The 72,089-nt window shown below is 40.6% G+C and overlaps 1 protein-coding gene across 1 annotated transcript; it reads right to left on the minus strand.

The window, feature by feature from the left end:
• Positions 1 to 3,148: 3,148 nt before the first annotated feature.
• Positions 3,149 to 45,818, minus strand: tox3 (TOX high mobility group box family member 3). The gene is given in 8 exon segments (XM_034220811.1): positions 3,149 to 5,502; positions 5,713 to 5,793; positions 5,971 to 6,201; positions 7,271 to 7,345; positions 7,347 to 7,535; positions 13,830 to 14,081; positions 21,852 to 21,914; positions 45,115 to 45,818. Coding segments are annotated over 8 exon segments (1,809 nt in total). The 5' UTR covers positions 45,217 to 45,818; the 3' UTR covers positions 3,149 to 4,686.
• Between the last annotated feature and the right edge of the window lie 26,271 nt (positions 45,819 to 72,089).

Consider the following 72,089-nt stretch of genomic DNA (forward strand, 5'->3'; position numbering starts at 1 on the left):
ACCACACGCCTCCCTGATGACGTCTATGATGTACAATGTGTTGGAGCACTAGCCAATAGAAACGCAGGCATTACGTATGTCAATGTGTTACAGAAGTTGTTTCAGGCAGGAGAGCGTGGTAGAGAAACTCTCTCTGGAGATACTTTTGGATTGTAGCCTTTGCAGACCATTTACATGCACAAAAACCTACAGCACACTACAGGAAATAGTAAATATATATGCTGTAAAATGTATTATCTCTTCGATTTACACACGGCATCTATTGCACGTCTGTCCGTCCTGGCAGAGGGATCCCTCCTCTGTTGCTCTCCCTGAGGTTTCTCCCATGTTCCCTTTAAACTGTGGGGTTTTCTCTAGAAGTGTTTCCTTGAACGATGTGAGGGTCTAAGGACAGAGGGTCTCAGGATAGCGGGTGTCGTTTTTCCTCATACTGATATTCTGAACAATCTGTGCTGTTGTATTTGCTGTAAAGTGTCTCTACTGTAGGCTATTTTTATTTTATGTAGCCTACTTTGGCTCGACCAAAAATCGTTTATAAATTTGCTATATAAATAAAACTTGATTTGATTTGAAATGGAAAACCCCAAAAAGCAGAATGAGGCCTCTTTCATGTAAGCTTGAAATGAGGCAGAGGCAGGTCGTTTCATTCTAAGGGCTTTCTTTTCATAAATCACGTAAAGCAGTTTTGTTTCTCCATTGCAACATTCAGGTGTGGTGTTCTCACATTGCAGCAGATCCATGTCAGTCCTCAGAGTATGATTACATACTGTTAATCATTTAAAGGAAATCGGCTTATTTACAGTCATTAGCAGCCGCACCACTGCCTCTGGCAATATCACACATACAACCGCAGTTTCAATCCTGCAATTTCTGTATTTAAAAGGTTGTATGAGTTGTGATAGTATCGCGGTGCGCAGGTCAAAATGCTGGCAGATCAGACTTACCATAACAGAACTGCACAAAAGAGGGGGCTGACCCTAATGGCTGAATCACTGCATCACCAAGGCAACATCATTGAGCAGAAAACCAAGGATGGGAAACGTGTGTGTGTAAGTTTGCATGTTGTGTGTTCATGAGAGCTGAAAGAAGGAGAAAAGAGTGTAATTATTTGCACTCGGGCTCATATTTCCTGCAAAATAGAAAATGTGTAGTTATTGTTTTCCTGATGACTGTCTTTATTTCTTTTTGACTACAACTCACCACATGTATAATAAACAGAATTAAATGAAAAGATTCAGATAAGATTATCAGAAAGGTTGAGCGAGGGTATCATAATATTTATACTAGCCCCCATTAACTTTGCTCGGAGGCACCATGTATGGCGCTTTAGTCTGAGGGGTCAAAAGTTCTCTAAACAAACGTTATCATTGGTCAGGGGCGTCAACAGTCCATCCAGCCAGCAGAGAAAGCAAGAGCCCCTCAAACAAAGTTCACTATTCATCTCAGGGGTCAATAGTTCTCTTCACAAAGCTCATCATCGTAAGGTCAAGAATTTAAGCAGAGTCAGGAGGCCTGGTTCTCCCTGTAAACACGGACTGCCGTTAGACTTGCAAGGTCATCAGCCTGAGCACTTCCCTGGACCAGGTCGTATCAGGAAAAAGCAAGTTTAATATGAGGGTGGCAGGTTGGAGTCCAGACTGAGTGAGTGGCTGCAGCGTGGGTCTGCTGGTCAGATGGTCAGTGTCAGCAGGCCTTTTGTTATGCTCTCATTGTTTCTGTGCGATGAACGGGAAAACAACAAAAGCGCCAAATAAATCATTAAAATACAGAATCCACTCTACTTCCACATCTGACTCCTTAGTCATCCTCGGCACGGCAATTAGGTCACCTCCTGATTGCTTGACATATTCACGCCCTTCATCAGCGTCATTTAATGGTGAGGACAGGAAGAAGGAGGGGTGTTATTGACTTCTGCATGCATCTAGGATGGTATAATATTGCATATTTATCTCGCAGACATAACAAAGTCTAGAGCGTAAAGCAGGTGATATTTATTTATTCACCTCAAATGGAACCAATGCAGGACAGGAGGAACAGTGTATTATCTTAGTAAATTATGTGTGTGTGTGTATCGAGGAAAAATATGTGTAACCTTTGTATTGCAGAGTCCCATAACTCCAACCCTGGCTGTGAGATATTTGTACACACAGTGACCGCAGTACTGAGGGGTTATGGAATAACAAGGAGCTCCATGCATTATTAATGGGCTCTGCTGTGAATCTGTTCAGAATAATAACGGTGATTTCCCAGAGCCTCATTACTGTGGGTTTTTAAAGCATGTGTTTGGTATCCATGGACACCCGCTCTCACATTCTCCTCTTCTCCCCTGCGTTGAGATTCAGGTCATGCACGGCACTTGCTGTTTTTAATTTTCATTTCATCATAAGCACTTTAAGACTGTTGCCAGCGCTTATTTGCAGTTTTCCTGCAGACCTCTTCAGTCGGGCTTCTGACAGGACAGATGCTGCAATTAATCACGGCAGAGAAATGGGCATCGTTTCCATAGCGAGCTGAAGAGCCAACCACGTGGCAGCAGGGCCCAAATTACAAATGCTTTCCTCAAACTAACTAATTGAAAACAAACCAGACATTTGAAAATGCTATCAAGCCGCTATCACAGAAGCACAGGAGCAGATTCTCTCTCCTAATTTGTAACTAGCGTTAACTCAGCAGCCTTTGGAATAAAAAGGCCCTTCTCTGGGTCGGTGGATTCTCAGCCTATTGTGAAGATATGATAATTATTGTTTGCCTGCCTTCCCTCCCCCGCTCGCCATTTTATTCAAGGGAGCTCAGCAAACCCCTGGGGATGTCTTGGAAATGAAGCGATTTCGAAGAAAGAGGCAGAATCCAATACACTGGTGTGTGAGAAGGGGACTGTTATTGAGACAAGTGCCAGTTACATGCTGACCATGTCCAACACTGTTTCTACACACAGTTACAATGGACTTCCACGCATGAACGCTTGCATACCCCCTGCAATTTCTCTTATAGAATTACTCCATAGACAACATACAAATGTATTTTTTTTATATCTCATAAAGAACTGAGAGCTATGGATTTCCAATAGCCCACAGGGAGACGTGAAGACATGCCTCATACAAGTTATGGCTGATAAAGCTTTTGAAATAAACCAATTCATTCAAATAAATATTTGTGATTGATAGTTTAATTTTGAACAGAGACACAAAGAAATATATAATACTTCATACAAAATTATGGCTACTATCATATTAGTGATGGAATGTCTCTGGATTCATCTTCATGGCCGAGCAAAAACTCAAACATTAAATTACTTTTCCTATCGTGAGCTGAAAACAACCTCCGTACGGATATGCATTTATTCTATGGACAATATTTTAAAAGCAGTTGGTTTGTAAGCAAAATACAAACAAAATTAATTGCTGCTATTGTAACTCATAAAAAAGTATAAAAGAGCAGAAATGCACTATGTGATATAGCAATCCACAGGTCGTTTAACAATGTTTTAATTAAAGCCTCACATATTAAAACTTTACAACAGGTGATGTGAAAAATGTACAACGTCTTCTTTTTTTTCCTCAGGGACTTCTGTACAGAAAAATACCTCCTTTCAGTCGGCTTTGGCAGTGCAACAAACTGGCTCTGCTAGTTTCCTTTTTTAAAACAATGACGCATCAAGAAGCAGAGTAAAAATACAGCAATCCCCAAACCATCTGCCTTGATCCGGACATTTGTATTTACCATAAAATATCCCCTTTGTTACACAAAATAAAAACATAATTTAATTGTTAAACATCTGAAGTAAAAACAAATAGATTAAAGATCATTTTTTTGGAGGAGGGGGTGCCAGTTACACGCTTTTGGGCTAATCATCTGGAGGGTAGTGGATACGGGAGGTCCTGTGTCTCCCACTCTACGAAACATGTACAGTAGATTACAGCTACAGTTTGACGATGTGATGAAACAAGTGATTTATGGCAGTTTCTGTCCCCGTCTGTTCAGTCGTTCACCCAGAGGTCTAGACTTTATATTTTCAGTTCCCCTTCTTCAAGACATTGCTTACATTTGAGAGATGATTTAACAGTGTTCAAATATCACTGGGCCTCCGACGTGTGATGATTTAATCAACCATTTCCTCTCCGCCATTGTTGAAAGGTTACATCTGCCAGAGCGATGTGTGAAGGAGAAAGGTTGGAGTAAAGAAAGTCTCGCTATATACTGGCCAGTGTGGGAACAAAGACTGATGTGTGGGTGTACTGGTTTCCAGCAAGGATCCTGTGAGTCAGTCCAGGCGAGAGCTGATAGAAATCCTCTGGTTCAAACGCATTCAAAATGTCTTTTTGCTGCGCTGAACTGAAGACTCTGGCCGCATAAATAAAGCTTTATTGTTAAATAAAACAGTGAAAGACACGTCTTTCAACATATTGTGTGCCCAGTCAGTTTAAATTGACAACTGAAAGACCTCACAAACAAATAAACAATCACTGGGCGCTCGCCCTAACAGGCCTCTGTCACAGCTCAGCCTATTTTATAGACAAAAACCAAGTTCTCCCCTGTACACGCGTGTGCATATCCGTCTATAACAATGGACAAGTTCTTTGTATAACATTCTAAATCTTACACACTTCTTAAGTGCAACGTAGAAAAGCAACTTGGAATGACGCTTTTATTCTATTCCTGTTCTTTGAGATAGGGTTTCCATTTGGCTCAGTAAATGCTGACTTGGGACAGGGCCTGGGCGTGGGCCTGGATTTGGGAGGGGTGAGGCTGCTGCTGGGAGGCCGGCTGGGGGCTGCCGAGCGACGCAGAGCCCCCCACTGAACCAGGAGAGTGCTGGGGGGGGGAACACTGGGACTGGTGCTGCTGCTGCTGCAGATGTTGAATCTGCTGCTGCTGATGCATCTGATGCTGCATCTGCATGTGCTGCATCTGCTGCTGTTGTTGTTGTTGTTGCTGCTGCTGCTGTTGTTGTTGTTGTTGCTGCTGCTGTTGTTGGTGCTGCTGCTGCTGCTGAATGTGGTGCTGCTGCAGCTGCTGCTGGAGGTGGTGTTGGAAATGCTGATGCTGCATCTGCTGCTGGATCTGCTGGTGGTGCATCTGCTGCTGCTGCATCTGATGGTGCTGGAGGTGCTGCTGCATCTGCTGCTGCTGCTGGATCTGCTGCATGGCATGCTGCTGCGGCTGCATGGGGGGGCTCATCTGAGACACCGCTGTGGACTGGGCACCCGCCGCCATGCCCCCTCCGGACCCCATCTGGCCGAGCATCTGCTGGGGCATCCCGGGGGCCATGTTCTGGTGGGAGACGGTCACCGAGGTCACGATCTGGTTGCCCCCTAGTCTCATCTGCAGAGGTTTTGGGGCGATGGCCCGTGGTATGCCTTGCTGTAGGGCCAGGGCGGCTGCTGCCATGGAGTGGTGCTGGTTGAGGGGTGAGGGCATCATCAGGCCGGGGGACAGGCTGGTGGAGGCCAGGGTCTGCTGCACGGAGCGGATGGTCTGGGCCTCGGCTGATTCTGCTGCAGCCTACGTGGAGAACAAATATCCAATCTTATTTACAAAGCCTCACTTTTCCTCTCCGAAGAACGTCTGTGCTTCTGTCTAAACGTTTTTAGACAGTTGTTTTGGTCATTACTAACTTCCCAGTGTTCAATGTAATACAAAGACTTTCTGATAAATGTACTTTTCTAACAAATTCACACATTTCTCAGGTGAAAGAAAGGAACATGTTCTCACCTTGGAAACCAGGCTGGCACGGTATGCGGCAAGAGCTTTTAAATATTCTTTCTTGGCAGCTTCTGTTTTGCTTTTGTAAGACTGTGAAGACACAAAAGGTGAATGGATAAATACAACTTGAGACAGTCCTTTTATGACACAAAGCACATTACACCGATCTCATACTCTCTGTACACTTGTTTCCTTTTGGATCTCAGTTGTTCAACTATGCATTGGCAAGAATATTACAATAACTAGAATAATCAAACGTTGTATTACCTGCTTCTGTTCCTCTCCCAGACCGTCCCACATGGAGGCCACGATCTTAGACACCTCTCCAAAGGTGGCGTTTGGATTCTGACCCTTAATAGCAGCCTGGGTGTCTCTGAAGAACAGAGCGTAGGCGGACACCGGTTTCGAAGGCTCATTGGGATCCTTCTTCTTCTTCTTCTTGGGAGTCTTGGGCTTCTTTACAGGATCTATGGGGGCTGGCCGCTTCTCTCCAATGATCTGCAATGATTGAGATAAATACATTTAACATCAGGAGGTCCATATCTTTCACTGACCCTTAAAGGTCCCCTATTATACTGTTTGTCATCAATATATTATAGGAGTCAGATATATACAAAACATGTCTCTGAAGTGTTTGGCTCCAAACACCAAACAGATCATTGCAGCATTACCCATAATCCCCTCTGTTTCAGCCCTGTTTCCAAAGTGCTGATTCTCTGTCTGTTACTTTAGATGAAAATAAGGAGCCCCTCCCCACGCCCCTCTGAGAGAGATTTGGTTACAAAGAACTCAATGGTGCTCTAGGAGGAGATTCAGGTGATAAGGGGGGGGGGGGGGGGGGTTACCTTGGTTGCTGATTGGCTAATGGTTACACAAGACAAAACATCGTTATGACATCATAAAGTGGCCAAAATCTGATCATGTTTTTATAGAAATGGATCAGGACAAAAAGAGAGAGAATCTTTGTTCCTGAAACTTTCAGAGTCTCTTTCCACAGAGGGGACACATGTTGATGTAGAAGAGACATGAAGAAGAGGGGACACATGTTGATGTAGAAGAGACATGAAGAAGAGGGGACACATGTTGATGTAGAAGAGACATGAAGAAGAGGGGACACATGTTGATGTAGAAGAGACATGAAGAAGAGGGGACACATGGTGATGAAGAAGAGACATGAAGAAGAGGGGACACATGTTGATGTAGAAGAGACATGAAGAAGAGGGGACACATGTTGATGTAGAATAGAGACATTGAAGAATAGAAGAGGGGACACATGTTGATGTAGAAGAGACATGAAGAAGAGGGGACACATGGTGATGTAGAAGAGACATGAAGAAGAGGGGACACATGTTGATGTAGAAGAGACATGAAGAAGAGGGGACACATGTTGATGTAGAAGAGACATGAAGAAGAGGGGACACATGTTGATGTAGAAGAGACATGAAAGAAGAGGGGACACATGTTGATGTAGAAGAGACATGAAGAAGAGGGGACACATGTTGATGTAGAAAAGACGTGAAGAAGTGGATTTTGCATAATAGGTGTCCTTTAAAGACATTTCACTCACCCTGTTGCCTTCCTCCTGGTCGTCCTCATTGATGGAGCTGGAGGGGGACGGGGTGGCGGATTTGCTGGTGGGGGGGTGACGGGGCAGTGTGGGCGATGTTGGGTCCCGCCATGTTTAAGCTCAGCTGTGCGTTGAGCTGGGATTGGTTGATGGTGGTCAGCTGATTACGTGATAACATCCCGTTGGGGCTGTTCATGCTGATGATGGACTTCATCACCATGGCCGGGTTGGCCGAGTACTGGCGATGATGGCCTGGTCCAACATTCTGTAAAGGAAATAAAACAAAAGCAAAGGATTGTTAAGAAAATAATACCAAATGCAATATCTGGAGGTGTGTGGCGCATAGTGCGTTGGTGTTCGGGTCAGGGGGTCACAGGTTCAAACCCCACTGCAGTCAGCATGTCGTTGTGTCCCTGAGACACTTCACCCCAAATTGCTCCTGTGGCGATTGCCGACAGTATTGAGTATGAAAGTCACTTTGGATAAAAGCGACTAACAAGTAATAATATCTTATTCATTCATTTTTCTCTGCCTTTTGGCTTCATAGTCTTGCATTTCGTTTGTCCAGCTCAAAGACATCTCACCATGACGCCCTACTGCCCAGTGCATGAAGCTATTGAAGCTGTATCTTTTTACCACAGAAGAAATCGGGTCATTGGATTCTGCGGATTGCTATGAGGCAGATGACATGTCACCATGTCCTGGGTCTTAAATGTATTACAGGCCATGATAAATCATCTTGACAGTTGACACCCAAAGAGCCAACTTTATAAGCCAGTAATAGATGGCTCCACAGCTCAGTTGACTCATTTTCAAAACTCTATTGTATGGAAATCTGTGACACAGCTTTTGACTGCCGGTCCCTGGAGGAGAACAGTGGACTGAGTTCTCCGGTGCTTGAGTACATAACTTCAAATGCCACGATAAACAGACTGCTCCAGCTGCAGATTGCATGCATGCACCGACATGTCAGTTTAGTTTAAGGCGGCCGGCCGCAAGCCAACATTACTTTAAGATTATAACTCTGTGAAAGTAGCAGCTTCTATATAATCAATTCCATAAATTATCTGGCTGAAGGTATGAAGCTTAAGGGCTTTGGACAGTTTGCCTCCCTTCTGCCAACCGGGGTACAATGTAGTAACACTTTTCAAATCTCTCTCACTTTTTTCATGGTGAAACATTTGGCTCCTGAAAGAGTCCTGGAGAAGGTGCATGCCACATGTTAGCATTGATTGTGGCGAGGATGAAATTACAAGGCTCCCCGGAGGGAAGACTGATCAGAAAGGCAGCGGAGTTGACATGGAACAGAGGAGGCAACGTGAACACAACAGAAAAGGTGATTTGTTCTCCCTGTGCACATCCATCTGGTATTCAGCAGCACAAACTCGATCTCTCCCAACATCAACACATCATAAACCCACACACCTGGCTTTATTGAAAGAACCTTATGAATGCACATCTTCAAAAACAATATTGTAACACCATTTCAGACGGAAACATATTGGATCTACATTTCTTTCTCATATGCCATGTCTACTGCTTATCATAAATACAATCTATGAAGTGAGAGCGGATTTATATTTACATCTGAGAGGAAGACTCTGCAAAAGGTGAGGGCGGATGTTGGGGGGGGGGAGACATTGAACACATATTGTTGCAATGCTTCAAATATGGAAGCTTTCGCTGCAGTAAACAAGCCTGTGACCAAATGACTCTGATTTACATATCTGCAACCCGCCATGTTCCAAGTGCTATTGTTATCTTCATTACTGAGAACACGATGGCTCGCAGTTAGCTCTCGGCTCGCTGCGGACATCAAAGATGCACACACTGAGCTCATTAGTCGTGGCCATCTGTATAATAACACTTTTGCCCAATCCCAAAGATGCCGTTTTGACTTGGAGCAATGGCCCGTTCTGCCATTAGCTTTTAGTGATTTTTACGAAATGGCCTTTGGATGTTATGCATTTTAAAAAGATGCACCGATGACCACAGTTAAAGACTTAATCATATCACACTTAACAGCCTGCTAAATGTCTTCTTTGACCACATATTAAAGCAATAAGTGCAGAAGCCGCAATTGTGCTTTTTACTACAGTGTGGCATTGTCAGCATTAGCGTCTGATTTGAAAAGATAACAAGGTGAAAGAAATCATCTTAAGTAACGGTTGCCTTGATTGTGAATATGAATCTGGTGGCAGGATGTTTATTTATGTCCCTCTTCCTTCTCATTTGCATTTTGATTGCAGTATTGTCAGCAGTCACAGCAGACATCTAACTAGATATTTTGATAGTCATCGTCAATCTGCAAATAAGTCCTTATCTTGGGTACACAGTGGCCAGATGTGCCCTCCTTAGTCAGGTGTGTGTGTGTGTGTGTGTGTGTGTGTGTGTGTGTGTGTTGGGGGGGAGTGTTCAATCTGCCTATGTTTTTAAGGTCAAACACTAAAAAGCTGAAATTAAATCCCTTAATAAGAAAGGATTTGTTTAGATAAATGTAAGTTCATTATGTAACATTTCCCATTAGGTGGCTTTTAATGTGAACAGCAATTATAAGCTACTGGACAGCACTGACATCAGAAGCTTGCAACAACAAATTAATGCCGTCATCAATATTCTGCAAAATGTGTTTTGTACATTATTGTTGGCCATCCACACTTTACATAGCAAACACTCCACACACAGCCATAAAAAACTGTAGCACATGAAAATAAAAACCTATTGACAATGTGTGAAACCCTTTCCCCAATAAACGCAGGCCAATAAACACAGCAGCTGGACACAAAATGCAACATTATGCATTCACCAAGCGATAAACATCTCAACACCGATGTCGATGAAAGGCGGGCAGCAGTCTGTTCTTTAAGATATTGGAAATCAGAATTTGGGGAGAATTTATGAACAGTGGCACCATGTACTGAGCTGTAACAGGCTGAAAAGAATGTTAACAAGTTCAATTTCCATTCAATCAATGCCAGAGCTCTTGGAAATGTTCCATGGCAGGAGAGGGGTAAAATCATCTATATGGTAATTATAAGGATGAATCCCCCAGTAACTTTCGCCAGCATGAAAGGTCAGTCCTATTAAAGATAGTTTATCAGTGCTCTGCACATATTCCTTTACTCCCCTTCTAAACGGGGACATCATTTGATTTTTTCCCTTCCTTTTTCTGCAACCTGCTGAAAGTCTGTGCTTAAGCCAAATGAGAAAAATGGAATTTTGAATGCTGGTAAAGGCTATAATAGCATGAAGATAAATTGTTTTTCTTTCCCCTGCCCTGCCTGAGTCAAACACACCGCTCTCTCTTTCTCTCTGTGCTGTGTGCAAACTCAGTTCATCCATCTCTCCGACCTCTAACCCCTTCTTTTAAAAACAAATCTCTATCCCTCCCGTACACTGTAAGGCCAATAGGTTTCCTCCCCATGGTTCGGTACAGCCACTGACCCATACCCCTTTTCACCATTTCTCCTGATGCATTATGGGTATTTCAAACTTGTCCAACATGACATCATTTCATTTTGAGAGCTGCCTGAGAAAAGTAAATTACAGAATCAATCATGTAGAAGGTCAAGCTGAGACTTCATTACAAGTATTGCATGCCTGCATGAATATCTTTCATTTCTGACTGACCCAATATGTCACAATAGCTGTCCGTCGAGGGAGAAGAGAAATAAGAAACGGAGCGAGAAAAAAAAATCCACTCTCTTAAATTGATGTACAACTCATGTCAGTGCTTCTTGGCTTGGAAGGGAGATAAGAGGGAAGTGTGGAAAAACATGCTTTCTGCAACACTGCTCACATTTCCCATTTGATTCAGGATATAGTGGTTTTTGACCAGTCAAAGCCCAGGCTATTCTACTCACTGCAATCTACACAATATCAAATCATGTGAACAACAAATCTCTTTTTCCGCCTCACTTTCATCTAGCATGATGCACTTGGTCCAACACGCTATTTTCTGTCAGACATTAGCATATATTTGCTGCTGTAGAGCTAATGACATGTGGAACAGCTGGTTGGTAATGAAACATATATAATGCATCACCACATAGTGTTAAATGTAATAAGACAGCAGGGGTCATATCTACTTAATATTGATTTGAACATCTAATAGAACTAGTTGACTTCTGTAGGTTTTGAAATCCAATCGTTCAGGACATTTCAGTACATGTGTCAAGAAAATTTGAAAGTGTGGTGAAGGCACCAGGTGTTTTTTGAAATAGAACCCAGAGACCCTTGCTGTGCAGCAGGGAGAAAATCGAGAAGAGATTGTGAATAAAGCAATACTGGCAGCCCTGACTCCAGCACTATTTGGCACTATTGAGATCCAATCACAAATCAGGAGGACACATGCTGGGAGACAAAAATGAGAGTCAGAAGCTTGTTAGGAGAGCAGATTAAATAAATAATGACTTCAGATTTGTGGCTCGCCAGCCACATTGCAGCTGAGAAAATGTATTTCTCTTTGTAGAAGCCCGGCATCTGTGTCCAATTTGCAAAGCATACGCTGAATATTATGGGGAGAGGAATTAGCAGAACACTTGGCAATGCAGTGACATGGAAGAAGCCTTTGAAAATAGCCCAGGTATATTCACTGCTTGGGTTTCTCATTAAGTTCTGATAAGAGACCGGCTTCCACACACACTAAATATTCTCCACCAGTAAGCATGTATACAGAAAAGAAAACCAAGACAAGTGTTTGGGAAATATGAGCATGGGGGCTTGATGAAAAATGTAATTGCAATAGTGCACGGTTTATTTGTTTGCCCCTGCAGCCATAACACATAACACAGAATGTAATCATGTATATAAGGTTGTCATTCCTTTATCAGTGTGCTGACAAAATGACAAAACACCCCTCTTAGGGCCTCAGTAAATCATTGTCTCTGTATATAGAATGCACTGCGAACTGCGCTGTTACTTATCTCATTTAAAAGTTACGTTTCTCTTCTTCAACGCGCAGATGAATAGAATTTCTGAAGGCATTGTCACGAGACTTTTGGGGATCAATCCCATTTACAGGAGAAATGAAGGGCCACCACAAGCCTTCCTGCGGTACAATGTGCGATGACTGATAACGAGTGAGTAGTGTGCAGTCGACAAAGCCACGAGGCAAGGAGCAGAAACCCACATTCTCCCCTCAGTTTTTAATAGAGTCTCCGCACAATCAGAGACATGAGCCATGCAAATGGTGTTAAAGAGGAATACTGTTTTAGAATCAAATCTAATCCTCCAGCAAGTCGTGAGAACAGTCAGGAATGTAATTGTGTCAAGGTTTCGTTTCTTCCAGATGTAGAAAGCTTAACTGACCATGAAATGAAAATTCTTTAGGCAAAAGCCTTCTGGGGCTCACTTACTGTATGCGGCGGAGATATTTTTAAAAGCCGCAATTATTTTACATGCCAGAAGCATGGAAGCAGGAAAAAGAGCTGTGAAAAACGATAGCCCCCTTCCCATATGGAATGTAAATAAATATCTGTAATATCAGTGCGATTCAACAAATGTGTTGGAGAGAATTCACACAGCTATAACGATCATGACACCTTTTCTCAATGCAATGTGTTTTGTGGTTCACAAAGCAGATTCAACATCAACAACACCATGTCTCAGCTCATGCCTTTGTCCTTTAATTTCTGTTCTCCTAAATGAATCTTCCGTTTTTCTAATAGGTCTGCAAGGCGACTAGTCAGCCAGTGACATTTCCATTTTTCCTCCTCAATGCTTTCTAGGAATGTGGCATTTGAAAATGCCTTTTGGAGCCCAAGACAACAATCTCACAATCTATAGCACACATAGCGGCATCAACATAAGGAGTGATTATTTTGTCTGCTGTTCCATGTGTGACCGTGCGTATTAGATGAAAGGAGGATTAAATTAAAGTAGGTTCATGAAGTGAGTTCTTTGAGGGTAATTCTCTACCACGTAAAGACAAAGCTGATCCTAAACTCGGAACAAATCATGTGTCTTTTCTGAACGCCTCGTGTGACATTGGACAGGAGCGTGCATCAGCATTTACAACCGGAAAAAAAGGGCTTCTGGATGCAACATGAATAAAATATGAGCATGTGAATGTGTGGCACTTTTGGGTCCCATTCTCACCGTCATTACTTTACGTTATACTTTAACACCTGTGATCTATTCACATCTGCTCACCTTACAGAGGGGGATCACTGAACAAGTGTGTGCTTTTTTCAACAAAACCTCACAGTAAGTAACATAACATCATGACATTTACTCAATGCGATCATATACCTCCTGTGTTGTAAACAGGGCCAGATGCTGTGCCAGATGTACTGTCAACAGGAGGGGTACACAAACTGTCAAGGTGACATTACGGATCAGAAAAAGGCCTCATTAAAGGACTGCATGCTTCTGATTTCAGTGCTGCCCAGTAGCTTATATTTAAGTCATATCTTTAGTGTGAATACACACATCTGGAGCTACAGGAAGGACACACACTGGAGCAGGAATTGTGTGATGACAGATGAGGATTTCTCTAGACGCAGACAATACATAGACTTCTTGATTTTATAGTGGGGTAAATGCATAGCACACTCACCACAGGTTGGCCGTTGTTGACAGGCAGCCCTTCCTGGTCCATCATGTTGCGTGAGATGGTGATACAGGGCAGATCCATACTCTGAGGGGGGAACTGAGGGATTAACAGACCCCTGTGATTAACTGGGGGCTCCGGCATTGCTGGGTAAGGTGAGTCCACGTCCGAAAGACCCATCCCAGACTCAATCTCAGGTGGAGGTGTGATGGGAGGAATCTCAAACTCCTCGTCTCCCAAGCTGGGTGTATGGAAGGTCTGGAAGAAAGAGGAACATCATTACATAAAGCAACTACAAACAAAACCTTATCTAACAGGCCAAACTTTGTTTAAGAGAGAGAGTGTTTTAGAAGAAGAGTGGTAATACACTTGTCTGTAAGTGCACTAAGATGTTACATTTCCTAAATCTATTAAAGTCCACTTTGAGGAAAAAGGCAAGCGCGGAGGAAGACGTCAAAAGCTAAACTATCAAGCAGCAATCACGAGAGAGAGAGAGGATACACGATAAAAGCTCTTAATCTTAAGGGCGGAAGATGTTGGGTTGAAGTGCAGCGAATACACACGTCACAGAGAGATGGGTTTAAAGAACATTTTCAAAGATTATTACGCTTGGCCAGAAGTGTTTCTTTTTGTTCCCCTCGCCTGCACCCTTAAATCTGCTCATCAAACAGCCTAATCCTTCTGCCTTTCGAATTAAAGCTTTTGGTCACACTTAATTTGCTTAGTGCCTTCTTGGAGATGGGACTGTTCACCTACTTGGGTCTTGTTTTCATCTGTGCATTGCATTAAGCTGCTCTCTGCAAAGCCAATATATTCATATGCTCACAATGACCACATACATGCAGCTGGACACCTAACAGCGTGCTACCTGCCAGCTGGGGTACTGCCAAACACAAAAACAAAGTGCTTTGGGTAGATTTTTGTGTTGGCGTCAGGTCAATTGCAACAATATTTTTTAAGTTCTACCTCCAGTGACTTTTTCAAATATAAAAAAACGTGGGAGTTAATAGGCGTTAAACCAATTTGAACAGGTACCGATGATTCTTGCTAGGTCAACTTGACAGTTTTACACCGGATTGTAGGTCCTGGAAATGATAATGCACCACTTTCTGAAGATAAACGCTGCTTCTTTGAAACTCTTTGTTGGCTTGCTCTTAACAGAATGTGACATTACAGCAATAAGGCATGTGAAAGTGTCGACGCATGGCTTTTCCTATTGGAATAACACTTCTACTCCAACAAAGGTGAAGTTATAATAACCTTAAACCTATAAACCTCATATTAAGAGTTGCATGGCCTGCCAGCAGAGCTCACTCTGGTTAGCAACAAAGCTAACCAGACGTGTCTTACCCGTCTTCCTTGGCTTTGTCTCTCTGTCTCCGGTGGAGGATAGAATATCAAAAAAGGAGACAACTGCGAGAATATGCCAACACAGGCCTTGATTAGGGAGTATTAATGTTCCTCTTGCTTGCTTTAGCACACAGACACTTGAAACTAATTCATTGCCTACTCAGGGCAGCTGTCTTGACAAGCACTGATGAATTCCAGTGGCGGAGGAAGCACATAGAGTTTTCATTCCTTCCCTTTCTTTCCCTCTTCCTGCTTCCTACCAATGTTTCACTTTTCAGTGCTTGTTTCACGGCTAGAGAATCAGTTCTCCTTCCAAAAGGAGCTACGGTTATATTCATCACAGTCCTAGCCTCTGGCTTGCAGAGTGCATTATAAATCACAAGCACCTTCAGTAGCAACCATTTACTCTGCTGTCATATTATGCTTCAGTCCACTCAAAAACCTCCAGAACTTAGTTCCCAATAATGTCTGTTCAGCAAGGCGTGAATCATAGAGCAGAGTGTTTATGAAAATAAACAACAAAACTGTCATAAGTCATGGGCAAAAAGTTCCAGTAGCACATGGGAAGGATCAGAGATAATCCATCATCACTGTCTTCATTCATCATGTTCAACATCCCCTGTGGAGGAGGGTCAACCTCAGAGCCCACACATCTACAGCCCAAGTCGCATCTGTATCAGATCATGCAGCTATCCCAAAACACTGGCACACTATTATAATCTCTCCGGCAGAAAAGCAGTAGTGTTGCCCTGTCCAGAGCAGAAACACTGCACAGGCTGTGTATCCCCATAAGCCCTCGCAGGAATGCTTTTGAGAAAAGAAACATATCACTTACATTGTTTGTCTCTTGCTCTAATATGGACACTATGTGCTGATGAGTAGGTGTATTGTGGTGTTGCACATTTGAAAGTAAAACAGGGCAGAAGTATTTGCGTCCCTGGCTCCTCGGCTGCTGCAGTGTGGCCTGATTTACAGAGCCAACCTAGAGATTTGAGATGTCAAAGGAGAAGGTTGGCTTAGGTGAGCTCCGCTTTTGTAGGAGCGCTGCAAAGCATGACTGTGACCTTTAAGGAAAACACAGACATGCACTTGAAGGAGAGGAATGCTGGTGTTTAATGTCTGCTAAACAGAATGAGAGCAGAGGATAGAACAAGAGAATACTGTGGGGGAGGAAACCGCAGATCAGTATCAAAGACTTTGCTTGTGTGCATCGCCTCGCTTTGTTAATGATGATGCAAATTAACATCTGCACCAGGGGCACTGGTAATGGAGACATGGCGTTTGTGTCTCACTCGGGGGAGCATGGAAGATGTCAGCTGTCTGCGGAGAAAAGAGCCTCTCCCCGGGGAAGAGGAGCCAGATTTGACTTGAACCCAAAGAGTGTTACAGTGTTGCACAGTGTCTTGTGTCATTTCACATAAAGCCAGTCTAATTCTGCACCAGGAGCAGCTTAGGGCGCTCTGATCGGAGATTAAGAGATGCACGATCCACTTTCTGCGCATCACCAGCCTGATTATCCATTTAAATTGTTCTGAAAGGCTCAGAAGAGCAAAGTGCCAAGGCAGATGCTGGCTTGGGATGTGCAGGCATGTACATGTTAAAGAGCGGGCAAGGGACAGCAGCACAGCCCAGTGTGTGTGTGTGTGTGTGTGTGTGTGTGTGTGTGTGTGTGTGTGTGTGTGTGTGTTTCCATTGGCAGCCACAGGGTCCAGTAATGTGAGGGCAGAGCAGGGCTTGTAACAGAGAGGCCTGATGTTCCCAGAATGGGCATCCTGAGCAGGTGTGTGGGAAATCTCCTGTCCTCAGTGGGAAACATGGGCCAAACTACACTGTACTGCAAACCATTTTCAGCAGTCCGAATATTCAGCATTAAAAAAAGAGTTGGGTTTGTGAAGTATGACGAGATAAACCTTTTAAACTTGATGATTTATGATTATCACGATTGCTTGATCAACAAAAGAAAATGAAAGTACAGTAAACGTCACCAGATATTGGACTTAATCTAAATGTAATAGTCTTACGCCACACTAACCTGCTCACACTGACAATGACAATAACATGCTGATGTTTAGCCGGTATAATTTCTACATTTGATCATTTGCACTCAACACAAAGTACAGCTTAGTCTGATGGGAAAAAACCAAAGTGTTGGACATCAACAATGTGAACTTAATGTTGGTGCTGGATGAAGAGTCAGGGAATCGTCATTACAAATCATCCTGAGCTGGGTATATGTAACCGGTGTCATTAAGCGGTCTCTGCGTTGTGTTTTGCGTTTTTCATGGATGAGACCCGAGCCAGCATTCAGTTTGGACGATCTCCGTTTAATCACTGACAACAGGTATAACAGATCACTCTTATATTCAGTTCCCCTCACAATCCCTCATGTGGAACATTTACAGAAAGGGGCGATGAGACGTGAGGGACACAATATGAAGGGGGAAGTCACCATACAAATAATCCTCTGAGCACAGCGACCACACTTCAGAGGTTCCGCCCACTGATCTCCGACCTTGTCAGGTATGAATGAAGAACACAGCATTTGTGTGATTATACTAAATGATACCAAAATACAAATAAACTCCACTGCATATTTACAACTGTTACATATACATGTCTGTAGATTAAATTCAATAATTGAAAGGACATTTCACTTAAAATAAACAAATGTGAAACTCATGGTAACAATATGTGTCAGGAGATATACACCGTCTGGGAACCACGAAGTCAGTCCAAACATTTATTTTTAAGAGATAGATGAAAACATGTGTGATATATATCATTGGTGAAATATCCTAGAGGCACTGAATGAAAAGTTAGGGATTCACTATTCATTCTCTAGGCAAACCATCCCTGTCACCAATAACCAAGCAGGTACACCTCATTTGGGCATTACATGAACTGTCAGGTGATCAGTAGGTAAACTTCATTCTCTTAGGAACAATAATGTTTATGCAAAATGTCCATCAAAAGTTTAGATTATTCTGCAGACCTACAGAAACATTGCCATCCCTTGAGCCATCCCACTAGCAAGGTATCTTAAGTGCAAAGTGTCAACAAGCCAGAATACTGTATGCTTCTTCTCCTTTTCGAACACTAGATGTGGCACTGTTTATGTTGCTAATGCTGTTGTTGTAAATGTCATTTTTTGTTTTGATTTCTCTTACATGACTATGCACTGCAACATTTGTTTTGTTTTTGTAATTATTTATTTTACTTGTTCGAAATAAATGTATCAATCAATCAATGTAAAGCATATGCAGCTTGATCAATGATAACTCTATTTAACAAAGGAATCACTGAAACAATGTTTACGGCAGTAGAAACAGGGAGGTACAGATGTGTATCAGTGCATTTCCCCCTCCGATATGCAATCCTAGTGCTGCCATGGTGCTCTTAGAATATCAGGACAAAGAGCAAGAGAAAGCTTTTCAGGCAATATTCCCAGCCCTTCAATAAACGTAGTAATGCAATTCACAGATGCAATAACCAAGACTTGTTAAAGGCAGCAGCATGCAATTACCGCATATAATAGGCCTCAGAATCAATAGAGGCAGGAGTGAGGATCCAGTTTCAAATATCTAGACAGGCAAAGTGCAGCTACTCAAATGACAACATCAACCATGGCACCCCTAATCAACATTATTTCAAATTTGGATCATTTGTAGTCCATTTCTACATATTTATAGTTCATTACACAGCTCTAATTTGATTGGGAGAGTAAAGTGATACATCTGAGTGCAACACAATCTCAGTGTACAGTATCTTTTTCCCTGAGGAAAGCAGTCAAGCTTTCCCTGCTAGGATGTGTGCTTTACCAGGCAAGGTCATCTTATCTCATCCTCTAAGTGCATGAGGTAAATGATACACCAGCCATCTAAACAGCAAATACTGGGCTGTTGTTCGGCTGTAGAAGCATTCTGCCGCAAGCTCAAAACATATTGTATATTAAAAGATACAGTGTGTATTGTGTCGACAAACAGTGACTTGAGCTTTTAGCTTTTACGATATTGCTTAAAGCACAACAATAACATTGTGTCCAACCGTCTACTTTAAGCTATGAGTCAACAGCAACAATAGTATCACCAAAGACAAACTGCTTTATAGAGTAAGTATAACGGACATTTGTGGAATTATTCATCTTGTAAATAAAAAGTTTAGTGCCTAAACTATTTAACGCTTCCTTACTTGGCCACATATTACAAGCTAGGCTAGCTCATGGTGGCTTTTTCTGCTAAAGTTGGCAAACTATAGATAGGTATTGCTTATTTCTTTTAGGGTTAATTCGTTAACTTTATATCTCAAATTGTGTCACTTTTTCTGTTTACCATGAACCATTATCTTAGAATTGTCATGCGTGGCGGAGACAGCTGTTAGATAAAGTTGCATGTTCTCAGTTAATGGGTTGAACAACTAGAGCTGATGTTGTTCAAGCTTCAGTTAAGTTTCATCAGATTGAAGCTGAGCACAAACGCTCACTAACAGACTTCTTAGGAACATAATTGAAGTTACAAAGCTGCTGAAAATCGGAAACCTTTTTGCAGTCGGCTAAGTAATGGGATCCTATGGGACATCTTGCAGTTTGAAAAAGAAAAACATATTGCGATTTAGGTCTATGTGTGATTATTATATACGAATGCTAGCTAGCACCATCGCCTTGGTAACAGTTACAACTAAAAGATATGTATGAGTGCCAATCATTAGATGCAAGCTAATTGTACCAGACCTAATTTGAGAATGAGGTGTAGCTATATGCACAAAGAAAGTAGAAGGGAGTCCTCCTTAAATACAAAGAGGGTGCATCTTTTTATAAAAATAATCTTCTGGTTTGATTTAAAACAATGGTGACATAATTTTAGACTGCTGTCAAAGTTAGCTATTCATCATGGAGCCCTCAAAATGGACTCTAAGCCAAAGGCAGACACATGAAGAAGATTAATATAGCATTACAGTGGAGATATTGTAAAACCTCAAAGTGGAAGTCACATTAATCTTACTTTAGCTCAGGTTGCAACAAACAATACTTAGGGTACTCCAAGAGAAGACAAACCTATGCTCTATTCTCTCTCTCTCTCTCTTAAGCACAATACCATCTGTGCCCTAACACTGGAAACAGTTGTTCCTTTTGATGAAATGCAAATGAGCTTTTTATCAAGGAGCACCCCCCCACCCACCCTACCCCATCCACAGCCCATCCCCCCCGCTCCCCGACTGCCACGGCTGGGGGCTGAACGCTCTCCAAGCAGCTTGTGTCGGCGTGGTCTCCGCAGCCAGTGGATACAGAGGATGCGCCCACTCAGCGTAAGTCTGGGGGGGGAATTAAACTTCTTCCATAACACTCTGTGGCTTTGTGAAGCGGCCACTTCATGGTCAATCACTAAACACACAACGAGCTACGATGCCACAGTTGCATCCAAACTTTGCAAATAACGTGAATGAACACAATAGTGACAGCCATCTCATTGTTTTAGAGTTGTTGCAGGGATGCTTTGCTGTGGGTTTCGAAAGCAAGATCAATCTCGCCTGCAAAACTGAATGAAATTGGCCCGTTTGAACCACAGAGGACGATGGGTATTTTTGGTGCACTTGTCTCTAATGATAGGGCAGCAGAGTGGGTGGAAGGGGAATAGAGCGGGTAAATTTAGCACACTGTTAGGACTACTATGGCTCAGAGAGGCGGTTATATACCTCCAGAGAAACAACTATTCCCTTCCGTTCAGAACAACAGTACAGTACACAGAGTTGTTCCAGCTGATTGTTGGAGACATGTCACTTTATGTAAGTGCCGGCAGATAGAGAGTGAGGGAACTATACAATCTCTTTGGGCTTCTTTAATACGTCTTTGAAAAGAGGATAAAAACAGGTGTTTATAACCTCAGCTTTCTGGGATATCACTTTATCTGTGCATTCGAGACAGTCGGATCACATCAGCGTCAGTATTCAGAAGTTAAAATGAGGCAATATAGGGTGAGCCAAGCATCTCTTTCTGCAAGCGTATTGTCTCTCTCGGCTCCCCTACAGCAGGTACTTGAGCAGGTAGCATTTCAAGCAATAAAATATTGTTTTGCGAATGACAAACATGTTAAAAACTCAAATTGGAATTTCTCATTAAGGATGATTTAGGGGGGAAATTACGGTATGAAATATAAGGCTTGTGCTTTAGATATTACTTTTACTGTTGCCAACTTTTCCCATCTGCATCTCCTTATAAAACCACAGAGAAATATACAAATATTGAAGTTTAATTTGAATAAATAAAGAGCTTTTTTTTGCCGCTGCCTCTTATTAAATCAAATAACTATTCATAACTTTTACGGCACTGTAACTTTTATTCTAGTATTTTTCTGCCTATTTTGTCTGATTCTCTTGACTTTTAATGACTGTTTTTAAATGTATTTAAATTACATTTTATAATGTGTTTTCTTTTGCAATATGACTGATTGCTATTCAGTTTTTTGTAAAGCACATTGAAAACGGCCTTGTTGAAATATGCTATATTACTACACTTGCCTTATCTTTCCTTACATGACACCTATGAAAAATATATTCAGATATAAGCAAGTAAAATAACATTTACTCCACTGTACTTTTATTGATAAGTATTGGAGTTAAGTTTGTCAGTTGAACTTCAAATGATCAGAAACTAGTTTTAATGTGTAAAAATGAAAGTATACTCACATCACCAGCGAGCAGGGCGCCGTTGGCCTCGGCCATGTTCATGTAGTTGTTGTTATTCTGGAACTGCAAATGAAAACAAAAAAACAATCAGCTTACCAGTGTCCAGATACATTTCAGTGCAACACGAGCTCTCCTCTTTCATAATGGACACCTGTCACTCAAACAGATTGCCACACTTGGCTGTGAATGTTTACACACTGGGTTAACCCCTTTCTCTACGTGCACGGGCGCATTTCGCCAATCTGCCATTATTGCAACATGGCGAGAGGCTTGTGAGAGGCCCAGGCCAATTCAACCAGGGTAATGAGAATCTGGTCTGGCTATTCAGCTCATATGGGATGGCAATTAAGGATATGTTTGCATCACAAAGCCCAGTATCAAGATGCTGTGGCAGGTTATTAACTTCAAATAAACTATGGGAGTGGAGAGATACTGAGGGGAAATAAGGAGGTGGGTTTTCCAATGTATCTTACCCATGTTAATTTGACATTAACTCATGAATAATCTGATCTCAACATAAATTAAGTTTGTCTTTCTTATCCTTATCTATCCTAGTGCAATGCAACACATACACATGTATTCTAGTCAAGCATCTATGTGGTAATATCTGAGTTTATATCAGGGTAATATTAACACAGTATTCAGTGGTGATAGTGTCAGACTTCTAAGACATATTAGTAAGTGAGACAGTTGATAAGCTATTAAACCCTGCACTTTGGTAAGAAATAACATGTTTTCATAATACACCCCGCCCTCTCAACCCACACATAGCCTGCTGGCAAAATGGCAGCTACTTCCTTTGGAAACACAACCATGCTGACAGGTAGGAACAATGGGACATAGCATGAAGAATTATGGGCTAGCAGCTGGGCCCGGGAGCACAATGCACCTCTCTGTGAGTGAGGAGTGCAAAACCCTAGCCTACACGGCACGGAGGAGAAAGAGTCACAGTGCGTTTGCGTCTTCATGAGGTACCACTGAGAACACATCTTTGAACAAAGCTCGGCAGTAATCTCTTTTGTGTGTTTATTACAAAGTCACTCTCTTAAAACATTATGAGAGACCAAGAACTCCAATAGAAGGAGAGAGAAAATGGCTTCTTATCCTAGCAGAAGCCAAACAATGGTGGAAACAAATTAAGATCAGAGGGAAATGAGAAGTGCATTAATATATTTTCTATCCCTTTGTGTTTTCTCCCCATTCTCCTTTTCTTCTGAGTGAGAATGTAATTACAGAAAGAACTGCTGCTAATCAACTGCGAATGGTATCCATTAATTAGTCTATGCCCTGGAGAGAGTGGGGAATCAGCAGCAATGTTAACAGTGTTACGCACCAATGAGAAGCGGAGCCACAAGCAGGTGGTTGCAGCTCTCTAAGGCCTCTGGTGCCATCTCACCTGGAGCCGCCCTGATAAACTATATCTGACTGGAGCAGCAAGGTACATGTTTGCTTAAAAGGCACACAAACACCGTTCTAGTGAGAAACATGTGTCAATAGCTAGCACACCTTCACCCCCCAGCTGTGTGTAACTCTGAGACGTGACATGGCCGGGTTATGTCACCCACTCGGCTGGTAATTAACCTTACGCTGGGCTTATCTTGGAAGTGTTACTCTTCTTCTTTTAGATAACAAATTGAAGTCTCAGAGATATCTTTCTCCATTCAAGCACAAGGAACATTGTTCTGGTAGTGAGGGGAGATAGGGCTTCTTGCAATGCTGTCTCTGTCTTCTTCTGCTGGATGTGAATACGATTTTAAGAGTGAGTGCTTATTGTAAACAGTTCTCTGAGAAGTCAGGAAAACCCCAGAGGAATTGAAGGTAATCTTTATCATACTTTAATATAAATGCTTGTATACTGTCCTGTCTCTTGTGTAAAAGAAAACTAGCTGTAAGATTCTTGATTATACTTTTTTGTCATTTCCAACTGCAGTGTTGCACAACAATGTTTCATGTGGATGACAAATTCAAGAGCATGTAAGTGATGTTTCATTAAAACAATCACCTCTGTGGGGCATTGTTGAAAAAAAGACATACTGTGAGAACAGACATCGAGTGAAACACATTAGCTCCATTAGAGAAAACACAATCAAGTTAAGTCCACGTGCTAATTAGTGCAGTGAAACTCCCTGGGCTCTGCCTCTGTGAATCTGGTTTTATTGTGTGTCCAGGGCCCTTTAAGAGCAGCTCCATATCTCCACCGAGAACTGTGACTAACATCCCAAGAAATGTCCCCAGCCACCAGTATCAATCTTCACCATTAAAAGCTGTACCATGTACCAGAGCAGAAGCCCCGGCGGACAACCAGAGCAGGGAGTGGAGATTATTATTGTTATTCCCAATTCATCTTTTGTGGGGGGGGGGGGCGTTTGCCACTCGTGTTCGCAGCAGTGACAATTGAGTCAAGTGCCAGATGAAATTAAGTGTGATTGGAGGGACCACGCAGCTGAAATGGGTCAGCGCAGACAATGAAGGCTCTGTAATTAAAATGATGTGACGAGCTAGACAAGAGCTGCCATGTGAGACGGAGAACAACCGTGTGTGTGCCAAGAAAGTATATATTTTGAATCAGAGATGTAACACATAAAGAAAAAGTAAGGAGTGGAATTACTTGGTTTTGTGTGAAATAAATGCTCCTGAAACGCATCTTTGAATATCCGGTAAAGCTCTATAGCAATAGCCCAGGCAGTGATCTTACAAACTTTCAAGAAACCAGCACTTCTTTCTTCACATTTCCAAAAAGCAGTCATGTGCTACAATAAGAGACCCAAAGGGAAGCCATAGAAATGGTGCTTTAACGTAACTACGAGGTAGAAGGCTTTTATTAACAGTGAACTCACAGTTAAAGGTGTAATATGAGTTAGACTAAGAGTCAGACATGGCAGAGCAAACACTGGGCAGCCAGTGTTTTTATTTCTCCTTTTGCACCACCAGCACATTTCTCCAATAACTGTTTAAAAGGAGAGAATTAAGAGCTTACATGAGCCCTGATCCTAACGTGAAAAGACTCCACTGTCTGCATGATCGCAGGCAGACAGAAAACTAGGCAACCTCGCAGTGAATGGGATACATTTCTACGTTTTCTGTAAAGACACACCATTGGTTTTTTATTCCATGTCAAGAAAATACTTCAAGGATATGATTTGAATCCTTGTGAAAGCTTCAGATTTGTATTATCTGACAGAACTGTCCAAATCCAAATCCAAGCAACAAACATCAGCATGCATACTGCTTGTTTTTTTTTCTGACTGAAGCCAGTGTCATTTTGATGCTCGATTCCCCCCCCACACATTTTAAATCCCAGGGCAGGAATATTTGTACGAGAGAAAGTCCAGTGGGAAATAAGGTGTTTTACAGCTATTATAGCAAACAAAATTATTTCAACCTCAGGGTGAACACAATATTGCACCAACACGACCCCATCTAACCCCCAATATGATGGAGTAACCACACAGATCCTATCAGTAAACATGAACTGGACAACCAGGATCCACAGAACACACGCCTGAAGAGCCTCTGATAGCACAGCTGCCAGCTCTGCGTGCATACACATGGAAAAATAAACATACCTTCTTATTTGAACAGTCAATGGTGATTAAATGATAACGAAATACTGGAAAAGACGCAAGAGAAAAGCTTTTTGCAAACAAACATTATTTAAACCTGCATTTCCTTGGGTTTTGACGTGTAATCAAAAAGTCACCATAGCCGTGCTGTCTGTCAGCAGGTAACCAATTATTCCTCAGCACCAAAAACCACCAAACTAATTCAATCAAGAGCCCGGGCTTTTCCCGAAACATATCAACTGCTGACAAGCGATTTTACAGTTCAGCTTGAGCTCAGTAATCACAGACTAGCATGTGTTCTCTGGAATATGACACTCGCGCTAATATGTTCTCCAGTGGTCTCCATAAAACGCAGCAAAAGCACCGCAGTTAAAACTCAACGTCCAATCCCGAGAAACACACGGTAATTTGCTGTGTATTGTTTTATGCAATGTCCTAAAAGCATAGCCTACCACCAGGGCTCTTGTTCAGTGAAGACTCAAAAGGAGAAGCACTGTTTCCTCTCCTGCAAAGGCTGTATCCTCTGTAGAAATAATCTTCTTATTCTCTGAGGTCCTCTTCACCAAATACAGGCTCATTTACAACCCAATTCAGCATAAACACTGCAGCTGCCTGGTGATCACAAGACCTATTCCCACCCAGCAGGCCGTCGCACATGCAGGGGAGAGCTGACATACTATAGAGATATATATTCCTCCTATGTGAGCAGCAGTCAATTTGTAAAACGGCTACACATCGCAGCATGATCACGCAGTGGGCTCGCGACCTGTGCTCTGATCTGCATGCTGGATCGATTGGTAATTCGCTTTAAAGCTAAAATCATTACTCCGACCAGCACTGTCTTCCTCCATCAGGATTGACAGTCCTAAACTACATGAAGAAGAATTAAGGGGAAGTTCATTTTAAGCATCTCACTCTTCCTCTTCCTCTTCCTCTTGCCTCACCACAGTAGGGGCAGTGGATCCGGCATGATAAAAAGTCCAGGTCTTATCTTGGATCTGAATCAGGCTGATGACAGTTTTGTTCAGGCTTTTTGCTGATCATCTTCTCTCTGACACCACACTGATCATTGTGGCCTGAACCAGTGTCCTCACATCTTGCTTTGCTTTAGTAAACATAGGCCTGGGTGAACAGTTCATATATACATCAAGCCTGACACAAACGGTCATATGTTCTGCTACATGTTACAAGAATGATATGGATCAGCTCCAACAGGATGCTACCTTTTGTAATGACCAGAGACTGTTAAAAGGGCATAACATCCAGGTTATAAACTGGACCTTTTGTCTTTGGAAGATGTAATCACTAAGGCTTAAAACTATGTGAACAAGAAAGTATGGATGGCATTTGTATCGAGTGAACCAAAAAGCAGACCCTCTGTACTTTAAATTACTCTACATGTACGCTACAGTCACGGGGCGGGAAACTACATATCCAACCAAAATCACAAGCTTAACTATGAAAATAAAGGAAAAACTTAAAGCGATTTCACAGCTCAGCAAATATGTATTATGCTTTTTTTAAGCTACCCAGTCATTATGGCAGTGTTGAAAGACAGGGAAAGGAAAGCTATAGTTGGTGCGTTCAGCATTGCTTGGGGCTGCATTTATATTCAGCACAGACGCCGTGTACAAGAGTGATAACACGGAGAAACATACAGACCAGGGGGAACGCCATGTGTAAGATCTTTGCATTACTTTTAAAGTTTACTTTGCCAGTACATTAGTTCAGGTAGAAAAGCAGTCAATCCCAGAAAAGTCAACTTCTCACACACTACATTCCCAAAATGAACTCTTATTTTATAACAAGTTAGAACATGCTGTAATTGCTTAAACACTCTTTCACCACAGCAGTGCTATACCATTTCGGCTATCGCATCGAATGAATGACAATAATACCATAGTAATGTTAGGATCTTCTGATATATGTTTAATTATGGGCTTCCAAATTTAGAAGCACAATTACAGCCATGCTACCTGGGACACATTGGTGATTGAGCTAAATGCTAATCGGCATGCTAACAGGCTCATGATAGAAACACAAGCTGAGGTTTAGCAGCTAATCTTTGATCATGAATGTCTGATGTTCTTGGAAATAGAGCTAATTCCTTTTGGACGGAAAATAGAAAATAGTTGACTGATACAACTATTATTCATAGTGTGGCTATGAATAAGAAAAGTCCTATTATACCTATACTCTTATTTTCTATCATCGACATGTATTGAATAATGCTAACATTCTAGGCGTTTCCATCATCAAGTTTTTGTGTGACTTAACAGTAACACTTTTGTAGCATGGCCACATCCAACCCCACACCATACAATGGAACTAAAATACACTGAGGTTCACCATAGCTATGTTTTCTCTGAGGCCAAGACTACAAAAATGCTGCCAAAACAAAGATGGTCTTAGTATTTGTCATAATGGATCCATAGTCTGAGCCCAGAAGTCTCAATTCTATGCAGGTCAACATCCAACATCCCAGGTTTTCTTTCTAGCCGTTGAGTCTCTGCTCTGTACTTTCAAGAGCAAATCCTAAAAGAAAGCGCAAGCTAAATGGGGTTCCATCTTTGATCTGGCGGGGTGCAAAGCCATTGGCCAACAGCCACAAAGGGGCTTAGGCAATGGAGAGGGCCTCAGAAACATGGTGTAGCTTTCTCACAATGGCCGCTGTTGCATGGACACACAGCTCTTGAGGAAGCAGCATGAGAAAGACTTGGCTTGGCGGTGTTGTCTTGCTTTTACTGCTAAGCCATGTCTCAAGGCTTGTTTACTCTCAGCAGCTTTGAAGACACTCCAACTCACGATGTTATCAGAGGTGTGGATTTTAACCAAGCTTACTCTCTTGACATTCTTCAGTAAAGTACAAGAGGCTGCTGTGGGGTTAAAAAAGCTAATAACCCTCAGAAAAATATGTGATTATAAAAGAGAAAAATCGGTCTGCCACTGCTAATGTCTGTGTTCCTGGTTGAGTTAATGGCGATGGTTGTGTTACTTCTTGTGGTTTTTCAGACGGCTATGAGCTCTGGTGCCTGGATTCACATAAAGCTTTATTGCTCTAGCAGCAGATACATTTTTATATTCCCTGTACTGACGTTACTGGCTAATACACTCATTATAACAGGCTTTGGGAATGTGCAAAGTCAAGCGCTTTTGGAGACGGACTCAACACAATCCTTTATTTTTAAGCTGCTAATGGCGGAAAACGGAAAACGTTGAGCGACAATATGCAAGATAATGATATTTTTGATTCCAAGTATTAAAGGCAACAACAAGACAAGATGTCAGTAAATGCATGGCATTTAGGACAACTTGGCTAGATGTTATTGGTTAGGTTGGTGTTGTTCTTTCTTGACATTTAAATCAGAAATCCTTTCAAAAGTAAATTAAAGTAAGCATTTCAATGAATGCTCATTTGTAGCAACATGTGTAGGGTGACGGGATGCCAGAAACTAACCATGATCAAAATCGGAAATCGGACAGCCCTGGCGAATAATAATCGCTGGCATCCCGAGTAGGGTGTTTAATCTGAAGATGTATTTCTCTCTTCCAGTTACTGCTGATAAGTTATTGAGTTGCACAATACCTTCCAAGGTGTTGGGCAACCTGTGTCTTTTCTGTTATTCTTATCATAAGCCCACAGTAAGCACAAACCGAACAGTTGTTCAATCTCTATAAATCTGAAAAACACAAACTGCTGAACGGTGACTCATATATCAGTCTATTATATACTACAGGGCTGACTGTATTAAACAAATGGCTGGGCCTGCAGCTGGAAAAGAGAGGCAATATAGAGAGAGCAGAGGTTATTGTCTAATTTAAATCTTGGCTGTGTTCCCAGAGCTGTACCACATTCCAATTTGTGGCTGTTGCTTGGCGCTACTGACAGACGTCCGGCTGCAAATACTCTCGGGCTCCTCTCCAGAAATGTGTCTCAAAACCTGACAATCAACAAGTTGGCAAAGATCAACGATTAATGAAAGGGTCATATTAAGTGGAGTAATAAAGACGCACAAATAGATTCTGCACGTGCCTTTTTCCTCCGCCCCCTGTGGTTGAAATAATGCATCTATAATCATTATGACTTGATGTGCTACAACAAAGGCTCATAAAGAAAAGTGAGTGCATTGAGCCTTTAATGTGTTTGAGTTCCGTAATGAAATAGCAGCTGGATGAGACATCTGTGAACACATAGTAGTTACAGAACGGTTGAGCGGGCTCTTAGAAGCAATTAGCTTATTTCAGGCATTTTCTTCTTGGCATACTATTGTCCGTTCATCTGGTAGATTGACAGCACACCGGGACATCATTAGCGAACCTGACGGCTGTTGAGTCGCAGACATTGTTTTTCTTGTGACAGCAACCATCAGGCTAAGTGCTTCGCTAATGTTTTTAACAGTATTTAAACTCAAAATGTCACTTTAACATTTCCCTCCTTCAAAAAGCAGTGTGAGATTAAGATAGCAGCTTTGAAGAATTACAAACACTAAGCCTCAACTTTGATTCCATATCATATCAGCGCTGACTTTTAAAGAGATTCAGAACAAAGACACACGACACGTCTTATAGTCTCAACGCAAAAAAAAGATTCCTTTCCTCTGTGTGAAATGACAGGTTTGGAGATCAAAGGCATGCGGGAACCTGGAGGTCTGCGGTGTATCGAAGCAGAGTTGTCTTAGTGAGCAAAGTGTTCACACGAATAACTACAAGCTTTATGTGAAAGCATTTTTTGTTGATGACACTTCTAAGTGTGATGCCAATCAAATGCAGCCGTTTTTCTCCAGACCTAATTTCCCAACTGTTTCTATGAGGCAAATTAGTGAAAATCCATTTGGCACACAAATCTTACACTTGAATGCACATTATAGTACACACACTGCAGGTAAATAATGGATGGCTGTCAATCAATATAATGTACATATAGACGAGAGTTCATCTTGTCGAATCTGTCTCCTTTTACAATTTGAAAATAAGACATATTCGTACATCCTTTACAGCCGTATTGATTTCCTATTTGGACAACAGATCCCTCTGAGCACTTGTAGTCCAATTCGTTAGTCTAAGCAGCGTAAAAATAAAAGAGGGGGTCATGGCCAAGGTCTGCATTTGAGTCTTGACCTCTATTTTAGGTGAGTTTCTCCAGTCAAATGCACTCACACCTTGCTGTTCTCCAATCACTCTCCGTTTGTCTTAATAGAGTGCCACAGTGACGCGTCCTAAAACTCCTTCCGGTTCCTTCGACAAAAACGCAATAGGATTTTGGAAAATAGCTGGAAATAAGGTCTGTGGTTGACACGCATTTAAGAGACGGATCACGTTTTGTTCAGCCGGATAATCTCCACATGTCAACCCTACTTTTATAATTTTCGAATCATAAATCTAGTCGCCAGAAGCAAAATGCTAACGTTATGCTATAAACGAACTACAACGTAAGATCCATATTCAAAACTCAGATTCAAAATGGTACGAGTTGAAGCGTTTGTTTGAACAGTCTGCAGGAGGCAGGTACTTGCTTTCAAGCAGAACAGGGCAAACAAATTTAGCGGGAGTGTTTACGTGTTCGGCGTAATGACGTACAACGGCCTCGACAACTTCTGTAGTCCTATTCAGCCACTTGGTAACAACCATCGTTCTTCAGACACGTCAACTCTTCAGAAATCACCAGTGGGGTCACTCCTGATGGATTTAATGTCGTAGAACAAAACGTGATCTGTCTCTTCAATGTGTGTCAACCACAGCCCTTATTTCCAGCTATTTTCCAAAGTCCTATGGAGAGATCGCATTGCTTTTTGTCGAAGGAACCGGAAGTGGTAAGATGTAACTTACTTCCAGGTTTTAGGACGCGTCACTGTGGCACTCTATAAGGCCCATGCTTGGCCTGCTTTTCCAACTCTGCCAGTATATATTCTGCAGAGCATCAGAACGTGTGATATTGTAGCCAAAATGTCAAGGTATCCTGATGTTTTTTTGAACGCAGGAATGAGGAACAACTTTGTAAATAACCTGAAACTAACAAACCCAAAGCTTTTATTGTTTAAAATACATGTTAAAGATGCATTGGTCCAATTGATCTATATACAAACAAAGCTTGTAATGACACAATTAGAGATTTAGCACCATGCTGGAAATACTGACTGTGGCTTTAAATCAGAGTGAGAATTCCCACCGTCAACTTGTCATCAGCTAATTCACCTGGAGCCAGAGGGGGAGCTTCACTGGACACAAAGGGAGAGTTAATCTCTTCATTCATCTTTGCTAAAGAGATCGACCCAATTAGTTTGCCACATTGACTGACAGCCCTTGTGTTTGCTTTTCTCTCTCGACTTTTCCCCCCTTCTTAAATCAAGAGTTTATGCTGGCCAGCTATAAAAGCCTTGAAAATTATTAGAAGAAACCATACAACAGCGAAATAATCATGATGTCTTTATTTAAATCTGTCGAGTCTGAAATATTCACCACTGCAATTTGCTGTGACTGATTGGCCAATGGAAGGGTTGCTTGGGGATAGCGCTCCAGAGTTCGCTAATTGAGCGGATTTGACTTGGGAGAGCTTTTTTCGGCTGATAACTACACACATTCCCCCTTTTAAATGTACTTTTCTTTTTTGTTAGCCTCTCCGAAGAGCCAGTGCACATCAGAATTACGACGCTTGCAGGAACAGCAGTATGTAGGACAGTTCATTTTTTCGATTTACCGTCCCTTGAAAATGTGATTCCACATCGTGTTGCGTCTGATGATTTACCAAAAGTGTCTCTGGCTGTAGCCCAGAGAGCAGTCAGAGAGTTGGCCTGGTCACTGCTCAACTGTCCGATGGAGACACTCAAACATCAGGGACAACAGCCATCAGACAATACTCACAATAAAGCGAATGTTGATGAAATGACTGGAAATGTCATTAATTTAGCAATACGTGAAATAAAGGCTTTACAATACTAAATAGTCATTGTTTTTTGCCAACCATAGCAACCTATTGTTGGAAATTCTAATGCATTTTCTATTAGCCATATGCAGTTTTATTTAAAGGGAATTTCCCTCTCATAATTGAAAAGTTAGACGATAAGCAATCACTGGTAAATGCTTGGCTGCACAATTTAATACACTTCTATATAATTACGTTAAAACAGCACGGCGTGAGATGACAAGTAGCTTGGTTGATGTTAGAAAGACTTAGAAAGACATTGTTGTTTAATTGATATTCGTAAGCTAATTTGCAAAATATAGTCAAATTGAGTCTTTAGCTTGTGTAACATTTCAATACAAATCTCCTTTGAATAATAATGACTGCCTTCCTTTTAATTCACACACAATATATAGTGATAACTGATGAACTGTGACACTTTGACAATAGTATGGTTATGTTCTGTAGCTGGCACATACATGCGAGGGATTGAAAGGCTTAAAAAGGAATGATAAACAGTGCAGTAAGGGTAAGCCATCAAATGTCTAATAATGAGCCGTTTCATTATAATCCTGTATGGGTAATTATGAGATGAATATGTGAATGCTGGTGTTGGCATGTTCTGCAGCCAGGAAAGGCTGAATTTACCACAGTCTTTTTGTCACAATGCTTCAAAAATGGCTTTCTTTCACATTAAATCTCGTTAATATTGTACAGAAAATAAGAGAGATGCTGCTATTATTTTCCAAAACACACCCGTAATGCTCCGGGGCATGATTTGCCATTGTTATTCAGTGTTCGCTCACCTACACTTAAAACATGATCCTTCTGGATTTTAATTAAGCACCAAGGTACCTCCCAAGGGCTTCTGACTTGGCAAAGGAAACGTCTTTGATTTATGTTCTACTTTGTTGTTTCTGCTTGAAGCTTGCCTGTTATGAGAGTGTGTGGTGATAAATGCATGAACTGGGAAATTACACTTATTTGATTATTAGTTCCTTTTATGAATGTTTTTCTACTGACAATATCAAATCCCAATAGTGACGCAAAACACGTGATATTTTGTCAACTGACAACTGATGATGCTAGGACTGGGTAAACTGGGAATTTTACTGTAAGAGCAGTACATGCTATATTTGGTAACAACTCCATGTTAAATCAACACAAGCTGATAGAAATGGGTCTCAGTGTGTTCAGCATACCAACAGGATAAAACTTATATTTATCCATTTACATGCATCCCCCATATTCACCCCCTTCACACAGCAGAAAATAGCACAATTCAGCAAATTACTTAATACTAATTTGCACCACACCCGATGCCATTTCAATAATGGTTATAATGAAACTCAATTTACTGGCTGTTAGATAAGTAATCATAAGCCAAGATCGTGGCCTTTTAACAATGTATAGCTGTAGGCCTACCTGCCTGTCAGCCTTCCATCTGGGCACAAACTTATCTCGTGCCCTCATTGGTCATGTGTGCGTCCGTGTGTGTTGGAGGAGGGGCTCTGTAAGGAAGTCTGAAGGAAGGGGCAGATATTTTCCGGTTGCGTACTTTCAAATTCTAGCGCACTCGAGCTATAAGTGTATATAGTTGTCAGCATGCCTGTCAGTCATCATGGTATCGTATTTAAAAAAAACTCTAAGTATTATATTTATGGGTAAAAGTGATTTTATGTTTAAAACTATCAATGCGGCAAAAAGAAACTTCATAAAACTACAGGTTGTTGGAAAAAAAATAATTTGCATCCTAAAAAGAAGCCAAACACATTTCAGATAGATGAACAAACAACATATTATTGGCAGTATTCACATGTACTATAAATACATATGAACACTTCCTGGAATTCAAAAGTGTTACACTTGTTGGCCAAAGCTAATATTGTTGTTTCAATTTCTAGGTAGGCATTACTTATTCAGTTTGCGTATAGCGTGGACAGCAGCCAGTTTTCAATGTGAAACTTTAAGTATTGGCAGGAGTGTAATCCAGACTACCCAGGTGTACACTGTGCAGCTGTTGTCAATAAAAGTCCACATGCCCCGCAATAACACATGACAAATACTCATAAGTAATGTAATATTGTTAAGACGATTATCTTTTATGCAATCTGGATGGAAATGCATCATAGCTGGCGATTGAGTAATGGTGTCTAAGTTTCTCTGGGTGGATTCAGTCGAATGTTGGATGTGATGCCATCTCAGCCTGACAAATCAAAGCCCTTTCTGAAGATGTAAGTGAATATGGTCAGCCACGTCAGTACAATGGTTACAGAGACAGAGCTTGCGCTGCTCTCCTCGATGTGTATCAGAAGGTAATGGAGTCTCCAAACTACAGGGGAGCTGCAGGATCGCCACGATTAGCTAGTGGAACTGCTGAAGGTCACCACTGCTGAGCTGAGCAGCCACAAGCCCTCATAAAACCATGCAGCGTATCATTATTTTCAAAGTGTTTCATTATGGACGGTTAACCTTGGCTAACTCCGACCTCACACTTTAATCAGCTGCCTGTAATGCCTCTGAAAGAGTGTAATCAGTCAGCTTCTCTTCTTGTTTATCAGTGGGAGAGAAACAAATACAGTGAAGTCTTTTTAAAAGAAATAGAGAAATAAATCCCTTTCCCAAGGCCGTGCAGGTATCTGAAAAGTCACATAGTGAGTCAGAAGCTGTAAAAGACGAGGAACTAGATCAGTTTCCTCCGAAGGAATGTCTTTAGAAAGAATCGTCAGATGAAGTCCAGGGAGGGAACGTTGCCAAGGCTGAGGCCTCACTGAGCTTAATCTTGTTTCTACTTCTGCCATACCGCACTATGACCACATGTGAGAGTCCACGAGCCAGCAGAAACACACACATCACAATAAACAAGGACACGCTGTGAATGAGCCTCGACTTCAACTCCTGAAAATATCTGAAGTCGGCTCAAGATTTTCATGGACCCCATTCATGATCCCAGTCGAGGTTGAAGGGACTGAACTTTATTATAAGGCTTGAGCTTTTACTGGGGCCACGTCCATTGTTCCTTTTGATCGTGTTACTGAATACAAAAACTAGGCAGACTCATGAATACTGCATGATTTCCATCTTACTGACATGAAGAACCATCAAAGCAGTGATTCTTCAGTAACATGTTGAGAGCTTTGCTCATTCAATTGAAGATAATTGTTGAGCAATTACAGCCAAAAGAGTGATGTCATGAGTCAACAGTGTTTTCTAGAAACTGTGATGTCTGCTGATAATCTTCAATTTGTCTTCCTTACAGTACAGGTCCTGGCAATTTAAGCATTATTAACATTTTATTGTTATGTTCACGCAACTCAAAGATCTTGTTTGAGGCTTAGGAAAATATAAAAATCTTAAAGCAATGTTGGATAAGGTCAGTGTGTCGTACTTTAATTCAGGTTTCCAGTCTGCACAGAGAAATATATTTGTTTTTAAGCTAAGAAAACGTATTAAAAAAAGTTATACATAAGTGATTTGGAAAGGGCAAAATAACAAGAACAATAGATTAGAGGGCAGGAATACAAAAGAAAAACATTAGCAAAGAGTAGTTGACGTTTAATTGCTTGCAGACGTTCCTTTTAACATGAGCTTGTTCTCTAAGATGGATACAAAGAAATGTCTTACTAAGTATAGGGAAGGCATAAAGGGCATACATATTCTTCTAAGAACAGATGTTTTATTTCCCTCCGGGACGACACGGTACAGCGAGACCATCCTCCATCAGTTCAATGTGTTGTGAACTTGATATCATCATGAACTTGAATTACGGCGACAAAGAAAAAGTATATATGCCAGAGAATATCAGTGTAATGCATATATATAAAATATCTAATCAAACTATGGCAGGGAGAGATGGCAGTTTTCCAATTATGGGAGACTATTAAAGCTCGTTTAGTGGGGGCTGGGTTTATAGCCTGCAGTATTATTGCTATGGTAGAGTTACTGCTGAGATAGACATTAACATTATCCAACTGCCACAGAGAGACTCTAAAAAAACAGTGTTTGACAATCCAAGTATCTAGACACATCTGACCAGCGTGTACGAGCATGAAGTCAAGTCAAATATTACAAAACAGTGCTTGTAGGCAGCACATGTTTCTACATCTTTTTAAAACGATGGGTTTTAAAGTGGCGCTTACATGTTTTGTTGTGTTATAAACAGGTTGTATTTGAAGTTTGCATTTCTTGAATTTTGCATCAATTGGCTCCAACGTGCCAATTCAAATACAACTTTTATTTACCCCCATTGTTTAAGCTCTTTGTTCAACGGGTCGGAGGGATAGAGCACACCTGCTACTATTGTCAGTCCCTTTAGTGCAACCTGGTAACACGCTGCATTATTGGAATGTCACGTAGGAGGGGGAAGTGGATTAATCACACTGCGTAACATGTAATACTATACACACCTGCAGCCCATTCACCTCTAATGAGAAATATATTCCTACTCAACCGGATACACGAACAATTGCTGGAACAGTGACTTGTATATTTCTATGAGTGTCGGCTGCTTTAGTTAGAATGGTCACAGCTAAATTAGAGGAGAGACAGAAATCATACACCAAGTGAGAGCCCAGTCGGCTCTGATTGGTTAGCTGGCAGGCTCTGTTGTGATTGGTTAGAGATGTCCCGCCCCTTAGCCACTTACAATGTACTAGCTAATAGAAGCGTGAGTGTTACAGTAGTGATGTCACTATGTTATAGAAGTAACAAGGAGGCGTTGTGTTGGAGAGATACTTTGGGATTTTAGCCTTTGAAGACCATTTAAAATTCACAAAAACCTAAATAACATAACTCCAAAAAGCGTAATAGGGCTTCTTCAATTTGATCATCTCCATTAACCTGATTGGACACTAGTTAAAGTGAAAAGCAGTTACAGCTATAGGGGAGAAGTCTAACATATAGATTTGTACTAGTCCGTCCTAGAAAATATCAGAAAATAGACGGAGGACAGTCGGTGTCCTTTGCTCCCTGAAAAGAGCTTAGGAGAAGGGTTAAATAAAGCCAGTTAAGTTAAAAGGAAAACAGCTCAACATGTTTTGATACAGTCCGTGAGCCCATTGAGAGAATTGGACATTAGAACTATGAAACATAGAATTGCTGCCTCTCTGGAAAGCTTTAAAAATGAATGTGACTTACAGTAAAGGTGGGTTAGGTAATTCACTTCAGAAACACTTGTTATATTCCATGGAATGCTCTTAAAGGTGGGGTAGGTAAGTTTGAGAAACCGGCTCGAGATACACTTGTTGTTATATTCCATGGAATGCATAGCAATGAATATCTTAAGTGCTTTCACAAAAAATCCATAAAAAAAATGTCCTCTGTGGAAGCCGTGGCGCTGTAAAAAGCACGACCAATCATCTGAGCCGGCCCGGCTAAAATAACTGGATGGCCTACCTGCCTGTCAGCCTTCCATCTGTGCACAAACTTATTTGTCATGTGCACGTTCGTGTGTGTGTAAGGAAGTCTGAAGGAAGGGGCAGATTTTTTCCGGTTGTGTACTTTCAAATTCTAGCGCACTCGAGCCGGTTTCTCCAACTTACCTACCCTACCTTTAACAGCAAGAGCTAACCACTAAAGGGACACGGCACTTATTGAATCAGTCGACCAGAAGTGATTGACTGGTCCTTTTGAAAAATGCTTAATTCATGGTAAAGGCAGTTTTCTGTGGCACAGGGAGTTTTCCCTTCCTTTTAATAAGTCAGCAAGGTTGAGAGAGGCTGTCAAAGGTATAGTGAGCCAAAACCAGATTAAAACAGTTCATCATGGTGGAAAATATATTGTGGGGGCCTTGCTTTGATTGAAAGGGAACCAGTATTTACACAAACATAAGGAGACTCCTTCAAACTCCAACAGGAAGTTAATCTACCTTTGACCTCAGCAGATTGACTATTTTTCACATCAGTGACATATATACAACTTGGCAACACTTGAGTAAGTGTAGTGCTTTTGGTACTCGAGTGAAGAGGTATCTCAGTTAAGATCATCCAATCCCTCACTGACCTTGAATCTGTCATCTACACATCTTTGAGAGAAGGAAGGAGGTAAGGCTAACAACTTTCTCATCAAGGATGCTTTTGTGGGGTAAGCTTTCATTGCTTTGTGTATCTCCTTACAAACAATTTTGAATTTCTCTTTCGTGCTATAATGGTTTAATCACCGTCAAAATTAATGAAACATTGATATTATTACTGTGTCAAGTTTCAGTTAAAGCATACTGATGCCAAAAATAATTAATATCTCCAAGAAAGGTTGTTATAAGACAATAGGCACATTTTCCTTTGAGCAGCAGATGGGAATGTAATGATCAGACATAACAAAGTGCTAATGTTGCTTTACAGGACATTTAAGTAACCATACATCACGTTATGCACTACCACTGTAACAAAACAAGTCCTTCATGACTTTGAATGTCGAAACAAAAATGTTTTCCTCAGGCAGTTACATGGTTTGATGGATGATGTAGTGATGTTGTGCTCAACACCTAATAACAAGTGTGCCTCTCCTGCGGATTCATCCTCTCTGTATCACCGCAATAGATGTTTCTGCAACAGCCATGCAGCTACAAATAGACTTTCACTCACCAGTGTTAATCCTGAAGGATAAACATAAAAGTATACACAAATGGTTGTCCTACTGTGTAAATACATCCAACATGTAAGCATGGATTATTGACTGGGTTTACACTGGAGCTCCAATTTGTCTCTGGTCATGAGATCACAACCTGAGGCCAGCTCCGTACAGCGAGATGTTCTTTGTCAGGACACGTGATGCCCTCTGGGTCCACAAGCCACCGGTTTAGAAACAGCTTAAGAGTGTGAGGTCTGCCTAAATGAACCACGCTGAGTAATGCACACGGCGCTGTAATGAAGTGGATTTATGAGCAGTGATGGCAGGATTACAGAAGGTCTTTACGAGTGTTGATCTGGGTAATGGTCTATGTCTGTCTAAGATTTTTAGAGCCTTTCTCATATCCACCTCGTAAACAAAGTATAGTAAACAAGTATACTGGGAAAACAAGTTACAATGAACAGAAACAAACTCAAAGGCATTGAAGTTGAGTGCTGCGAGTGCCATATCAACATCTCAACGTGATCAACAAAATAAAGAGAGTGGCAGCTGTGATAATGTGGTGTCACATGACTCAGAAGCTATTAGGCTCATAGTTTTATACAAAGCTGCTACAGCTCAAGTTTAACTTGCTTTTTCGGTAAAGCACTTAAAAGTCAGTTTTCATATAAATGATATAGCTTCCCATAAATATGTCGCTATTGCTATTGCCTCAGCGTGTGCTATCATCAGCTTTGTTGAGTGTTAAGACGTCCTGTAGGATGTAGAGAGCTGTGCATTAACAAAACGATAACATCTGCCCTGTGGAGACGTATGTGTGTGTAGAGCAGTTTGTCAGACACAGCCTTCATTCTTAGAGGCGGCAACTACAAGTACAGTGTGTCTTCGAGCAGGCGGACTTAAAATAACACCGTCTAATCTCAGTGGGAAAATTAGGTGTTTAATAAATCTGTTGAGCCACATCTCCTGACAAGCTACAATTAAAAGACTCTGCGAAACACATCAGCTATTCACTTGTAGGACATTTAAACATTTAACATGCACCTTGAAGTCATATCAATCATCTGCCCAGTTTGACAAAGCAGACAGCCTCTAATGTTACACTCCAACCCCCCAACACACACACACACATTTAAAGCTGTGTTTGGATATGTTTAGAATGTGTGTGATGAAATGGCACCAGCTGTGTACACTGGAGGGATGCACAAGGCCCCCTGGTTGAGCGGAGAGTTAACCCCTTCCCTCCCCATGAAGCATGGAGGGCAGCAAAGACAAAAGAGGCCTGGCCTGCTGTGGACACAATGAGAGGTTATTGCCATGGGGTCTGTTGCTGGAGAAGTAAAGTACTTCCCTAATATCCCCCCCCCCCACCCCCCAGTTGTTTAAAATCTTTGTCGTTTTAGTTTCCCTACATATGCATGGGTCAGCAGGGCCCACATGAACCATGAGCAAGGCTTCTGTTTCACCTACACCACTTTTTACAGGCTCAATAAAATCTGCTGATAATTGCAGCTGCAGGTCTACATTATCATGTCAAGTCTTACAGTCTGAACAACTTCCCTAATGGTTGTTTTTACAGCACAGTTGGTCTTTCATATCATAGGGGAGTGGATGGTAAAACACAAAGGACATGGTAAATCACTTCCTGCCTTATCTGTGTTCTGTTGGGAAAGTTAGCAGCAATAGAGGATTTGTCTTGTTATAAAGTACTTGAAGTTCAGTTAAAAGCATCTATAAGACTTTACTGCTACTTAAATACTACAGAAGAGCAACATGTGCATTTATTACAACTCTGCCACTAGAGAGTCGTTACTATATATGTATGCATTGAATTGCTAATACAGCACAGAAAATGGTCACCATAAATAGTCAAAAATATTGGGCAACATTTCATGAAAATAAGGAATATAGTTTGAATTCAAATTAAGTTTGTTGGTTGAAATGCTTTACTAATAAACGGTTTAAAGGTGGGGTAGGTGATTCACTTCAGAACACTTTTAGTTATATTCCATGGAATGCTCTTAACATCCCGATAGCAATGACTATATTAAATACTTTGACAATAAATACATACAAAAATATCATCTGTGGAAGCTGTGGCGCTGTAAAAAGCACGACCAATCATCCGGCTAAAGTAACTGGATGGCCTACCTGCCTGTCAGCCTTCCATCTGGGCACTAACTTATCTCGTGCCCTCATTGGTCATGTGCGCGTTCGTGTGTGTTGGAGGAGGGGCTCTGTAAGGAAGTCTGAAGGAAGGGGCAGATTTGTTCTGGTTGTGTACTTTCAAATTCTAGCGCACTTGAGCTGGTTTCTCCATTCTTACCTACCCCACCTTTAAGGTCCAATTACATTGCTCAGCATCAACAATAATACAGTCGGGGACATTTGATGAAGTCTGTGTGCACCTTTCCATCTACTTCTTATTGCTACTATACGTTTAATAAAAAGCTTTGTGTCTATGTTTGTCTGTATGTTTCTGCAACAGTGCCATACAAATAGTATGATGGCGATGCATTTCAAAGATGTCTCAGTGGGGCTGGTATTAGTTTAGCAAATAAACCTCATGTGTTAGCACTGGTGCAGGTGAAGAGTGTGTATTAACATCTGCTGGTAGTTTAAGTCCCTCTGTGTCTGGAGGTAATGAAAGTCCACACTATATGGTAACTGTATCTGAAACATTATTAAACCGTAAGGAAAAAAAGACCAGATGGCTATAAATATGGGAACCATTCAAATCAATCACATTTGACTTTTACAAATACCAAAAGCAGTCGAATCCAAACAGCCTCTTGTCTTTGGTTGATGCTGAGGAGCTTGCCCAGAAAAACCACATAACTCAAAATGTCGCTGGCAACCCCATAATAAGAAATTGAACAAATGAAGATGAACTCATTGAGTTTTCTAACGTTAATAGGGAGCTATTTTACGTTTTACTGACTAGAGCCAGGTGTTCTTAACATGAGCCAAAGAGCCAGTAAAACAGAGTCATTATCACGGATAAAACTGAGAACAATGTAACTTTAATTAACAACCAATGAGTAAAAGTATGAGATGTGGCCTTTAGCATTTCGGATAATTGTCATAAGTAAAGCTAGTCTAAGAGAAACAGCCCTTACGCCCTTAAACACTATCAGAAATAGACCTTCACATTTGCTGTAAGGGGACTTTTATAAACGGATCTGTGATTAATTACATCAGATTACAACAAATGTGTTTTATGAGTTTATTTTGAGTATTATTCATCCGTGTGAAGTTGTGGCATGTTTCTCTTCAGCACTGCTGTTTCTCTCTCATCTCTGTGCCAAACACAGGCTGCTTCATTAGTCATGACTGCAGCACCTAATTAAGTTTGTGCCACTCGTTTGGATTTTCTGTAAATGTAAAAGAATCTCTGATGTTTCAAAGTGCCTCTGGGCCCTTCTGTCTCTGTTGTCATTAAAATTGAACATTTTCTGTGCCAGCAAATCAAAACTATGAATCTAAAGAAAGTTTTACTGCTAGCAAAAGGTGCTGTGACAGCCTATAAATAGATTAAAATAAGTAATACTTCAGTTCTGCAGGACTGTTACGCATGCCATACCTCTTGGATGACTATCAGATCTGCGTTGAGCTACCTTTCAGCGAGTTCATTCAAATAAAATGGAGGCTTATTTGAAAGATGCAAAAGAGCCTATTTGTTCACCATGGAGAGGGAACCATTGTAGATTATTCTCTTTCTCTCTTCTCCTCTCCTCTAGAGAGAGAGCGAGACGATCGAAGAGTAGTGAGAGAGCAGATGAGAGAGTTAGTCAGCGCCTTCAGTAGAGCTAGCCAGATGCAGTTATGCCCAGAGTACCTGTAGAAGAGAGAGGAACAGATGAGAGAGAGAGAGAGAGAGAGAGAGAGAGAGAGAGAGAGAGAGAGAGAGAGAGGAGAGAGAGAGAGAGAGAGAGAGAGAGAGAGAGAGAGAGAGAGAGAGAGAGAGAGAGAGGAGAGAGAGAGAGAGAGAGAGAGAGAGAGAGAGAGAGAGAGAGAGATGAGAGAGAGAGAGAGAGAGAGAGCGAGAGAGAGAGAGGAGAGATAGAGATAGCTAGCTCTCTCTCTCTCTCTATTCTCTCTCTCTTCTCTCTCTCTCTCTCTCCTCTATCTCTCTTCTCTCTCTTCTCTCTCTCTACTTCTCGCTCTCTCATCTCTCTCTCTCTCTCCTCTCTCAAAATGGTGGAGATACTGGATAAGCACCTTCCACCACCCTCCCTCTTTCTCTCTGCCTCCTTTTGCATTGTGGCCAATTATGTTACAGATGGAAAAATTCATTGACCTGGGGAATTTATGAGCAGGAATAAAATCGCACTTGGACTCTTACACCCAATCCAAAGCAATGTAGTTAACATCTGATGAAAGAACATGATGAAATTGGGCACATATGACAACTTGGCCAGATGAACAACGAGCTGAGTGAAACAATGAGACAAACCTGGTGGTAACTGTTTAGAGCAGCATCAGATTGCATGGGGAATAATTTGGGGTGGTGTGTGTGTGTGATGTGTGTGTGTGTCTGTTGTGTGTGTGTGTGTGTGTGTGTGTGTGTGTGTGTGTGTGTGTGTGTGTGTGTGTGTGTGTGTGTGTGTGTGTGTGTGTGTGTGTGGTGTGTCTGTGTGTGTGTGAGTGTGTGTGAGAAGGGGTGGGGGATGTTGGGGCTAGCAACGTTTAAACTTTGTAAAAGCAGCACGCTGCATTAGTGTCATTAGTCTGTCAAAGTGATGTTCCCTGTTGCTGGGTACAAGGGAGTCAAGCTCCTGATGGATTGTGGGTCAAAAGGTTCAAGTGTAACATCACTGTGAAAATACCTCAAACTATCCTCTGTGTTTTACATAACCTCCGCCTCATGCTAATAAACTTGTAATACCTCAGCAATGGTATTATTAAAGAGCTGATTGTATACACATGTAGGAAATAGGGGTGATAATCAACAGAGTCAATATTATCAGGATTTAAAAAATGTTGCAATAACATTTGTGAACATTCTTTTTTTCAACTAAAAATTATACAGATCGCCAACATCTGTTTTATCTAATAAAGTTAAGTTTTATGAGCATTTACGTTTTCTTTCTTTCATTTCTCGATCTTTGATTTGCACAGCTTCCTGCCAACCTCATCAGAAGAAACTCCATCTAGTGCACTTTAATGCTACCAAAACATGCAATTTATATTTGCAATCTTAATCATTTTGATCATAAACAGATTGATACTTGACATCTGTATATCAATAGAATATGCCTCACAAAAATATCGCGATACAATTATTTCCCCCACCCCTTAGCAGGAAAGGGAATTCACGTAAACAATGCAGCAAATAGGCTGTGTGCCCTTGGAAAGAGTAGATACAACTGTGTGATACATTATGTGGCTGCCTTGTAGTATTGCTGTCTGAGGGCTTTAGTGATGCCATGTTTTAGATAAGTGCACAGCACAGCGCAAAACTGACAATGAATGCATTCATGCTGAACAGATAGAAGGTGTGCTGTCTATTTCCCTTTCTGTATGTTTGTGTTTATATGTGTAGCTTTAAAGTTAATTCAGTACTGAATTAACTTTAAAGCTACACATGTTTCCAAGCATTAAAACAGCAACCGTGCTGTGCTGAAGCTACTTAAAACCTCTAAATAAAGTTGTAAAAGTAAAAGGCAATACATTATAGAAGTAGCTCACTAACATGCCAAAGGGTAAACAAGTGTTTGCACAACATGGTATTCAGTGCATCCTGTTGAGGGTCTTGTAACAGGCTCCCAGTGCAGCAGAGCAGAGTACTCATTTGACACTTGATCCACAGTATCTCACTTTCATCACATTCTAATGCATGTACTGTGTGTAGAGTGCTGATGCAATGATCCATCACTGATGTCTAGGAACATGTAACTGTATAGCCAACAGCGCCCATGACTGAGGATCACATCTCTGGTGAGAGTTTAGCAGTGTGGCCGGTATGAGCCACTTATACACTTGTTTTTACCTCTTGTTCCCATTACTAATGCACAACAGCAAAGTTTGTGGCAGGAGATGGTAGAATGAATTAAGCAACTCCAGCAACAGACATGATTAGTGGCTGAAGTCAAGAGGAAACAAGTGGATGTAGCTGAGAAATTAAAATATCATTATTCAAGTATTTACTCATTAAGCCCGGAGTTACGGTAGTGTTTCTGCACAAGCATGGACACACAACACAAAACTAGACTACAGCACACTGCTTTCTCACCTTATTGAAGTTGTAGTAGCCCAAACAGTGGGAAAAATCCATGTTTGGTGGTTCTCCTGGAATAGAATTCCCACTAGCCGTCGGATAAAACCGTACATCCATGGTGTGTTAGGGAGCCGCGCAGCTGTAGCCTACTCTGCCCGGAGAGCAATGTGTTTCTGCCGCTTACAATCCCAGCGCACACAGAGACACGGAGAAACTGACCCAAGCTTGGTTGGGGTGACTAGACACTGCGGTGGTGGGGGTAAAGTTTGAATATTCCTCTTCTACACCTGGTTCAGCCGCTTCATCTCTGAGGTTGGAGCCTGATAAGCTGTCCGTCAAGCAGCAGCAGAGGCTGTGTGTGCATGCATTTACACACAGCTGCTGCTGTATACAAAGAAGCCACGAGACCGGCGACTGCGCGCGTGGGTCCACCTCCTTTTCCTCCCCCTTTTGCTTCAGAGGCAGGAACAAGAAAAATGTAACAAAGTGGCTCAGCACCAAGTAACTCCTGCACGTCAAAACAGACCAGAAACGTGTCCGTATCCTCCGCAGAACTTTATTTCTCCAACTTAGAAAACTAGTTGGTGAAGCAGTTTGAGTGCAGAGTAGCTAGCTGCTAAATACTCACTGTACTGGAGGGTTTGTACAACAAGCTAAACAGCACTCCACAGATGGTGTAATTAGTGATATGATGTAGTACACAAGTGTTGGAGTTCAGCCCTCGGCTCTGCCTCTGGTAGTGATGATGATCAAAATGTGTGAAGACCACAGCCACTCCCCAAACACACTAAGCCACTCCCATGAAAACACTGCATAAATCCATGTGACATGTTAGCATATGATAATTGTAATTACAGGGGTCTCTTTTTGTGTGCTTGCGAATGTGCATTTTGTTATTTTAACCAACATATATTCCCACATCATTATTTAATGTGGTTTCTCTGAGCAAGTTGAAGTGACACCAGTCTATGTCAGTGGAAAATTACATCATGTATTTTAAAGTATTATACATGTCAAAAAATACTATATTTTATAACATTCTCATTTCCACATATCATATAGTATTACAGTATATGTACTCTATTGTATAGTATTTAATTTTACATTCAGTTGTATCTTATTCTAATTTAAATGTACATACTTTTCTTATTCCAACTTACTTTAACCATTATGTCTATTGCAATATATGTTGCACCATTTTATGTATTTTGCTTTTATGTTAATCTTAGCAAAATGTCTGCTCTATCTATTGTGCATATGGAATATAAAGCTTGTGAATACTCTGATGCAATACTTTTTGGGTTTTACACCTTATTTAAATGTCATACTTCAGCATACTGCAATTTGTACGGTTTTTAAAACAGAGACTTGATGTTAGCTATCTAGCATTATCACAGCCCAGTGCTGTGTCTGAACCACAAACCTTTGTTCTGTTGTTGTCTTCCAGTCTTCCTCTTGTTTATGTATATTGAATTGAAGTCATAAAGCTCCAAAATCAACGAGACATTTTCAACATGTCTTCACCTCAAGACAAACTCACAGCTGTTCTCCTTTATTCACATCTTGATTACTTTCACCACCGTCTAAATTCACATCATGTTCTGCTTGAATATATTATTAGTTCCAGACTAAATGAGGTTCTTAAAGTCATGAAATCAGTACATTTCTCCGAAGCCTATTTATATTTCTTTATGTCCAGGTCCAGTGTATAAATAGATACGCAGGACAGAAGCAACTTCATGGTAACCAACTTCAAAAAAGTTATTAAGTACACTTGCTCTTTCATTTACAGTGTTTGCACTCTTACTAGTGTTTATATATATTCAGCTGCTCTACGGTTTTCTGACAGTGGGAAAATGTAATCATACAGATACACTTTTTGCACTCCATCTAAAGTTACGGAGAGCTTGTGCTCTAAAGTGCAGGGACTTGTAGAGCAATCATTTCTAACCAATGTCTCCACAAAGCTGAGCAGTTATAAATATGCCCTGGCTACGGCCCTTTCATAACCCCCAAAACCTGCAATCATAATAGCAATAAGCTATTAAGTAATTCTGAACAATTGAGCAGAAAAGACAAATAGACATAAGGTGCGGTGGTGTTGCTTTGAGGTCGCTGAGAAAACACTACATCCTGGTTTTGTTATCCTAACTTTAGTATTTGACTTAATTTAGTTTTTTTCTAGACTGTGCAAACAAATTAAACAACCCTCTTTATTTTATTTTGTATTTAACCTTTATTCAACCAGATAAAAAGCATTGAGATAAAATCTAATTTACAATGCTGACCTGGCCAATAAGGTAGCAGTTACACATTTGTACACATAACACAGACATATAAAATACAGAGAACACAACTAAGTAAACAAAAACGAAAAGCAGTCACGACATTGAGCACATTAGGACAGTAAGAAAGGCACTACTTATTACTGCAAGAGCAGCTGGTGGTAAGGACCTCAGACAATTTCAATTTAAAACAGGCTATAGGGACAAGTGCCGTTAGTCTAAGGCGTGATTGAAGGTCATTCCAAGACCAAGGACCATAATGAAAAATACTCGTTTTTCCAGCCTCAGTCCGCACGGCAGGAACCTGGAACCGTATCCAGGCACTGGATCTGAGGTAAGAGTCACAAACTGGAGCAAATCTGTATGACGTTTCCAAAATGGACTCCTATTAATATGTGTTCTTAACCGAAAACCCTGTTATCAATGTGTTTTTGTGTTTCATGTATTGTGTCTGGATGCTTGTCTGTTGATGTTGGACATGGAGCTGCTGTGACGCAAATCAAATTTCAGACTTGATCTGACAAATAAAGTAATATCGTATCGTATTGTTTTTAAGTTGAGGCAAACTACAGAAATCCTCAAATGGGTAACGTGGTGCCAAAATTAAATTGACATTTTTCATTTTTTATTTGGACTGTTGACAGAAATGTAAACAAATGATCATGATAACAGAAGTTATTCAATTGAAAATGTGTTTTTCAAATACAATGTACCCTTCTGATTGTGTCCGTACACAGACCTTTGACTCTTTAAAATGTAAATAGAAATGTTTTTTGCAGTTAATAATTAAAGTGATGATTGGAGCAGGCAAGATTCGTCCCAATATCCAGCCACATTTTTGTCAAAGAAATTATTTACACTTTTGTATGCCTTGCCACGTGACCAAAACATGTGCACCTCGACTCTCTGTTGTTTTCCTGTAAGTGTTTTCTGTGTGCATGCAGTTTTTGTCCATTCCCTTCAATACATGTGTCAGTTTTTCATCTCATTTCCTGAGTCAGAGATTATTTTTGAGCACTGGGTGAGAATAGGTGTACACCATGGGATCTATTTGTTTAGAAAACCTGCAAAAAGTAGGTAGGTTGTTGTTAACTGGTAACACAGTTAACAGTTTGTGTTGAAAGAAAGTCATAAATAGAAAACAACGCCTGTGAGTAAAACAGTTTGCAGTAATATTGGCATAGTGTGAAAGGAAATGTGTTGACTGAAGAGTTTTCTGAGAACTAAGGAAGGGGAAGTTTAGTACAAATTGTTCTAAAATCATGTTAATATTATAATTTAACTAAGACATCTAAAGTGGGAATATATCAAACAAGAGGAATAGTTCATTTGAGGACAATTAAAATGATACAAACCCCACAAAATCTATTTAGCATAGACATTTTCACTGCACACATCTTGAGTTTGCATAAAGCACAGGTGTCATTAATTACAACTAACATTAACATTTGCTGTGGTAAATTAAATTGGTTAGCCATGTCAGCGAGACAGCATGCACAATACTATTACCTTGGAACATGCACACCTGAATGGTTGCAGCCATAATTAATGATAGTAATTACAACTGTGCTTTTCTTGCCACGTCAAGATGACATGGAGTTCAAAAGAAGGCCACTTATTAAAACAATGTTCACTCTGTTTTTCTAATACAAACTGTCAGAAACCAGCATTTTACATATAAAGACTTGAATATATTGAGAATCGGTGGTTTGGTTTAATGCTCACTCTTCTTCTGGTTGAGCACACAGAAAGAGTCTTTCTATTCACCTGTCACATTCAGCTCTCCACAGAGAACAGATGAGGTCAGAAACAAACATGAAAATCAATGCTATCGGCCATGAGAATACATAAGCTATGCAGCTGTAACATATTTGTCTGCAAATATCCGGTTTTCTTTATTTACCATTACATATCGGTACATTCTCTTTGAGTGAACATCCACTCTTTAATAAAACACATTCGTCAGTTAGCATCCAACAAATAATGTTGAACGCTTTTGTCACCTTGCTCTGTTTTTTATTGTATTAACACACTTTTTAAAGGTTTTTAATCGTTTATTTGAACCGGGACAGTGCACATCGATGAACACTTTAAAACAAAATGCTTTCAAGCGTAAATGAGCCGGATTTTAGCTTTAAGCTAATTTCCATCCGCAGTCCCCTCACATACAACATACAAGAACATGACATGCAGAAAGAGCATGAGCAGCATACAAGCATTTATGGCAGTACAATGTAGCAGCTATGGTATATCAAGTTTGATTCCGATATTCCACAGAAGATGTGATGCTTCTGTACAATCTTATTACAATACAAATATTATATAAATGTGCCTGTTATTACAAAATTAACATTGGCTTGTACGGTATCCTGCTTTTATAAAATTGGGATTGGGAGATCTTCACTTTCTTAAAACACAAAGTGTGTCTCATAAACAACTTCTTGTTTTGTCCTTTTTTTAAGATATAAGGTCAATTTACTTATGCCTAAAAGTCATCAAAGATTAACAAGAATAAAGGTCACACCACTGGGTTTTTTCAAATCTTTGACATGCCAGATAATTTTGACCTCACACACTTTAATTAATGGATGTTTACACTACTATAAAAGTTAGCAATAATACGAAATAAAGGCATCTGTATAGAGTAAAGTGTATGTTTGTCTATCCTGTATGAGGTTGCTTTGAGCACTTGTTATGAGACAGTAGGAAACACTGCTAGTGGGATGTGTGCTGGCATGTGTTGTACGCGAGTTTAATCAATGACATACAGTGCTAAACTCTGCTGCTGTGCTGCAGGAGATAATCCTCATCTGAACGCTCTCCAGTGCTCGCTTAAAGATGGTCAACAATCCATGATAGTCGCCAAGAAATCTACTTTGTAATTATGGACACATTGATGCAAATGCAAACCATTCTTCTTCATGTTCCTGTTTGATAGTGGCTCTTGCATGCATAACGAAGCAATGCCCTCGTATGCTACACACACACAGATACGCCCACCCAATCAAATCTCATTCACTCTTGCACATACAGACACTTGGAAAAAACCCATGCAATCACCCACACACCAAATATCAGATAAGAAAGCTCCTCTACGTTCCCATTTCAGCCTGATTATTGGATGTTTGGCTTTCAATATGACACAAGTGTGATGTATGTGTGTGTGTGTTTGGGTTGCTGTTTTTATTCCTGTTTTTAATGTTGTTTGGCTGTGCAGCCACGGAGCAAAATTAATTTATTTTCCGATGGTTGTGTATGAGTGTGTCAGCCAGATGAATTATGCTTTTCTACCATATGTCATTTCCTCTCAGCCTGGCAACACTGGAAGCATTTGGTAACGTGAAAACAAATTATCTTCTGCTGGGTCCTGCTCACATTCAATTAAAGCAGTGCAGAGCAATTATATGGAGGTACAACAGAGTAATAAATGCAAAATAATGAATGAGCCTAATAATCTTTATTTACTGTACGATCCGCTTCATGTTGAGTGTGTGATTCTGTCAGTGTGCGACACCATCACAGTGACTGAAGTTCCAACAAAGACATTTTTTGTGTATTTAAATCCTGTTTGATTGGATGCGTGCTTTTCACACTCAGACCTATTATCATTTCTATCACCGTCGCTCATGGAGAAAATATGGATGAACAGCTAAAAGTGTTGTTTAATTTACACTAAGACACTTCTTCAGACAGTGATACATATATAAAACACAATGTAGTTATCAGTAAAATGTTGTGATGTGACATGAAACAACAACAAACATAGAGGAAGAGATTAGTTTTAGTATTAGCAGGGTTGGGAGGGTTATTTTAAAAATGAACAACAGAACAATGTTACCTTAGAAAATAATAAACCAATATATGTAAATGATTCCTCTGCTCAGAGATTTTATTTGGAAACCATTTTACTGTCTTGGGCGTTGTTACCCTAGATAAGATAAGATAACACTTTATTTATCCCGAAGGAAATTGTTACAGAAGTTACAGTTACCAAAATACAATAACACAGCAGCATAATAATAAAACTGTACACTAACAGTGCAGTAAAAAGAGCAATTAAATATATACAGGAAACATAGACGGTCACATCATTAATGTAAATATTAACAGTATTTAGTAGTGCAAAAAAACAACGTAGTGGCAGATACGTAATACCCTGGCCAGCAAAAATCAAATCTGAGCTGACAGAAAATGCTCCGTTTTAGTTTAACATACACTATTTTAGTGGCTCTTTTAAGGTTTTTAGAAACATATTAAACCTGCTAGTAATCCCCTTACTATCCCGAGTATTACTACCTTTACAAATTGAGTTATTAATGTATCACTATAATAAAGCTTAAATGTTAAATATTAGTTAAGAAACAATTCAAGCTGATGAGCAAAAGGCTAATTTAGGAATGGTATGCTCATGACACTCATTTAATTTGTTTTATCATCCGATAAAACAGACCAGTCTCTGCCAGTCTCTCTCTTTTTTTTTTTAATCCGATGACATTTTCAGTGATTTTAAACTGATTAATTACCGAAATAACATCAACACAGTGGGCTGCGCCATTTTACCGGACGTGACGTAAACCATGCGTTTGGTTTCGAGGACACGTTGATGTTCATGTTATTTACTGTAGTTACTCTCTTCAAATATGCCTCATTGTATCGCGAAACATTGCCACAATTCTGATAGGAACAATCCACGGAATGCTCGGTTCCATCTGTTGCCAAAAGGTAAGCGTAGGAAGTACGTTCGGAGGCAGTGGCTAGCGAAATGTGGCCGGCCCGAACCGAAAGATCCACAGGCGCATGTATACAGCGAACATTTCAAGTTTCCGGACGACTACTCTGAGAGTACAGGGTTTCCCACACATAGACTATACTTGGGCGGGCCGCCCAGGTATATTAACGGCCGCCCAAGTATATTTCGCGACCCATTTAGTTTTTTTTTGTTTTTTTTTATAACATTTTTTTTAAATATTTTTTTGTTTTATTCGTCCGTGACCATGACGCCATCTGCGATCGATTAACTTGTAGACAATGATCCCTCGCTCCCTTGCTCTGATCTCGCCTCCTTCTGGCCTGTTAAGTGGCCTGCCTCACACAGGGTGACTGGCTGTTCACATGATGTGGCCTGCCGACATGGCCACTGTCATACAGATCATAAATCAAAGCCCTTGATTGGTCTCTGTGTGTCATTCAAGCTGGGGATAACCTCAGCTCAGGTGAGGTAAAGGACTCTCTGAGTGTTTAGATAGTTAACTTAGTCTAAGTTCTCAGTGGGTCTCAAACGGTGTGGTCACCATTTATGTAAACACATATTTCCATTTGAGAGGGTAGTGATTGGTCTAATGCAGTGTTTCTCAAACTTTTTCATACCAAGGACCACTTAACCAATAAAAAAACACTCGCGGACCACCTAACTCCACAAATATCCAAAAACACATCGTTTTTTACAAATCGCCTGAAAATGGTACAAACAAGTGGCCACATGTGTGATGAACGTGTTTATCTGGGCTATATCATGCAATCGAAAGTGAAACTTAAGCTCGCTCCATTGCGGAGATATTCCTGCGAGAGTGCGGAAAACTCAAATAAATAAATGTATTTCAAATGTGAAATATACTCACGGACCACTAGGGGGCGCTCACGGACCACCAGTGGTCCGCGGACCACACTTTGAGAAGCACTGGTCTAATGGATAGTGAGGTGGGCTGAAGATCGGAAGGCTGTGAGTTCAAATCCCGCCAGGAACACCACCACTAGTGTGCCCTTGAGTAAGGCACTTAGCCCTTAGTTACTCCAGGGAGAATGTCCCTGTAATCGGTCATTATAAGTCGCTTTGGATAAAAGCGTCAGCTAAATGAAATGTAATGTGATTAGTGAAATATGCATGAATAAATAAATAAAAAGTTGACTAGGTGAAAAAAGGTAAGATACACTTTTAAAACTTGTTGAGAGAAAACTCTTTGCTGCTGCCTCAAAGAGGAGCAGGGGGAGAGGATGGAGAGGGGGGGAGGAGGGAGACAGGAGAGGCTGATTCAGGAGCACAGACACACTCACAACTATAAATGAACCAAAACTAAATTAATAAACAAGTTTCAGTGTTTTTTTCATATTGGAAATGGTATGTTATTGGTTATGGCCTTGATTTTATGATTATTGAAATGTATACAGTTCTGTTAAATATAGGTGTTTCCATAGATCTAGTCTCTTTATTTTCCCCTCAAAATGCACCAGATTGATGCATTTAACTCCAAAATAAAAAATAAAATCTTACCGGGGGGGCATGCCCCTGGACCCCCCTAGAGGATTTGAGGTCGACCCCCACTAAAAATCACATGGATAGGTTCCTAAATACATTAATAAATACATTTATTTTTTTAAATAGTAACCCATTTCCATATGTTCATGTGTGGGTAGTAGATTTAAACTATAGGGCTATCATTATGGACCCTGCCTGTACCTGTACCTGTTCGCTCTGCCATCGCGTGAAGGGTCTGCTAACAAGCGACCAACAGAAAGGTTAATGTTGTTGCACGTCACCTCAACCCCCCCCCCCCCCCCCGCTACCACCACCCCCCAAAGTATATTTCAGATCTGTGGGAAACACTGGCAGTTAATGGACCAGCACCAGAGGCATTCCCATACACACAGGCGTTGGAGCTGTTCTTCATGAAATCCCAGAAGGATGAAGTGCTCTGACAAACAGTGCCATCTTTGCGCAAAATGATTATACCGGAATGAAAAGTCAATAAATAATGTTGTTAAAACTTTTTTTTTTTTCGCGCACCCCCCCCTCCTTGCCACCACCCGCCCAAGTATTGAGAAATCGCCCTCTGTAAGTGTGAAGCGACGGAGGACCAGAAGTAGTGCTCGGAGTAAGAATAAGGTATGTTATGGCGCATTTCCATTACAGCGGGTAGCCCCGTTTAAACGTCCTTTATCGTCCAGGCCAGGCCAGTTTTTGGTGGTTTCCATATAGCGTAGTACCGGCTAGTGGGTATTTCCCCCCAGTTTTTCCGGCCCCATAAAATCGTGGTTCTAGGGCCAGGGACAACGAGGCTGAGTATGCTAAACTAGAGGGGGGATCGCTAGCAAGGGTGGTACTACATGCATACATATCTAGTAATCAAAATCATTGTATCTACTAAGTAGTACTAAGTAGGCTCGAACCTGTATGGCTGAATTCCCCCTTCCAATCTCTTCATATTGCTCAAAACTTCGCCATGTTTTCGTGTGTTTACCATATACTGTATATGGTGTTTACAAAGTGAACGCATGGATGACGTCACGACCATCACGTGACTACTGAAAATGGGCAAAATGGCAGCGGCCTGACGGAATATACAGGTTTTGATAAAAAAGAGCTATAAAATCATTATTTACCGGGGAATATCGCTGATTTCTTCAGGGTATGGTTTAAACATAATGTTTCACTAAATACTGAAGTTTTGATTAATTATCTAATGAGTGGAGCATTCCTTTAAGGGATGGTGTTTTGGGGTAATATTTAAAATACTGAAAGCAGTTGAATAACAATTATTTATAGTAAATGTAAGTTGACGTGTAAGCACAGTGTAAAGTTGAAGTGTTCATTAAAGCGTAAACGCTGAGTGAAGTATCAGGTGAAGTGAAAGTGCGGAAAGTAGCTGAAGATTCGGCTGGAGTCAAGGGTCTGACAGGAGCTGAAATCGTGACAAATTGATCTGATGGTGTCAGCTGAAGTGTAATCACTGAAAACAGGTGAACTCTCAGTTAAACAACAAGACATCAAAGCAGAGAGCATTTAAGCCCTGACAGCAGATATACTGTCAGTTAAAGAGTGAGAGACAAAAGCAGTGTAAATATCAGCTGAAGAGAAAGAAATTAAGGCAATTTAAATGTAGATTGACATGTTACCACTGAGAGCAGTGAATTGTGTCGAATGTCAGTGTAACTAGTGTAAGGTGTTATCCAAACAGTGACAACAATTAAAATGGCTGTTGCTGAACTGTCTAAAAGTTAAAACAGGTTTGTAAATTAACACTGAATTAGTGTTCACCTGCAGCGTTGAATCTGTCAAAAACCCTTTTTTTCCATGTCTTTGGCCCCATTTACACGGGAACGCAAACGAAACGCAAACAAACCAAATTCGATATCAAAAAAGTCTTCCGTTCACACGGATACGGCTCAATAAACGTGTCCCTTCACACGAGACCGCTGGAGACGCTGTAGTACATATGCCGGGCCTGTAAGTGGCGCTGTACTTCCGCCACAAAATACACCAAAAGCAGCGAAGAAGACCCCGAGCATGGTTGCCATGGTTGCCCTTCTGTTTATTCTCCGCGGTGGATTTAGCAACATGTAGTTCATGTAGTTCTCCATGTCCACTTGTTGCTGATGGTTGTGGTAGAGGAGCTGTAGATTTTGCACTAACATCTGTAGCATGGTCAGTAGCAGTAGCTACTGCTACTGTCAGTTGCTACTGACCATGCTACAGCAGTGAGCAGCAGAGGCGGGGCTATGACTTCATCGTTATCAGGAAATGATCGTATAAGACGTACACACGGAGCCGTTTGGCCCCCCAGAGCGTTCCGTCCGCAGATCTATCCACCTTGGGACCCGTTATCGTTTTAGGGGTCCGTTTCCGCGGTTCCGTTATTATAATCTGATGACTGAAAAAGGTTGAAATGTCAACAGTTTTCATACCATACTAATAGATTTTTGTTTTTTAAGAGTTGATACCAGCATGTCTAAAACGTAATTAATAATTTCAACTTTAATTAAGAAACAGGATTAGGTTGACAACAAAATACAGAAGAAGGCAGATGAAACACAGTGGGTAAAATGTGGGAAAAACTATTATTCTTATTCTTATGTAACAGTAGTCAACACATGTAAGTGTTAACTACTAAGCTACATTTAATAAAGATAGACGAAACACATGCATTGAAAGCAGCTTAAGTTGACAACAGTTTAACCATAATGAAAGCATGTAATACTGTGCTAAACTGAGGCCCGTTTACATGGAGACGGTTCGGGTTGGATCTGCTACTTTTTTATATCGTATAGATCAGGGGTGGGGAACCTGCGGCCCCCGGGCCGTATCTGCGAGACAATTTGGTACGGCCCTCGAGGTAATTTATAAACACACGCAAAAAAGAAAAAAAATTAAAGAAATCTAGACCGCAAAAAAATTAAACAAGCGAGTGCCTGTTTTTCCTGGCCAAGGTTGGGATCCTTGAACACAACACAAGCCTAACGTGTCATCACGTGGTATATGTCTCGTCTGACCATGCGTCTGACAGGGGTGCAGTTCTGACGGAGAGCACCAGAACGTCGCTCCTGCACTTCCAAAAATTGCAGTACCGATAAGGAGCCGTACACATGCCGCAGTTTTTGCGTGGCTGTGTCTTTAGTTGTAAGCCCAGTGGCGATCTGTTCATCTGTCATACTGATCACACAGTCAATAACTTTGTTGTTATTAGCATCTGGTTAGCTAGCTATGCTAACGAATATAAGAAGCTTTTTCTACAACCAGTGAGGTAAAGGCACATCTTTATATGATCATTATATTTATACAAAAATAAGAGAATAAAGTAAACGGGTATAAAATACTATATGACGGAAACAAAAAGTTGTTATTAATAAACAAGAATACAGTTTGAAAGGAGAGTGATTTGTAAAATATCCATAAAGAAAAAAAAATCTGCTTACAGTTCTGTTTTCATATGGGTGTTGAGAAATATATCCATAGATCTCTTAATGTTGCTCTCGAAGTGCAAAAATCTTCATGTCCACATGAATAGGAAACTAAATACATTTGCACACATCTTGTGTCCATATCTTTCTGTTTTGGTGGTCATGCCACAACCGTGCACGTGAATGCATGTGCGAGTCATGGTAAGATATCTGGATTAAGAGGTTGCTTTTTCTTTGCACAGCATGAAAGAAAGGTGAAATTAATGGGCTGTGATTTTAGTATTTTTAAGCAGAGGTCAATAATTTGTACGGAGGATGTTGAAAACATTGAAATGGCCCTTGAGAGGAAAAAGGTTCCCCACACGAGGCCATAACGGAACCACGGAAACGGACCCCTCAAACGATAAGTGGTCCCAAGGTGGGTAGATCTGCGGACGGAACGCTCTGGGGGGTCAAACGGCTCCGTGTGTACGCCCTATACGCCATATCCCCGCCTCTCCCCACCTCTCCTGCTCACCCCCGTGTCACCCGCGTCATTGCTGATGTGTTTCGCCAACAACAACAACAACCGAGTGTTTCGAGCCAGGTCCCGGTATCTCGCAGTGCACCCAGCAGGATCCTCCAGCTAGATTTGATCGATATGGACATAAACGCGAGTGAAGTCTAATCGGACAGGAGAGAGAGATCAGAGATCAGCTGCTGCTGACGGAGACACGCAGGAGAGGGGGGGGGAAAGAGAGGCTCCGTGTATTATTCTTATATTATATATAGCGAGTCGTTATTAATTTGTTTTAAAGCTCAATAAATAACAAAGAAGACCTCTGACCGGCACTTTTCAAATTATAACGGAAACTCTGCCGCACGGTTCCCTCGTCCCTTGGAAGAGGTGGAGATGTGGGTGTTTTTCATCTGATGGTGAGATTTACAGCAGGAGCACACGCTTGCCTCGGGGAGGGAGAAAACGAGAAACAGCCAGAGCCCTGCCTCTCCCCACCTCTGCTGCTAAATCCACCGCGGAGAATAAACAGAAGGGCAACCATGGCAACCATGCTCGGAAAGTCTTCTTCGCTGCTTTTGGTGTATTTTGTGGCTGAAGTACAGCGCCACTTACAGGCCCGGCATATGTACTACAGCGGGTCGAGCGGTCTCGTGTGAACGCATGCGTTTATTGAGCCGATTGCGTGTGAACGGAAGACTTTTTCGATATCGAATTCGGATCGTTTTCATTTCCGTTCCCGTGTAAATGGGGCCTGAAGGGAAGCACTAACTAGTGGTTGAGTTTTCTTGGTTTGCAAAACAGCTCAAGGATTTTTGCACAATCACTTGTTTGAAAGTAAAAATACATTTATACATGTTGTCTACAGTGTCAAACGCTGAAAAACTCTTTGACCTAAAGCTTCACATTTGTACAGAAGAGGATTAGGGCAACATGAAAAAAAGAAATTGACAATGTGAAAAATAAATATGTTTGTTTTTTTTGGAGAAAAAAGTCAGAATTCTTAGATGAAAGTCAGAATTTTCTTTTCATGTGGCCCTAATCCTCTTTGCTTCTCTGAAAACCATTTTCACTTGTTTTTCCCTCCTACTTGTTTGGTTGTTGTTGTTCAAAAACTGAACCTGACAACATGATGTAACTTGAGGTTACCTTGACACACACTGGCCATGCACATTCACATATTGTTGTTACTCAGTGGACCATGCAACAGGGTTAATTAACTACCTCTGTAGCCACACTGCGCTCTATTTCGCTCCCTAGCGAAACATTACTCCCATCTACTCCTTGTAAAATGGATAGTATAGTTTTTCTTTAGTATATACGGAAGAAGTGGACAGCTTTTCTTACAAGGAGCATGACACAACAAGGCCAGAGAACATTTTAATTGAATCCAGAGAATGAAGGGTTCTCTTCTCAGAACAACAACACACATGCCATTAGGAGAGTATGATGGGGTTTACATGCAAGACTGTGCAGCTGTTTCTGGGGAGTGTTAATGAACAGCCACTTCACTGAGACTTAAAACACGTGCACTCACACACACACACACACACACACTCACACACTCACACACACAACGGACCGATTTAAGTCTGACACCCTCTCAGAGATAGACAGTGGCCTGCAGCTAGACACTGAAAACATAAGGGGATAACACACTCTCACAGCAAACCCTTACAAAACTCTTTCCAATTTTCACTGAATTCATGGTCAGTATAAATTATGATAATAATTATGCTCTTTAGTTATTGTCCACATTCATTAAAAACAATTACATTTTAAAGTTGTAAGGGTTTAAAGGACAAAGCAATAAAGTCTAATCAATGTAGTTTCTGAAGTGATAATGTGTTTAGCAGCGTTTAGGTCTCAAGTCATTACAGAGTCGCTCTGTCTCTCTCTTGCCCTCTTGGACAGATTCCCTAAGTGAAGATAATAGCAATAACATGATCATGAAAATGAGATCTTATATTCATGAGAAGAGTTTTGCTCAAAGATAAGCTACACCGTGTAGCTTAGAGAATATTATTTTCAGAGATGAAGACATTCATCTACAAAGCTGTGGCATTTTAGTGGCAAGCTGAATCATGCGCTTGAATAGTTTTTGAAACAACAATACAATTGTCAATCACACAAGTTCTGTGTGCCAAATCAGCTCAAGGTTTTGGCAACATTATGCATGTTATCTTAAATAGTATTTAAAAAAACACATTGCTTATATTAATATGTAATTTATGACCAGTAAATGTATTATCTATCTAAGGTTAAGTTCATCACTCAACAACACCAAAGCAAGTTGTTTCCAATTCCTGACCCGAACCCCACAAGCTTTCTGTTTTTATGGCCAAACAAACACAAACACAGTTAATGTAAGCTAACGCAATCAGTTTATGTAACCCTTTTCATGCGAGTCTTGTTACCATTAGTGAACAAGACATAACACAGAAAATAAGTCCATTGTTTTATTCACTTTTACAAATATTTTTTCACTACGAAGTTGCACCATGCCAAGTACAGTATAGGCCAAATCCTACATGTGTTACGATCTCAGGCACTTAGGATGTTGGACCCAATTGCAGACAGGGAGACAGAGGTAAAGTATTGGTAAGATACTTTATTTTTCCAAGAAAACACGATGACCAAAAAAAGGTCACTAACTAATCTCAGGATGAGATGACAAAAAATGAGACCAAAAGGAAAATCGCTCACGTAGTGAGGAACAAAACTATTCTTGAGCATAAAAGAGCATAGACCTGACCATGGCAAGAGACAATAGGAACTGACACTGAACACTGGGAGACAGGGGAATTTAAACACAGGGTAACTAGACACAGGTGGGAACAATCAGGGGCGGGGCTGACACTGATGAGCACAGGAGACACACAAGGAGTGACAGGTGAAAACGATCAGGAAATTAGACACACCAGGGAACTAACGACAGACATGAAAACACAGGGAAAAGAGACCAGACAATATACAGGGAGGAAAACATGACAAGGAGAACGGAAAAACACCCACACCTAGACATAGACACGTGACATGACATAATAATCCTGACAACATGTCCCATATCTATATATATATTATATATAATATATATTAATATATTATACTATCTATATATATTCCCATCGGCGAAAACACGTGGGTTTGCTATCCTGGCTCCAAGATGGTGGAATGAGCTCCCCATTGACATCAGGACGGCAGATAGCTTGCACATCTTCCGGCGCAAACTGAAAACTCATCTCTTTCGACTCCACTTCGAGCGTTAGAACGATTAACGAAGCACTTTTATACTAATAAAGGACTGGATTACCTAAAGCCAGTTGAGTAGCACTTGAAATGTTTGGCTCTATGAAACCTGATATACTTATATGATTCTGTTTTCTTCAAGGTTGTGTCTTCCTGGTCGAATGTACTTATTGTAAGTCGCTTTGGACAAAAGCGTCAGCTAAATGCAATGTAATGTAATGTAATGTAATATCTGCACTCTAATGCTACCTACCTAGCACCAAATAGCCTAGAGACAAAGTTAGTTACAATCTTGTAATCATAAAACCATATTTGCCTGATATTTGATGGTGGAGACCAAAAGTGAGCTAAAAGTTGAATAACATTTTAAAGCCATTTTATGACACACATACAGATAAAGGCCAATGTTGCTCTGTGAAGGCTATTGTGGAAATGTTGTTTCACCAATATGATGTATGATCCCAATATTAGCCTTACTAGATATTATGTACACACGGCATCTATTGCACGTCTGTCCGTCCTGAGAGAAGGACCCTCCTCTGTTGCTCTCCTCGAGGTGTCTTCCATTTCTCCCCATTAACTGTGGGGTTTCTTTGGAAGTTGTTCCTTGTACGATGTGAGGGTCTAAGGACAGAGGGTGTCATATTGTCATATTGATATTCTGTACAAACTGTAAAATCCACTGAAACAAACGTAACATTTGTGATATTGGGCTATATAAATAAACATTGATTGATTGATTGTGACAAAGTTGTATTAACAGCATTTCCCTCGTGCACCTAAGTAACTAACTGGTGATGCAATAGTACGGCTTCAAAAGACAAATATAAAAACAATGTAGCAACCTTTACTGTAGAGTCAGGTTATTGACTGCTGGGTTAGGGTTAGGGTTAGGTTTTGGGTTAGGACGACAAACCAACCGGAATCGACTGTCCTACTGGTAAAGAGTTAGAAATGAACCTGTGGTCAGAATATCTTGTTCAGAATTGTTTTCTCATCAAATATCAGTGCACTGGTTTGCCATTTGTCTCTACCCTTTATTATTGCATGAATACGGAGCAACGGCTGCATGTAACAGCAGCTGCATCTTATAATATCTCATCCTGTAATGGTTTTAGCCTCCACGAACCAACCACCCAGCCCTATTCCTGCCTTCCAACCACTGTGTTTGCATTTGATGTCCAGCGCTTGGGGGCCATTACCTATATTACACCTTATCATAATGATGAAGGAGATTAGACATTAAAGGTAGACTGGATTTATGTTATTATGACTGGGTTTGCTGTAACATTCTTAGAGTTAAAACATATCTGTGCCTCTTAGATTTTCACATGAACATAACACAAGTATTGCCAGCTGCTGATTGTATTCAATTCATGAGCAAGTTGTATTCAGAGACTGCTTGTTAGTACACGCATGTCATTTCTAAAGAAGAAAGCAGTAGTTTTGATGTTGGGTGTTTTGAATAATATGTTATTCCTTCCTGCTTAATATTCACATTGTGTGTAGAATTCAAACATTCCAATTAGCAAAGACAATTGCGTCAGTAAATAAAATGTGGATAACCTCCTCAAGAGTTGCACACAAAATGAAATGATTTGCTTTTGTAATCAATGACACCTGTGCACTCAGTAAAAAACAAAAACCTTTCTGTTGCTGGACATACCGCTGGCTATCTCATTACAAGTCTAAGGCCTGTGTGGACCAATAAGGAACAAGGACTGCATACTGAAAAATCTGCAGGGTACTTCATTATATTATTCTCAATTAAAACCTGTCCTCAGCAGCATTAGTCATCTTAGCACTCTCCATTCATACTAATTAGCGCTTGCCTTCCATGCCACATGCTGGAAGAGGATATTTCAATATCCCATTAAGCGATTCCAAGATATGCTGTGATTGACGTTCCCTTAAATCCGGGAGCTAATTACATTATATGCTTCAGTTTTTTGATAATATTAGATTTCCTTAGGTTTTTTGAGTATTGTGTTGAACTAAATGTATTTAATTCATTACATGTCACTTGTTAGACGCTTTAATCCAAAGCGACTTACATACATTCAGTACTGTGGACAATCCCCACAGGAGCAATTTGGGGTGAAGTGTCTTGCCCAGGGACACAACTACATGCTGACTGCAGTGGGACTCGAACTTGCCCTGATTCAAAGTTCAGCGCACTAAGTTCAGTGCATTATCCCACTGAGCCACAGCCTCATCCACTTATACCGTGTAAGAGGAAGAAAGTAGTAAAAACACTGGCACTGGCACGTAAGTAAGTAAACACATATATATCAAAATCAATTGAAGTATTCTATTACACCATAAAAACTAAACAGAGACCACATTTACATGGATATGAACAATCTAAACCCTCACTATTCACTAGAGGGACTTAGCTGCCTTTTGATTTGGGATGTTTACATTTTTTGTGGCGCATAAGAGTGTGCTTCACTCAATTTACTGACTTGCTTATTTAAAGCTGCCGAAAGACCTAAATGAAGTGTTTGTGCTGAGCAGCTACAGCAGATGAGCTTCCTGAATTTGCACTGTCAGCAGATTTAATCAGGAACTATTTTTCTAGCATCATAACGAGATTCCCTTTAAGGCTTCTTGGTTGATATCTCAGAGGAAAGGATGTCTTTTTAAAAGGGGACATATTCTTCTGTTTTAGTCGAGCTGCTTGGGTTTTAACTTGAACATACACTGAACAAAAATATAAATGCAACACTTTTGTTTTTGCTCCCATTTTTCATGAGATGAACTCAAAGATCTAAAACATTTTCTATACACACAAAATAACCATTTCTCTCAAATATTATTCACAAATCTGAAAACATCTGTGATAGTGAGCACTTCTCCTTTGCCGAGATAACCCATCCCACCTCACAGGTGTGGCATATCAAGATGCTGATTAGACAGCATGATTATTGCACAGGTGTGCCTTAGGCTGGCCACAATAAAAGGCCACTCTGAAGCGTGCATTTTTGCTTTATTGGGGGGGTCTGGGGGGGGTCCGAAAACCAGTCAGTATCTGGTGTGAGGGGTAGGGTGGAAAACCACAAAAAAGTACAAAAGTACATTTACAAGATATGTCCTCTAAAAATAAAAATATATTGCATTTTCTAGTGTGGGTGTACTGACTCTTTAATTTTGCAGTTAGTTATAATTCATCATTATGCTAATGTGATGTAGATTTGGTTATGTGTGATATACTGCTTATTGTTTGATCGTTATTGGGGTTGTTGTTTTAAATGGTAAAAGAATCAGAACCCTAATTGTATTGCTGAAATGAGGTGTTGTCTTTTAAATGTTTTACTTCCATGCAGAGAGTAAGCCACAACAATATTCATTACTCTGTGTTTTGCCAGAACATCTGTTACTCCAAAAGCTCATGAAAACGTTATAAATGTGTCCCATCGTGCTGCACATATTCCAAATGGTCCAGTGTAATGGGTTTTTGTGTAATGAACGTCTAATGTATAATGATTAATAGTCCTGGGATCTTATTTGTAGAATGCAATCAGTTATTCTGTAAAATGTCAGTGCAAACCTCCTCTTGTTTTTCTCCTTAACAAAATACAAACAGATTTTTGTTTTGCTTTCAATATTACAGTGTTCACAAGGTAATCGTCCCCCTACGTTGTATTATAACTGTCACCTGTCACAGAGAGCATTATCTTCTCTCAGCACACGTGAGTGTCAAAACACCATGGAGTACAGGGGAGTGAATAAGAAAATCACTGGTATGTTAATCAATGCAGTCATTTCAAATGACAAATAGGGTGGAATATTGTTCATCATATTGCAGGTTACATCATTTAATCATTCTAGTTGTTTTTTTTGGTTGGAACTCGATGTAGTCATGAAAATGCCCTTGTTGTGCCTTCATACATCTCATGTCATCTTGAGTCATCTTGTTGTCGTACTGTTTTATCTGCCTCTGATCCTTTTATTCTTTTAACCTGTTAAGCCCGAGAGGACCCGGATTAGGGGCCTGCGGGGTGTTTCTTCACGACATTGTGTCTCAGGGCTTCTTAATATTTAAAAACCTATTAATGTGTCATACTCACTTAACGGTTAGAAACTCAGCTAACTGAAGATATGAACCATTTTTACCGAAACAAAGCACAAATCTCACAAGAAGCTAACGCACTTAGCACAGAACTCAAGGTAAAAATACCCTTATTACTTATCGTAACTGCACATACAAGATATCCGATTAAAACTGAGATTCCACAGATTCTATAGGTATTAGTATAATTACTGAGCGATCAGAACTCGTGACAGGAGAAGCAAACACATCACAACACGTACGTACGGAGCATTCACGGGAGATTGTCTCACCTTAGCTGTTATTCTGATCAAAAGTCGTGTTCAATGGCATTAAAACGATAAAAACGCGGCTGAAGATTAATCCATAGGTTAATCCAATGTGTCTGTCACTTTGAAAAAGTATTGATAATCCATAATCCCATTTTTATGTAAAAATCGGATATTTTATATTAGCTGCTAATGATAGCCATATTATATGTTATAGTTTGGATTCCTAAAGCTTTTAGTCTACTATCCCATCATTCAAGGGTGGTTTTCACTATAAGTATTTTTTCTTTGAACGGACACTATAATTTACAATGTTTTACTATGTTCAATCTGAATTTACTTTAAAATAAAAAAAAATCTCTATTGATTCTGACTTTTTTACATCCAACTCAGGTTTATCATTGCTTTGAGAACAAATATTATAAAATGCTTTTACCCCTTTTAAAAGGGAAGATATAGTCATTATCTGGGAATGTCCTTTTCGAGCATGAGACCTGAAAAACAGGCTCAGGGCTTAACAGGTTAAGTAAGGTATATACGTCAAACAAAAATATCAGTATTCTACTTGAGTTGGACATGCTACCGTAGCGCTAGCTGAATCTGGGGCATTAACACCGAACATCAAAGAGATTCAAATACTCGGTGCAGCAAAGTGCTTTATGAGATGAGATGACTTCCTCTACTTCCTTATTTTTGCAGAGGGAATTTAGTTTTTGTCAACGTATTTCTAGACCTTTTTGGACTGTAGAAAGGTGGCAGGAAGCAAGTGAGCAGGGTTGAAACGCAACACATGTTATTATATGTACTATAATACTGTCATTGCTTGAGCTTAGCCACACTTTTTGATCATCAGACAACAATATTTGTAAGTATACTTTCTACATGTACACGGAAAAACCTTGTTGCCAGAATGTGTGCATAAAAGAAAATATCCAGGAATATGTTCGACATAATTTTTCATGATCAATGCCAGTGTTTACATTTCACTCTCTACAATATCAGCACAAGGTAACTGAAGAAGAGTCAAGGTTAGGTGAAGACTGTGGATCCGAAAAAAAGATTGCAAGTTTGTGACGGCACAACTACCTACAGTTTTCTGGAGATTCTAGTGTTTGGATCAAAGTGCTTCACAGATATGCTCGTGTGGCAATGTAGTCTTGTTATCCCAGGTATTTTACTTCTCCAATTAATTTCAGCTTACGTTAGGGCACTTAAACATCCCAACATTTCGAGTGTTTTAATCAAACTCAGGCAGTTGTGTACATAATCCGTTATCATACTGTGGCAAGGACCAAAACAACAAGTCCGAGACTGCTTTTGGGAGGTGTTCGTTGACCATTTACAAGCTCACACTAATGCAGTTTGAATGCAATGCGAACCCTAGTCAGACCCCATTGCAAGAAGTCAACCAAAGCGCAGGGAGTAGGGTTAGCCTCTGCGTGTTATGTGGAGATGGACAAGGGTAATATGATTGGGAGAAGACTGACACTGCTTGACATATTGGCCAGAGAGAGCTTACAAGATACAGTATGTTAAATGAAGTCCACAGAAAAACAATAAGACAATAATTCTCTTTGGTTTAGTTTAGTTTATTTGTTTATAGTGTCGTGGACAGTCCCCATTGATCAACTGTCACAAAAAACAGTAAATGGGGAAGCTTTAGCCAACATGGCTAATTTCCAGCTGTTCCAGATGATAATGGACACCTTTAAAATCACGATATATCAACTGCATTAGTTATAAAGAAAGGATGAAAGACAAGTAGATACAGGCGAAAGGATAAAAGAGAACAATAAACAATACACGTTACTACTACAAACTCCCAGAAACCTGCAGGTCCGCTGCAACTCTTACTACTTTTAAATCCAGGCTGAAGACTTTTCTTTTTGCCGCTGCTTTTAATTGAAACTGAGCGGTTGTGTTTCGTTTTTGGTTAATGAACATCTGGGGCTGGTAACCCCAGGGAATCAGTGTCTGGGGACTGGTTTTCTCTGTGTATGATGCTCGGGACGTATGTGCCTACAAGCGTACACAGCTCATGTTCGTAGAAACCTTAAAGAAAGGCATCAGTAAAGTGGAACTTCTGTGTGAACTATTCACATCTTAAACTGCACTGTAACTTTTTATTCATGTATTTTTTCTTTTAATGTTTATTTTATTATCTTTTCTTTTTAATGACTGTTTTTAAATGACTTTGTCTGAATGTCTTTCATTTTTGTAAAGCACCTTGAATTGCCTTGTGTTGAAAGGTGCTATATAAATAAACTTGCCTTGTCTTGCTTTTTTTTAATTTTTTATAATGATTCCCGGTTTAATTGATCAATTTCAGTTTTTAATTTAGATATTTTCTTTTACCGTTTTAGTTTTAACTTTAATCTGCTTTAAATGAATATATTGTTTGATTAATGATTCATATTTAATATGTGTTGCTTTATTTAATTCTCTACATTTAAATTTGAAAAAACGTTTTAACCTCATTTTTAATGTTTCCCATAATTTGATGTCAGAGTTTGTTAAACATCTCAATTGTATTATTTTTTGTATTTCCAGTTTTAGTTCTGTTGAGACACAAGTATTTGTTAGGCACTGTGTGTTCAGTTTCCAGAAGCCTAGTGGAAGGTGCTCCGGAGGATAATGACGTTTGGACCAAAAGATGATCCGAAAAGTTATTAAAGATTGTTTTGTAGTTGGTTACAGAGAAGTGTTTCGATACATAAATCCTGTCTATACGGGTTTTAGTTGTTTTGTCATATCTCGTGAAATCCATTCCAGCGGGATTCAGAGAGCGACAGACATCGATTAGGCCTGCATCGCTGCAGATTTCTTTCAACAGCTTTCCTTCCGCCCTCAGTTTAAAAACAGCTGTACTACACTTATCTATGTCTTCTGTTACTGTATTAAAATCACCACCTAATATAATTGTATAACCCACTGTTAATAGCTCTCTAAGTTTTCTGAATAATTGTAACTTATTTTTTGCCTCAGGGGCAGTACAAATATTAATAAGTCGATATTTTTCATTTTTATAAAAACAATCCTCCATAAGCAGCCTTCCTGGGATTATGTCCCTTCTTCTAATAATAGTGATGTCTTTTTCTTTGCCTTGCCTTGCCTTGCCTTGCCTTGCCTTGCCTTGCCTTGCCTTGCCTTGCCTTGCCTTGCCTTGCCTTGCCTTGCCTTGCCTTGCCTTGCCTTGCCTTGCCTTGCCTTGCCTTGCCTTGCCTTGCCTTGCCTTGCCTTGCCTTGCCTTGCCTTGCCTTGCCTTGCCTTGCCTTGCCTTGCCTTGCCTTGCCTTGCCTTGCCTTGCCTTGCCTTGCCTTGCCTTGCCTTGCCTTGCCTTGCCTTGCCTTGCCTTGCCTTGCCTTGCCTTGCCTTGCCTTGCCTTGCCTTGCCTTGCCTTGCCTTGCCTTGCCTTGCCTTGCCTTGCGTCACATATCACAATCACACAACAGAAACGAGGGGCAACATCCATGATCACAACATGTAACATTCACTTTGATATGTTCACAATAAAAATAAACTAAATGTATACATATCACTTTGATTGGGATTAACATAACAGACTGTGTGTGGTAAGTGGGAATGCTCCTAGTGGCGAGTGTATGGGAGCTTTCATGTTCAGAAATACAAAATGCATGAACTTGTCTTTTGAAAGAGTTAGATAACCCCAGTCAACTGATATCTTCCTCAGATCATTATGGGTTTGGTTGGGCTACCTCACACAGCTCTAATCATCCAATCCAATTTAAACTACTTTGCGGATGGCAAAACTGATTCTGAAGGAAGAGACACGGAGAGAGACGTTTTAACAAGTCCTATTCTGTCCCGTATATGTCCTCTAATCACAGTAATAATCCTGATACCCTGCAACATCAAAGACAGGTTATTCTATTGGATCAAATGTGACCATTCTCTAATGCCTGTCACTGGCCATATTCTTATGTTTATATCATGGGTTTGGAGGAATGCTCATGAATATTTATGGGACTGAGTGCTCAGCATGAAATGAAATACTGTGCTGTTTGCCTTGAGACACAAATCTAAATCTACATATTACCCCTTGAATACAAATAGAAGTGCTTCAGGCTTGAACCTGCAGGCTACTTCAATATAGTCTGTTCAAATGTACAGATGCCAGTTCAATTTGATATGCATAAATATTGTTTCTGCTGCAAGGGAAACTAAATAATGTCTGTTGTTTTTCTTTCTGTTATTTCATATTCAAGATTTGTTAAGAATGTTGCGTTTTATTTACGAATTGAAAGATTTCTGACTAATTTGGTAGAGAAGAGCTTATGTATTACATTACATTACATTTAGCTGACGCTTTTATCCAAAGCGACTTACATTCGACCAGGAAGACACAACCTTACTTTCTTTATTCCTCCATTAATAGTTATCTGACAATCACATCACTGCGAGCACCAACACAGTGAATGTGCACGATGAACAGAGCATCATTTTCCAGCTACATTAAAATAACTGCATTTTCCCTTGCATGGTCCAATAACTGAAGAAAGGATCTTGATTTGTTTTCCCCCATGGCTGCAAATCTCATTTTTATAGCACAAGATATTATGTGCAAACCAATTTCAAATCCACTTTTCCTGTCTACTTTTCCATTATCACAATAAAATCGGGGCTCGTTTTTACGATGGCTGAATGTTGAAATACATTAAAATGGGTCTGAGAATAGCCTTGCCCTCTTGGCCGTTGTCTTTTGAATTAAATGTCAACACAGGTGTAAAACAAAATGTAACCTCATATTCCACTGAATATAAATGTGCCATTTGCTGATATAGATGAGTCTTTTAGAGAAAGAGGCTCACCTCGGCGCTCATAAATTAACTCGGGGCTGTCCGTAGCTGAGTGACACGTCTTTGATTTGTAGCAAGCAGTTAATTTCAATCTAAATCCGCCATGCTATATCCTCAGCGTCATGCGTCCTACACTGCCATGCAGATGGAAAAAGATCAAATAATGACATGACATGCAACCTTTCTAAAAAAAAAACATTTGCTAATGTAAGCTAAAGCAAACACCCTACAACTTCAGACTATCATTTAAATAAACATGTGCAGTTAACTAGTCAAAACTAATTGCTAATGCTGCCTGGTGACAGTTTAATGATTTCCACCAGTGATATTTTTCCAGTGTAATTGATTTCCACAGTGTAATTACATCTGTGTAAATGTTTTTCAGCAGGGCTCTGTATTAAGTTGTGCGAGACGAAGCTCAGAAGGGCAGCCAGTTTGGAAAGAGAGAGGAACAGAGGGGTGGCTGGATGAGAGCCATGACCCTACTGTCTCTCTCCAAAACTGTCATTTCCATTAGTGTACTCTCACCAGGGCCCTGACAAACTCCCTCATGCCTTCCAACTCTATTTGATTGGACAAGCAGTGGACTATGTCTTTAAATTCTTCATAAATGGTTGTGTTTTCTGAAGCATGAATAGCTCCACAGTGCTGGTAAATGAAATCAGTATACACAGGATATAATGGAGAGGTTCCTCATAATGCCCAACCTTTTATTGGAATGTGAAATGGGACTTAAGGAGAGCGGTTAATAAGCGTGACGACCTGGAGCTCATCCAATATGTGTTCTCCAGTGGGGGAATTTAGATTTGCAATAATGATAGCTTTAAGATTATTTTCCTATATGGGGCATGTGGACCATGAGGTCTGCATAATGTTGTCAGTGACTGATTATGAAGGAGCAGCAGTAAGTAACTAAGCATATTGATTAAGTACCATTTGGAGGTACTTTCATTTACTTAAAGGTGAGGGTTAGGGTTCTGAAATGGGCCAAGCTGCATAATGAATACTTCTAATGTTGGTATTTAAGTTCATGTTGATGTTAATACTATTTTACTTTTACTTGGGTAACATTTTGAATGCAGGGCTGTTACTTGTAGCAGAGTATTGTACACTCTGGTATTTGTACTTTTACTTAAGTACATGATATGAGGACTACTTACTTACACCTCTGAGGAACAGTTACTTCAAATGTGCTTGCATGAATCATAAGACTATTCCTCATTGTATTCACTTGACATCAGTACGTCGTACATTACGTTAATTATAGTTTGTATCACTGTTTTGCCTTCTTGATTGCATATAACTGAATCAGGAAATTCTGAAATAAAGGCGTTAGAAAAAGCATTCGAAAAGAAAAGCAGCATTGCCCACAAGACATGAAGGAGGGAAGACAAGATGAGACAATCAGAGCAAAATGTTAGAAGAGACAAGAGGAAAGAGAGGATGAAATGCTCTCTACTGACAATCCATTTACTCCAAAACACACCTTGGGTTATTGAGAACGATAACAGCAAAGGCCTTTTGTATTGCGGTGCACAGACACATGTATCTCCTAGGCTGACATAATTGCCATTCTTCCTCTATTTTCTATCTGGGCAACATCAATCTCTGTTGCCGGTCTGTCAGAACTGTCGGCGGCACCGAGCAAAGTCAGGCTTCTCGTATCAGGGCTTTGTGGAGAGCTGCAGCTATAAGCACAAGATGCAGCTGAGGATGAGAGATCATACGACTGGCTCAGCCAAAAGGACTCGGTCCCCCTCTTTACATCATGTGTCACCACATAGATTTAGTGTAAAACTCTGACTTCAGCACCAAAGCCCCACAAAGGCTGACAGTAACAAATTGATACTTGTTGTCTCCGCGACGTCTAATATCACATCAATAACACCCAAAATGGAATGGCAAAAGCAGGCACCGTGCGACAGTGAATATGGGGGCACATCAGAATTGATGATGATGTACGCACATTACATGCATAAGCGTGTTACAGAATCATGCTTGGAAAGTGCAATCATAAAGTATGTGTGTGCAGTCTGCAAAAAATAAAATAAGGAATATCCTGCGCACTGTGAACACAGACTAATCACTGTTTCAAACATTTTTCACAACTTTGGGATGAAAAAGATTGTTTGAGGGGAGAAGCAATATTTC

The sequence above is a fragment of the Gymnodraco acuticeps genome, unplaced genomic scaffold (assembly GCF_902827175.1).
Source record: "Gymnodraco acuticeps unplaced genomic scaffold, fGymAcu1.1, whole genome shotgun sequence".
NCBI lineage: Eukaryota > Metazoa > Chordata > Actinopteri > Perciformes > Bathydraconidae > Gymnodraco > Gymnodraco acuticeps.